Here is a 68352-nt window from a genome sequence, read left to right on the forward strand (position 1 = left end):
TGGGGACCGTATTTCCAGTGACTGGGACTCCCACAAGTTCTCACATATGAGGCTCCCAAAGGTGGGCTGTTGTCCCTGTGGCAATGATTTCAGTGCATACAGAGCTTGGAAATTCGTAGAGTCTGGGTAGTTCCCTGGCACTGCAGGCTGAGAAAGGATGTTCTTGAGAAACAGGCCTCAGGCAGGTGGGCGACGGCCCTGAGAGGCAAAGCCCCAAGCCCGGTGGGCTCAGAGGGATCCTGGCCACCCAAGGATGGCAGCAGCCAAGACTGAACCTTGCTTGGGTTTCTTTGAGACTCCTGTCATTTCTCTGGATGAAAATTCTGGACTCAGGGGCACCTGGGTGGCTCAGTGGGTTAAAGCCACTGCCTTTGGCTCAGGTCATGATCCCAGGTGGGATCGAGCCCTACATCGGGCTCTCAGCTCAGCAGGGAGCCTGCTTCCTCCTCTCTCTCTGCCTGCCTCTCTGCCTACTTGTGATCTCTGTCTGTCAAATAAATAAATAAAATCTTAAAAAAAAAAAAAAAAAAAGGAAAAGAAAATTCTGGACTCAAAGGCAGGTGATTACAGATGATGGATGGCTACCCTGCTCTGGCCTTTTGAGGGGTTCAGCTGTCCTCCGTCTCAGCTCCCACAGCAGCACACCCCTCCCCAAGCTCTCAGGCCAAAGCCAAGCTGGGCAAGGCCTTTAGGACCAGAGGACTCCAGGCCTGGTTGCTGGACCTGGGCCAAGCCCCACAACAACAGAACAAAAGATCAAGATTCATGGGGAGTCCCCTGGTCGCAAGGTCTTACAGTGGGTCGCATTAACCACCCACTCTGGGCATACAGCTCTGGAAGGCACAATACAAGCTCCCCTCCTTGTCCCCAGGGCGGCTTTGGCCCAAGGACGCTCTGCCTCCCTGCTCCTCCTTGCCACAGGTACTGCAGCTCATGGCTTGACCTCCCTGTAAGAGCTCCTGCCAAAGGCAAGGCCCAGACCCCTTAGCCGAAGGAGCCCCATCCCCTGCCAGGGCCAGGGTCCCTGAGGGGCCAGGCTCATTGCTGTTTCCATGGGGATGCATGCACTCTGACCCCAGCCTTTCTCCATCCCTGGCCAAATAAAGAGGGCTTCCAAGTGGAAACTGGCAGTCTTAAGCCACCCCTCCTCCCATGCCCCAGGTGGCCCCTGCCTCCAAGGAGGGGAAGGAATAAAGGCCCTTCCCCCAGCCCAGGCAGAGCAGTAGGGGTGGAGGGCATCCCCCAACCCTCCTTCCCAGAAGCCCCCTCCCAGCCGGCCCACTCTGCTTTCCAGACTGGAAACTTGCCTTTTCCAAGGCCTGGCTCTGCCTCATCTCCCAGGCCACTTCAGTCCACTGGGACAACCACAGGAGCAGGAGCTGCAGCCACCAGGAGCCAGCAGGCAGCACTGCAAGGATCCTTAGGGTCACGTGGGCCAACTCTCCATGAAGTGGGAGTCCCCGTCAGGCAGGGAAGATGGGCATGCAGACTGAAACCTGGCTGAGGAGACTCCAACCCACTTGCCCCCAAAAGCTGCTTCCTGGAGCTCTCACCTGAGCTAGCCTACAAGCCCCCCCCAACCCCCCAGGAATTCCACTTCCTAAATCCCCTCTAATCCAGCCTCTCTCCAGTAGGAGGCAGCTTTCTCCCCCTTCAGTCCATTTTCTACATCAACCAGAATTTTTCTAAACCACAAAACTGACCGTGTCACCCAACTATTTAAAATAATGCTAAGGCTCCCCAGTGCCCCTTACACAAAACCCACTCCTCAGCCAGCCTTATGTTGGACGTCCAGCTCTGCCTCTCCAACCCAGCCCTCCCTCCAGAGCTCCTAGTCTGGAGCTGACTCCCCTCTGGATGGCAGCCCTTGGACAGCCACGCACATCCACCCTGTGCAGGTATCAAATTGAACTTCTCCCTGTGTCCCCATGCCAGATCTTACCTGCAATAGCACTTTCTCTAGAAGCCACCTCTGACTCCTCCCAGGCTGGCTGCGTCCTCTTGGAGGGTATGCACAGCCCTGTGTTTATCTCCAGGAGGCACTGCTGCCTGGGGCTGGACAGCCAGTCTTCTAGTCCTGGTCCCCCTTGAACAGGTTCCTTAGGGCCCCACTAAAATACCACAGAACAACACAAAGTTATCGTTTCACAGTTTTGAAGGCTGGAAGCCTGAAGCTGAGGCCTATGTAAGGCCATGCTTCCTCTGAGGCTCTCAGGGAGCATCTTCCCAGGCTCTTCCCAGCTTCTGGTGATGGTGGGCAAGCCATAGTGTTCCTGGGTTCCTATCAGCAACACTGCACTCCCAGGCTCTGTCTCACATGGTTTCGTTTTCTGTGTGTCCACCTATTTTGTCTTTCTTTCTTTAAAAAAAAAAAAAACTTTATTTTTAAGTAATCTCTACACCTGAAGTGGGGCTCGATTTTACAATTTTGAGATCAAGCGTCGCTTGTTCCACCAACTGAGCCAGCCAGGGGCCCCTATTTTCCCTTCTCCTAAGGACGCTAGTCCTAAGTCCGTTTAAGGACTTCTTAATTTGATTACATCTGCAAAGACCCTGTTTCCAAATAAGGTCGCATTCACAGTTAGGGGAGTTAGGGCTTGAACGCATCTTTTGGGGGACACAGTCCAACCCACATCCCCCTTACTAGCTGCACGACCTTGGGCAGGGTGTGAGGCTTCCGTGTGCACAGTGTGGCAGTAGTGCCGTACCCGCTGCAGGAGTGGCTGGGAGTTAGGAATGGCCGCTTCCCTAAAGGCACGTGGTCCCATTTGCCCCGTTGCCCTCCCTCGAGAAAGCGCGGGACTCGCCTGGCCCGGGTGATGGCCCGGGCAGTCGCCGCGTGGGCGGCGGAACCCGAGCGGCGAGGGTGCAGCGGAGCAGGAAAGCTCGCTCGCACGTTCCGGCCGAGGGATAAGGAGGCGGCGCCCGGGCTGCGGAGGTTAGGAACCTGCCCCAGCGGGGTACGCAGAGCTCCCGCCGTCCTGGCCCCGCCCCACAAATCCCGCCCGCCCTATTGGCCACGCGCCGCGAGGCCCCGCCCCCCCGCCCGGTCCGGCCCCGGCCAGCTACCCAGCTCCTCTTCCTGCCTCTGACCCTCCGCCGCCGGGGTGCCGCTGGCTCAGTGAGTCTCGCGGCTTCCGCCGAGAGAACCGAGGGCAGCGATGAGAAGACGGGCGACATTCGCGGTGCCGCGCCCAGCCCTGCACCGCCCTCCTCCGCGGGGACTGCCCCAGGTGGAGGACCACCAGTCAGGGCGCCCTGACCAGCGCTGCCCACCCACTCAGGTTTTCGCTGAAGAAACATTGTTTTGTGCTAAAGTTGCGCTTCTTTTTCTAATTATGAAGACTGCAGAAAATTAAAACCCAAAACATCTTAGGGCGCCTGGGTGGCTCAATTGATAAGCGTCTGCCTTCCGCTCAGGTCATGATCCCAAGGTCGTGGAATCGAGCCCCACATCAGGTTCCCTGCTGAGCAGGGAGCCTGCTTCTCCCTTTCCCACTCCCCCAGCTTGTCTTCCCTCTCTCGCTGTCTTTGCGTGTCAAATAAATAAAATCTTTAAAAAAAAAACAAAACACCCAAAACCTTAAAGAGAAGAAAACGAAAGTTCTTTGCAGGCTCTGGGCCTGCCACTAGGTGTAAGAACTGGTAAAATCTTGGGGAACTCTTTGGGGGCACTTCTGTTCTGTACTAGTGACCAGCTTCCCCAGCCTGAGTTGGTAACTGACTAGAGACAGCAAAAGCGGCCGCTCACAGCCAGCCTAGTGGGCAGCCACACAGACACAGAACCTGGCCTCTCTTTCCCTCACTCCTGCCCCCAGCTAGATGGACTTTTATTTTTTTACTGTAATAAGTTTGCTTTTTTAAAGATTTTATTTATTTGTCAGAGAGAGAGAGCGCGCACAAGCAGGTGGAGCATCAGGCAGAGGGAGAAGCAGGCTCCCCGCTGAGCAGGGAGCCCGATGCAGGACTCAGTCTCAGGACCCTGGGATCATGACCTGAGCTGAAGGCAGACGCTTCTCAGACTGAGCAACCCAGGCGTCTTTGTAATAAGTTTATATTTACAGAAAAGATGCACAGATAACAGTTGCCCACCTGTTTCCCCTAGTCTCAACAGCTCACATTTCCATGGTAGCTTTTTTTTTAAATTTATTTTTATTTATTTATTTATTTTAAAGATTTTGTTTATTTATTTGACAGAGAGAGAGAGAAATCACAAGTAGGCAGAGAGAGAGGCAGAGAGAGAGGAAGGGAAGCAGTCTCCCTGCCCAACAGAGAGCCCGATGTGGGGCTCAATCCCAGGACTTTCGGATCATGACCTGAGCCGAAGGCAGAGCCTTTAACCCACTGAGCCACTCAGGTGCCCCTCCATGGTAGCTTTGTCAAAACTAAGAAACCAGCATCAGTCCATTACCACTAACTAAATTCTAGGCTTGATTCAGAGCTCACCAGTTTTCCCACAAATGTAGAAACATTTGTCTTTTTAAAAAAGCAAATTGGAGGGGCACCTGGGTGGCTCAGTGGGTTAAAGCCTCTGCCTTCAGCTCAGGTCATGATCCCAGGGTCCTGGGATCAAGCCCCGCTTTGGGCTCTCTGCTCAGTGGGGAGCTTGCTTCTTCCTCTTTCTCTGAGTGCCTGTGATCTCTGTCAAATAAATAAATAAAATCTTAAAAAAGAAAAGAAAATGGGGCACCTGGGTGGCTCAGTGGGTTAAAGCCTCTGCCTTCAGCTCAGGTCATGATCTTAGGGTCCTGGGATGGAGCCCCGCATCGGGCTCTCTGCTCAGCAGGAAGCCTGCTTCCTCCTCTCTCTCTGTCTGCCTCTCTGTCTACTTGTGATTTCTGTCTGTCAAATAAATAAATAAAATCTTAAAAAAAAAAAAAAAAAAGGAAAAGAAAATTCTGGACTCAAAGGCAGGTGATTACAGATGATGGATGGCTACCCTGCTCTGGCCTTTTGAGGGGTTCAGCTGTCCTCCGTCTCAGCTCCCACAGCAGCACACCCCTCCCCAAGCTCTCAGGCCAAAGCCAAGCTGGGCAAGGCCTTTAGGACCAGAGGACTCCAGGCCTGGTTGCTGGACCTGGGCCAAGCCCCACAACAACAGAACAAAAGATCAAGATTCATGGGGAGTCCCCTGGTCGCAAGGTCTTACAGTGGGTCGCATTAACCACCCACTCTGGGCATACAGCTCTGGAAGGCACAATACAAGCTCCCCTCCTTGTCCCCAGGGCGGCTTTGGCCCAAGGACGCTCTGCCTCCCTGCTCCTCCTTGCCACAGGTACTGCAGCTCATGGCTTGACCTCCCTGTAAGAGCTCCTGCCAAAGGCAAGGCCCAGACCCCTTAGCCGAAGGAGCCCCATCCCCTGCCAGGGCCAGGGTCCCTGAGGGGCCAGGCTCATTGCTGTTTCCATGGGGATGCATGCACTCTGACCCCAGCCTTTCTCCATCCCTGGCCAAATAAAGAGGGCTTCCAAGTGGAAACTGGCAGTCTTAAGCCACCCCTCCTCCCATGCCCCAGGTGGCCCCTGCCTCCAAGGAGGGGAAGGAATAAAGGCCCTTCCCCCAGCCCAGGCAGAGCAGTAGGGGTGGAGGGCATCCCCCAACCCTCCTTCCCAGAAGCCCCCTCCCAGCCGGCCCACTCTGCTTTCCAGACTGGAAACTTGCCTTTTCCAAGGCCTGGCTCTGCCTCATCTCCCAGGCCACTTCAGTCCACTGGGACAACCACAGGAGCAGGAGCTGCAGCCACCAGGAGCCAGCAGGCAGCACTGCAAGGATCCTTAGGGTCACGTGGGCCAACTCTCCATGAAGTGGGAGTCCCCGTCAGGCAGGGAAGATGGGCATGCAGACTGAAACCTGGCTGAGGAGACTCCAACCCACTTGCCCCCAAAAGCTGCTTCCTGGAGCTCTCACCTGAGCTAGCCTACAAGCCCCCCCCAACCCCCCAGGAATTCCACTTCCTAAATCCCCTCTAATCCAGCCTCTCTCCAGTAGGAGGCAGCTTTCTCCCCCTTCAGTCCATTTTCTACATCAACCAGAATTTTTCTAAACCACAAAACTGACCGTGTCACCCAACTATTTAAAATAATGCTAAGGCTCCCCAGTGCCCCTTACACAAAACCCACTCCTCAGCCAGCCTTATGTTGGACGTCCAGCTCTGCCTCTCCAACCCAGCCCTCCCTCCAGAGCTCCTAGTCTGGAGCTGACTCCCCTCTGGATGGCAGCCCTTGGACAGCCACGCACATCCACCCTGTGCAGGTATCAAATTGAACTTCTCCCTGTGTCCCCATGCCAGATCTTACCTGCAATAGCACTTTCTCTAGAAGCCACCTCTGACTCCTCCCAGGCTGGCTGCGTCCTCTTGGAGGGTATGCACAGCCCTGTGTTTATCTCCAGGAGGCACTGCTGCCTGGGGCTGGACAGCCAGTCTTCTAGTCCTGGTCCCCCTTGAACAGGTTCCTTAGGGCCCCACTAAAATACCACAGAACAACACAAAGTTATCGTTTCACAGTTTTGAAGGCTGGAAGCCTGAAGCTGAGGCCTATGTAAGGCCATGCTTCCTCTGAGGCTCTCAGGGAGCATCTTCCCAGGCTCTTCCCAGCTTCTGGTGATGGTGGGCAAGCCATAGTGTTCCTGGGTTCCTATCAGCAACACTGCACTCCCAGGCTCTGTCTCACATGGTTTCGTTTTCTGTGTGTCCACCTATTTTGTCTTTCTTTCTTTAAAAAAAAAAAAAACTTTATTTTTAAGTAATCTCTACACCTGAAGTGGGGCTCGATTTTACAATTTTGAGATCAAGCGTCGCTTGTTCCACCAACTGAGCCAGCCAGGGGCCCCTATTTTCCCTTCTCCTAAGGACGCTAGTCCTAAGTCCGTTTAAGGACTTCTTAATTTGATTACATCTGCAAAGACCCTGTTTCCAAATAAGGTCGCATTCACAGTTAGGGGAGTTAGGGCTTGAACGCATCTTTTGGGGGACACAGTCCAACCCACATCCCCCTTACTAGCTGCACGACCTTGGGCAGGGTGTGAGGCTTCCGTGTGCACAGTGTGGCAGTAGTGCCGTACCCGCTGCAGGAGTGGCTGGGAGTTAGGAATGGCCGCTTCCCTAAAGGCACGTGGTCCCATTTGCCCCGTTGCCCTCCCTCGAGAAAGCGCGGGACTCGCCTGGCCCGGGTGATGGCCCGGGCAGTCGCCGCGTGGGCGGCGGAACCCGAGCGGCGAGGGTGCAGCGGAGCAGGAAAGCTCGCTCGCACGTTCCGGCCGAGGGATAAGGAGGCGGCGCCCGGGCTGCGGAGGTTAGGAACCTGCCCCAGCGGGGTACGCAGAGCTCCCGCCGTCCTGGCCCCGCCCCACAAATCCCGCCCGCCCTATTGGCCACGCGCCGCGAGGCCCCGCCCCCCCGCCCGGTCCGGCCCCGGCCAGCTACCCAGCTCCTCTTCCTGCCTCTGACCCTCCGCCGCCGGGGTGCCGCTGGCTCAGTGAGTCTCGCGGCTTCCGCCGAGAGAACCGAGGGCAGCGATGAGAAGACGGGCGACATTCGCGGTGCCGCGCCCAGCCCTGCACCGCCCTCCTCCGCGGGGACTGCCCCAGGTGGAGGACCACCAGTCAGGGCGCCCTGACCAGCGCTGCCCACCCACTCAGGTTTTCGCTGAAGAAACATTGTTTTGTGCTAAAGTTGCGCTTCTTTTTCTAATTATGAAGACTGCAGAAAATTAAAACCCAAAACATCTTAGGGCGCCTGGGTGGCTCAATTGATAAGCGTCTGCCTTCCGCTCAGGTCATGATCCCAAGGTCGTGGAATCGAGCCCCACATCAGGTTCCCTGCTGAGCAGGGAGCCTGCTTCTCCCTTTCCCACTCCCCCAGCTTGTCTTCCCTCTCTCGCTGTCTTTGCGTGTCAAATAAATAAAATCTTTAAAAAAAAAACAAAACACCCAAAACCTTAAAGAGAAGAAAACGAAAGTTCTTTGCAGGCTCTGGGCCTGCCACTAGGTGTAAGAACTGGTAAAATCTTGGGGAACTCTTTGGGGGCACTTCTGTTCTGTACTAGTGACCAGCTTCCCCAGCCTGAGTTGGTAACTGACTAGAGACAGCAAAAGCGGCCGCTCACAGCCAGCCTAGTGGGCAGCCACACAGACACAGAACCTGGCCTCTCTTTCCCTCACTCCTGCCCCCAGCTAGATGGACTTTTATTTTTTTACTGTAATAAGTTTGCTTTTTTAAAGATTTTATTTATTTGTCAGAGAGAGAGAGCGCGCACAAGCAGGTGGAGCATCAGGCAGAGGGAGAAGCAGGCTCCCCGCTGAGCAGGGAGCCCGATGCAGGACTCAGTCTCAGGACCCTGGGATCATGACCTGAGCTGAAGGCAGACGCTTCTCAGACTGAGCAACCCAGGCGTCTTTGTAATAAGTTTATATTTACAGAAAAGATGCACAGATAACAGTTGCCCACCTGTTTCCCCTAGTCTCAACAGCTCACATTTCCATGGTAGCTTTTTTTTTAAATTTATTTTTATTTATTTATTTATTTTAAAGATTTTGTTTATTTATTTGACAGAGAGAGAGAGAAATCACAAGTAGGCAGAGAGAGAGGCAGAGAGAGAGGAAGGGAAGCAGTCTCCCTGCCCAACAGAGAGCCCGATGTGGGGCTCAATCCCAGGACTTTCGGATCATGACCTGAGCCGAAGGCAGAGCCTTTAACCCACTGAGCCACTCAGGTGCCCCTCCATGGTAGCTTTGTCAAAACTAAGAAACCAGCATCAGTCCATTACCACTAACTAAATTCTAGGCTTGATTCAGAGCTCACCAGTTTTCCCACAAATGTAGAAACATTTGTCTTTTTAAAAAAGCAAATTGGAGGGGCACCTGGGTGGCTCAGTGGGTTAAAGCCTCTGCCTTCAGCTCAGGTCATGATCCCAGGGTCCTGGGATCAAGCCCCGCTTTGGGCTCTCTGCTCAGTGGGGAGCTTGCTTCTTCCTCTTTCTCTGAGTGCCTGTGATCTCTGTCAAATAAATAAATAAAATCTTAAAAAAGAAAAGAAAATGGGGCACCTGGGTGGCTCAGTGGGTTAAAGCCTCTGCCTTCAGCTCAGGTCATGATCTTAGGGTCCTGGGATGGAGCCCCGCATCGGGCTCTCTGCTCAGCAGGAAGCCTGCTTCCTCCTCTCTCTCTGTCTGCCTCTCTGTCTACTTGTGATTTCTGTCTGTCAAATAAATAAATAAAATCTTAAAAAAAAAAAAAAGAAAAGAAAAAAACAACCATAAGCCCAGTTTTAGATATGGCGGAGAAAAACTTTAAGGCAGGTGTTTGAAGATATTCAATAAAGGAAAATATGATCTAATGAATGAAGAGAAACCTCTATAGAAAAAATAGAAGCTGTTAAAAACCACCAAATGAGGGGCACCTGGGTGGCTCAGTTGGCTAAGCGTCTAACTTCAGCTCAGGTCATGATTCCAGGGTTCTGGGATAGAGTCCTATGTCAGGCTCCCCCTGCTTTTCCCCGTGCTTGCTCTCTCTAATAAATAAAATCTTAAAAAATAATAAAAACTTTAATTTTAAAGGTTTACAAAAATATACCTTGGCAGTCACACTGACTCAGCAATCCAGCTTCTAGGGATCTGTCCTTGAGTTTGTTATAATAAAGTTCAGTTTTATATACAGAAACCCCTTCAAATAACAGTGGCTGAGAAAAGATGGATGTTTCCTCGATTAGTAGAACAAGTCCAAGATCAGCAGTCCATGGTCCGTCCTTTCCATCCCATCACCCACAGTGCTTGGCAGGAAGAAGGAAGCAGAAGGGTCAAGGAAAGCTGCTGAATGGAGCATTTTCCAGGAAACCCAGAAACCTAAGAATGGGTGACGCTGTGGGGAGTGAGTAGGCTTAGTCTCAGCCCCATAGACACCATTCCTGTGTACTCAAGGACCCAAATAAAAGTCTCTTCCATACTCTCGTCCGGGCCATCACCTTGGTTGTGTATGTTGTTCCAACAACAAGATAGGACTGGAGGCTAGTTACCTGCTCCTTTTGCTGTGTATGCCTGGCTGAGGCTGCTTTCAGTTGGAGGAAGGCATGCCTTTCCCCATGGTGCTCAAAGGTGTCCTGGCTCTTCCACCCCAAAGGGCCTTGCCCTTCAGCTTCACTTCAGGCCCTTCTCCTGGGCTCACATCCTCGCCACTTGCCATAGCCAATAAATGCAAGCCACCCACCACCCACTGTGAACATCCCTCTTTTGCTAGCTCACTTGCTGTGGTACCTGACTCCCATGGTGCCTGACTCCCAACGCCCTTCAGGACCTGCAGCCCCACAGGGCAGTGGTCCTGCCACTTTCCACTAACCCAAGCTGCTCCCACCTTTTCCTCACTTCCCCTCATCCCCCGTTTAAATTTCCCAGTCAAACCTTACAGCCACTCTTTTGCACACATCTTAAACTCTACAGTCCCTCTCTTCCTTCATCACCCTTCTGGGCAAAACTCCAACCCTGTGCAATCCAGTTTCACCTGCTCTGAGCCTGATCCTGATCCTGATCCACAGGAGGGCAAACAGCTGGGTCTTCCTCCGCTATCCTGATTCCTAACCTGATCCTCTAACCCAGTGTCTAACATGACCTCCCCCCAACCAGATCCCTAACCTGACTCCTGACCTCATCCTCAACCGATTCTCTAACCTCCCTAGCTGGGGCATTTGTGCTGTGTATCCCACCTTGTTTCTTGGGACTCTTGTCACTTGTGTAAACATGGAGCGACTATGGAAGATTATGTTCAATTTGTAGGGAGCATAGAGAAAAGAAAAAGGCCTGTAAAAAAAAGAAAGAAAAACAGCAGAGTCTGTGATACAAAAACAGACCCGCTGCCAGGATTCTGTACACTTGGACTGCTGCATGAGTAGGCGGGGAGCAAGAAGGCAGCCACTAACGTGGCATTAAGGGTATGGATGGCAAGCTGGCAGGATGCCAGGTTTCTACTTGTTTTTTTAATTATTATTTTTATTATTAAGTAAGCTCTATGCCCAACGTAGGACTTGAACTTCTGACCCCAACATCAAGCCCTGCATGCTTTATGGATTGAGCCAGCCAGGTACCCCTCTACTTGTTTCTTTATATGTCTTTTATTTTTAAAGATTTTATTTATTTGAAAGAGAGTGAGCGAATGCACAAACAGGGGCGAGAGGCAAAGGGAGAAGCAGATTCCCCGCCAAGCAGGGAGCCTGATGAGAGGCTCCATCCCATGACCCTGGGACCATGACCTCAGCTGAAGGCAGCCGCTTAACCAACTGAGCCACACAGGCGCCCCTTTATATTTATTTTTATAAACTTAAAATGCTTATAATAAGCACATGTTCTTTAGCTAATAAGAAAAACCAATAATGGGGATTGCCTGGGGAGTTCAGTCGGTTGAGCCTCTGCCTTCTAGGCTCAGGTCCTAATCTCAGGGTCCGGGGATGGAGGCCTGCATTGGGCTCCCTGCTCATCAGGGAGCCTGCGTCTCCCTCTCCCTCTGCCTCTCGCCTGGCTTGACTCTCTCAAATAAATAAAATCTTTGAAAAAATAAAGTCCAATAAAGGTATTGTTAAAAATGACTTTCCCTAAAACTCCACCCTAGCAGTGGAGCTGCAGAAAGCATCCCAGGTGGGTGTTCACAAGCGCCCCCTCTATTTTTGCTTCTCTCTCTCATGCAACCTAGGTGGGCCACAGGAGAATCATGCCAAGGGCAACTGAACTTTGTTGCCGTATTTCCTTACACTTGGCCCCTTGGGCAGTACAGAGGCAGATGGGGCCTTCCCCCCATCTTCTGTCCTTCAAAGTCCTGCAGACACTTACAGCATTGTTAGGGACCAGCTTTGATTCTCACCCACTCTGTGGGGCTCCCTACCTGCCCCTTGATGGCTTTGGAACACAGCCTTCAGGAGCTGAGGGCCAATGTCAGTTACTAGTATTAGCACAAGCCTTCTCCTACACTTTGGACATTGGAAGGCCAGTCCTATCTGATCCTGAGCACCTGTTTGCCCTGATTCAGACCTGACCCTGGGGTCCACGGACAAGAACTGTCCTTCGTTATCCCACCATTGCCTCCTGAGGGATGTACAGGATAGGGTTCTGGCTTTATGGGCTTTTGACCTTGGAGGCCTGTTTCAAGCATCAACGTGCTTAGATTAACTCTGTGTATCATGTCCGTAGCGCTCACTGCCCAGTGCCAACATAAGCACTTCGTCTGGTCTCCCAAATGCTCTGCACTAACTAGCTCCATTTTCTCCCACCTGAGATGGGGACGCCAGGCCCATCTCCGCCCAGCATCTCACAGTCCCGGAAAAGAAAACCACTGCAGGCAGGCAACTTCTTCCTGATGTTGAGGGCCGAGCCCCCCAAACAGACATGCAATTCAACCAAGTTCAGTCTCTCAAGAGCGGGGAGCCTGCTAAGATTAGGGCTTCCACACTCCTGCAGCCCAGAGAACAGTTCTGCACCGAATAAGTACTGCCGGACCTCCCCTAAGCGGTACCTTGGGATTTACATCCGCGAACAAGAAACAGGCACGTGAGGCCAGAGGGAGGTAAAAGGCCTTCCAGGCTAAGCGTGGGATGGGGCAAGGAGGGGAGCGAGTCCCGAGGAGGAGCCTGTTGCCGCCGGGCTGGATTGCAGGCTGGCAGGAGTTGCCTACTGAGGGGGGCGGGGGGACCACGTCCACTGAACCCCAGGAGCCGCCCACCCCATCTCTCCCTGCCTGCTTTCCCTGCATCACCTCCTTCGTCCCCGTACGACCATGGCGAAAGAACCCCATCTTAGGAAAGGAGAGCGTGGGCTAAAAGGTCCGCTCTGGGTGGAAGGTCTTCTGGAGCAGGCGTCTGAGCTCAGCTGGGAGGGTGAGCCCGCGAGCTGGGGGCACCGCCCTAGGCCCGGCCCCAGGGAGGGCCCCTCGGGGATACGCGCCGGCCGGTGACAAAACCCACAGCGAGCACCTGCTCGGCCACCCAAACCCGGTGGACGGCGTTCCGCCATAGGGTCCTCCCCCGAGCGCCCCCGGCAGCGCGCGCCGCCGCCCTCCGCCTGCCCTGACCCGGAAGGGCCCAGCGCGCATGCGCGGCCGGCGCGACGGGCCCCAGAATTCCGCGCGGTCTCGGGGTCCGGCCGTCGCGGGGCACGCCGGGACCCGCAGTCCGCGGCGGCGCGAGCCCGCCCTGCACCTGGCGGGCGGCGGGCGCCCGAGGGGCCCAATGGGAGCGGCGGCCTGGCTGCCCCGCCCCGCGCTGCCGGACGCTGTGCCGGAACATGGCTGCCGCCGGTACCGGGTCCTTGAGCTGAGCGCCCGCCGCCGGGAGCCAACCGTCGCCTTCAACCGTCCGCGCCGGCGGGCCGAGGCGCCGGCGGGCGGGCGAGCAGCCGCAGCCGCCGCGCAGGAGGAGGAGGCAGCAGCAGGAGGCCCGAGCGGCCGCCGCGGCTGGGCACATGGCGTCCATCTTATTGAGGAGCTGCTGCAGCTGGGCGCCCTCTCGCCTCCCGCCGCCCCGCACCGCCGCCCGGAGGGGTAAGAAGCCAGCTCTCTGCCGACAGCGCGGGGCCTGGAGCCGGGGCCGGCGGGGTCGGGTGGGCCGGGCGGCGGCGGGGCACGGGGCCCGGGCGGGGCCGAGGCCTGGGGCCGGGACCGGCGGCGTCGGGAGGACGGGAGCAGAGGGCGGGGAGTCCTGGTGGACGGTCTCGGGCCTCGAGCCTCGGGCCTCGGCTGCCCCGCGGCAGCACAGCGCCGGCCGGCGCCCTGGTGGGTCGCTGGGTAGTGGCGCTCGGACCTTGGGCTGGGGCTGGGGTCACGCGGGGCTGGGACCTTGCGCCGCCTCGCCCCTCTGCCCCGCCCTGGCCAGCCCGGTGTCGGGGTGTGGGAGCCGCGCGCGGGGCGGCGGCCTGTGACTCACTCGCGCCGTGACCTTAGCCGCCCGACTGCTGGCGGCGGCGTCCTGAGCGGGGTTCGGAAAGTTTTTTGAAGGGAGCGCGCTAACGGCCAGCCCTGGGACGGTCTGGGCGCTCCTGTTGTGGTTAAGCTTGGTGGAACGCGGTGTTCACTCTCGGGGAAAGTCGTGCCCTTGGGACACGTTTAGGACTCCTTGAGATGAGATGGCCAGGGTCTGCGGGCTTGTAGGACAACCGCAGCGCCGGTATTCTAGTACTGTTACGTGTTTGTAGAGGGGACCCCTGGCCTTGCTCGGGATGGCCCCAGGCAGGTCCCCTGGTATCCCCAGCCTCTGTGATTCTGCTGTCCACATAGAGATCACACCTAACTCGGGGTTCTTAGGGGTCCATATGTCAGTAGCCCAGACTCCCTTTCTGATTCTTTTTACATTAACCTGAGTTTGTTCCTTATCTGTTAAGATTAGGACTGCCCTTACAAGTATTAGAGGCTCAAGTGAAATATATTTCAAACTACTTTAGGATTCACAAAAGCACACCCAAGAAACATGATTCTTGTAATTTTTAACAGTAATGACTGTTGGCTGCTTAGAACTTTGGAGCCATGGGAAGGGCACTGAGCAGCGGGAGTTGACGGTGTGAATGGTCTGGGTGTCCAGGTCCCTCTGCTGTTAGAGTTCTCCGTGTATCTCTTCCCTGTTAAGCATGGTAATAAAAATACTTTGGCCACTTCAGGTTTCTGTAGCACGTTCACAGTTTAAAAGTGAGCAGAATTGTTTTTATGGTTGTGTCATTCTGGGAATACAGATGTTTCTTGTAGTTAGCACTGTTCTTTATTATACAGGAAGGGGCTGAGAGTGGCTTGGACATTAGGTTTGCTGTAGGACCAACAGGGAATCCAGAGCCTGGGAGAGCCACGGCTGGACTCCGAATCCAGTCTTGAACCTTCCAGAACATTCCTGGCTGGGTGCAGTGGCCCTTTTCTGCAGCAAGTTTCCCCAGTATTAATTTTTCTGTCAGTGTGGCTCATTGTCACAATTAGTGAACCAACATTGGTACATTGTTATTAACTGAGCTCCATACTGTATTCAGATTTCTTTTATTCTGTCTCACACTTTTTAAAATTTTATTTATTTTATTTTAAAGATTTTATTTATTTATTTGAGGGAGAGACAGTGAGAGAGAGCATGAGTGAGGAGAAGGTCAGAGGGAGAAGCAGACTCCCCGTGGAGCTGGGAGCCGGATGTGGGACTCGATCCCCGGACTCCGGGATCATGACCTGAGCTGAAAGCAGTTGCTTAACTAGCCGAGCCACTCAGGTGCCCTCTGTCCCACACTTTATTCTGATTTTTTTACTTTGTTATTTACATACTTTCTATTCACCTTTGTTTTTTATTAGTACCTTTCCTTTATTGTGCACATATTTTATTTCTGATGTCTTGCTGCACCCCAGGACCTTACCCAGGACACCACATTACAGGTTGTAGTTATTTCTCTTTAGTCTCTGCTGTGACATGTTTCTCAGGGTTTCCTTGACAGTTTTGAGGACTGTTCAGCTCTGTTGTAGAATCCCAACCTTCAGGGAGGGGAGAGGGTCTGGGAATTGACATTGATTGCCAGTGGCCTAGGGTGTGATCAGTCATGTCTAGGTAATGAAGAAAAGAACTCTTGACTAAGGGGGCTTGGGGAGCATTGGACTTAGTGGCATCTGTAGATGCCAAGCCCAGAGGGACACAGACTCCTGCACTCAGAAGTCTTCTACACCATGCACTATGTGCCTCCCCATCTGGCTGGTCCTCATGTCCTTTATAATAAACTATAATAGTAGATAATTTTCCTGAGTTCTGTGTTGTTGCAGAGAATTAATAAAACTCAAAGTGGTGGTGGGAACCCTCCTATTTGTAATTGGCAGAGGTGTGGGTGACCTGAGGACCCTATTTGCAACTGGGGTCTGAAGCTGAGCAGTGTTGTGGGACTGAAGCCTTAATAACCGTGGGGGTGCACTAACTCCAGGTAGGGTCAGACAGAACCGACTAGTAGGCTGTCCAGCTAGGGCCAGAGAGTTGGAGAATTGGTTGTGGGGATGGGGATTAAAGGACTTATAGAAGGAGGAAATGGCCCATCTACAGCCCATATCCCCGAGTCCTCCCCCTGGATCCCTTAGGAGCAGGCTCCTTGGAGGGCTGGGGAAACCTTCAGAGTGCAGAGATTGTGGGAAGGGGCCAGGTAGGACAGGGGATGTGCAGTTCACATAATATAGTGATGGGAGGGCAGGCCAAGGAGCTCTGGGAGCTGTGACAGCTTGTCTTTTTGCTGGGGGGAGGCGAGTGCGGGGCTGGGAGCCATGGCTGAGCCATGTTCTTGAGGTGCGGGGCTGGTTCAGGTCTTGCACACTTCTGTTTGGTCCTCAGCTGGAGTAAGAAGGGCTTCGTGTTACTTAAAATGTAGTGTTTGAAGTATAAAAGATTATGAATCATGGTAACCACTTGGGAGCCCAGAGCCCAGCTTAACAAGACTGTCACCTATACTACAAGGTCCCCCGAATTTGATGGGAATAGCCTTCTACACAGAAGTTGCCTGTGATGACACTGGGTTTCTCTTGGGATACATAAAGTGATAAGTAGAAGTCTTTGTCTCCAGAGGGTCCGCCGGGAGCTGCTTGGGTCTCTGCTGCCTGGCCTGCTCGAAGGGTGTTTTGGGCTGGCACCTGTCCCCTGTCATGCCCATCTTCTCTCCTCCCTTCTCACTCTGGTTCCTAGACTGAACCCTCAGTACCCCGCACCAGCTCTGTGTACTCCTGCTGCCTCAGGGTCTTAGGGTGCCAGCCTGCCTTTCCAGCCTTGTGGCCTGGCACCCTGTCAGCATGGTGCCTCTGGCCCCGTGGCCCCCATATTTGTCACGTTCTCTCCGCAGGTGGCCTCCACAGCACAGGGCTTGATCCCAGGTAAGCCCGGCATTGGTCTTGAGAATGAACTCTGAATTTATGCTTACAGAAACCATACTGATATAGAAAAAGTGTTAAAAATACACCAAAATCATTAAAGTATGCTGTACACTCACCAGTACTGTTTATCCAAGAAATAGCTTGCTCTTAGTGTCTGTTTTACCAGTAATTCTCATAGCCCTCGCCCCCTCCTGTGGGCAGAGAAGGTGTTGGGCTGTTTGCAAGGGGTCCTTGTTGCTCTGTGGGGTGTCTGGGCTTTGGGGGTCCCATGCAGCCTGGCATCAGCTGGAGTGCGGGAGTGGTCCTGCCTGGGGAGACCCCCAGGCCTGGGCTCTGTGGACCCTGTGCTGGTGAAACCCGGTATCCCTGGTTGGGGTGTTTGAAGCCTGGGGCTGTTTAAGATTCCCCTTCTTTCTAGGGCTACCCCAAGACCCTGTGTTCCTAACTGAACAGACCCTTCACTTAGCAGCACTCTGAAACCTTCCAGCATTCAGAACAGAATTCCAGAGACTTACTCTGCAAAAGAGACTCTAAAAGGTGAAATCAGTCTGCAGCCCCTGGTTTGAGACTTATATTCTTGTTTTCTCCTTGTCTTTGTCGTAGGTGCTCTGAGAGATCGTGCCTGTCTCAGCTGTGCCAACACCGTGGGGCTGATAAGCCACCTGTAAGTCAACAACGTCACTGTGTGTCCCTTTAAAGTGGGAGCTTGAAAATGCTTGAGTGCTGTGTGACTCCTGATTTGGGGGGGATGGCATAGTCTACCCTCCTGTTCTTTAACCTCATATGTTATTGGAACTTGGGAAAATAAACATTCATGATCCCAGTACCTGTTGTAAATATTACATTTTGGTGAATTTTATTCTGGTCTTTTCTTCATGTGTCTGTTTTTGAAAAGTGTGTACTTACTGTGCACCATGTGCTTTTCCACATTCCCACAGCTGTTTGTGGGTTTTCATGTACTTGTGCAAGGAGACATAGGCTGCATCAAGACCCTCCCTCGAACCCCATTTGGTCCTTTGTAGAGCATTGTGTTGAGTGACTGTTGGCCGCAAGGCTCGCCCCCACCTGGTGGGGGATGTGTGGGATGTGGTGGACTTAGCCCTTCCCTGTGGTGGTACTTTGTGAGGCTGGAGGACTTCCTGGGGGGAGTGGCATCCATACTTCCCTGTCCACTGTCATACGTGGACTCGAACGTCCCTCAGGGTTCCTGTGCTCTCCCACCCACCATTCCCTCTGCCTGGCATCCCCGAGCATAGTTTCCTTCTGATCAGCTTCCCCACCTGCGTGGTTGGATTCCCAGACCTGTCTCTTGACTCCCAGGCCCTTGTCCACTTGCCCCAGATACCCAGAGTAGAGCCTGTCTCTCCCTTTGGACAGCCCAGATTCTTCCAATCTGGGAATACAGACATCTTTCCCAATTGCTGTCCAGCTGGCCCCTCACAACCACAGAGCTATAGGGTCTTTTGAGTTTTCTTATAATTTGAGCTTGTTCATTTATCACTTCATCTTGTCTATAACACTTTTCTGGAGAATGCTTCCTGGAACAGATTTAATTCCCTAAAATAAAAACTATGTAAATCATACACAAAAACTTGGTTGATGGTGAAGCAAAATTGTGTTTAAACACCGGGGGCTTGAGAGGCTTTTCTTGCATGTGTGAGTGTCTTTGTGGAATGAGGTTGGCACACATGCGGTGTACGGTGGGGACATGGAAGAGTCTGATTCAGAGCCCCTCCCAGCAGCAATCCTTGCTGGCCCCTGCATGTGGCAAGAGTACTCCCCACCTGGCTCTTGGGTTTGATTTTTTTTTTTTTTTTTTTAAACAGGATTTTATTTATTAGAGAGAGAGTGAGAGAAAGAGTGTGTTCACAAGCAGGGGGAGCTGTAGGGAGAGGGAGAGGCAGACTCCCTGCTGAGCAGGGAGCCAGATGTGGGGCTTGATCCCAGGACCCCAGGATCATGACCTGAGCCAAAGGCAGATGCTTAACTGCCTGAGCCACCCAGGCACCCTGATCTTGGGTTTGATTTCAAAGATTTTATTTATTTATTTTAGAGTGGGTGTTGGGGGAGAGGCAATCCCGAGCAGACTCCCCACTGAGTTCGGAGCACAACATGGGGCTCCCTCCCACATCCCCAGGATCATGGCCTGAGCTGAAACAAGAGTCAGCCGCTCAACCGACAGAGCCACCCAGGTACCCCTGGGTTTGATTTTAATTAGACTTCTCTTTTGACCAGTGTAAGATATTGTTGTCATGAGCTCTTTCTTTTTATGATACGGAGCCATTGATGAATGTTCATAGAACATCTTTACTCTTGCCTAAGTGTGCATTTCTAGATTTAATTCTAAAGCAAACTCTGTAATCCACGGGTAACCCTCTTGGGGGCATGGGGCCCAGCACGAGGCTGCAAGCAGGGGCTGCTGATCCTGGGGTGCAACTCCTGCTTGCCATAAAGCCTCGTAAGGCCAGCTCTTGGTTTTTTTCAAGACAACCTAGAAGTCTGGGTTTTTGTGTGAAGTGTCTGGTTTCTAGGTACCAGACCTCTAAGGGAGGTTAGAGGACTGCGGTGGGGGCTGGTTCACCTGCATGAACCACTCGGTGGTGGGGCGGTGGGGGGGTGGTGCTGCCAATCAGTGACCCCAGCGGCCTGCAGAGCCTTCTGTGCCCTTTTCTCTTGCATGGGACACTTGTGTCTGACTGGTCTGTGCCTGACATTTGCTTCAGTGAGGCCTCCTGCTGGCTTTTATCTGCAGGGAACCAGGCCTGGAACACTTCCTTTCTGGACAGTCCTTCTGGGTTTACTTCTGAATTATTTCAGTTCTAAAGTGGTCTTTTTGGGATTGTAACTGGAGTGTCCTCAAAACCATAAAATCAGGGCTCCTGGGGGGCTCAGTCAGTTAAGTGTCTGCCCTCAGCTCAGGTCATCCTCCTAGGGTCCTGGGATTGAGCCCCTCAGCGGGGAGTCTGCTTCTCCCTCTCCCTCTGCTGCTCCCCCTGCTAGTGCACGTACTCTCTTTCTCTCTTTCTCAAATGAATAAATAAAATCTTTTTAAAAACCCATAAAATTGTTTGGGAATATTAACTTAAAGGTGCCCACAGTTTCCTAGGGGGTTAGCTGTTTTCTTTAGTAAGACCTTTTCTCTTGTTTCAGGAAGAGGTCTGTCATTTTCTTTATCTGGGCCACACCTGGTGCCTCTAAGAGGATGCCCAGACATGTTGGGTGTGGTGTCCCTGGTCTTCTTTTTCATTATTTTTCTACGTGATCATTGCTGGCATGTAAGTCACCACTTTTGTTGTGTCCAGCCACTTCTCACAGCTCGTTTATCGTGTTCTAGCTCACACGGTACCACCTGTCCTTGGAGACATGGTATGTTGGGGCCCAGCGCCCTGTGCATCTCTCCTTCTGGTGCCCGTGCTTCTGATTTCCCACTTCCTCAGCCGCCGGGCCTGGCGTCTGAGCAGCTGCGTTGTCACTCCAGCAAACAGTGGAGTGTCTAGTGTTTGGCCTGTGTCATGTTAGCTTTTGTTTTTAGTACTCTCTGCCCTGTATTTTTATTCCTGTTTTTGTTAGGGATGGATGTTGAATTTTTCAACCACCTTTTAAGAGTCAAATGTACCTGCATTTAAGATTCATATTAAAACATAAAAACTGGGGCACCTGGATGGCTCAGTGGGTTAAGCCTCTGCCTTTGGCTCAGGTCATGGTCTTGGGGTCCCAGGATCGAGCCCCGCGTTGGGCTCTTTGCTCGGCAGGGAACCTTTTCCCCCCTCTCTCTCTGCCTGCCTCTCTGCCTACTTGTGGTCTCTCTCTTTCTGTGAAATAAAACCAAATAAACAAACATAAAAACTGCTTTATTAATACAAATTTTTTTACAAGTTAACAATTTGTAGAAAGTTAAGTGCTTTCTTTAGAAAGTTAAGCAATGTGGGGCACCTGCTGGCTCAGTTGGTGGAGTGGGTGACTCTTCCTCTCAAGGTCGTGCCCCATGTTTGAGCCCCATGTTGTGTGTAGAGCCTACTTAAAAATAAAGAAAATAAATAAAAGAAAATAAAAGAAGATTATAGGGAAAAGAAAAAAAAATGTTGAGCAGTGGGAACCAAAAGCTGTTCAGATGAACAGCTACACTTCAAATGAGAGGTTACAGGTGAGAATTGAAGTCTTTATCAGTCTCAGCATCCCGGCCGTGTTGCATTTCCTTTTGCTGGTTCAGTATAAGAAATACTGAGCCACACGGTTAAGGACAGGTGACCCTTGAGCAAGGCAGGGAGGTGTCAGGGGCACCAACCCCTGTGCATTCGAAAACGCACATACGACTTGACTTCCCCCAGCTGAACAACGGCTAGCCAGCTGTTTACTGGAAGCCTTGCTGAATTCAAACAGTCGATTCTCACTTGTCTCGTCTGTGTAACACATGCTTCATTCTTACAATAAAGCAGGCTAGACAAAAGAAATCGTAAGGAAAGTGCACTTAACAGGGCCATCCCGCATTTGTGGGAAGAGCTCTGTGTATAAGCCCAGCCACAGAAGTCCACGCAGTCCTGAGGCCAGTGTGGTGGCCACTGTGCTCTCTCTGGTGGTTCTTTTGCGATCTCAGTCTTCAGCTAAAATGGTCCAGACCCCAAAGGGTGAGCAGGTGGGGAGTTTCTGATCCAAGACAATGTCATGGCCATTGTCTAGCTGCTCTTGACCTCCTTTATCATAAAAATAAAGGCAGCGAGGGAGCCCTTAAAATTGGGAATAAGCAAACTAACTCATTAATCCTGGAGCTCATTCAGTGGGAAGACAGGGGCTGCCGGGAGTCTCTTCCCAGAGTCTCGTGCGGTTTGAGTTCTCCTGAGATGGGCTGCAGAAATGCTAAAACACTAAAAGCTGCTTCCCTGGCCCCTGGAGTGCTCCTCCCATGGGGGATGCTAGGTGTCACGGGGCCTCCAGGGCTCTGATAGGTATTGAGATGTTGGCAGTGGTCTCCGGCTCCCTGGTGGAGGGGCCCCTTGTCCTGCAGGCAATCGTGGTTTCACCTCTTGTCTTTGGGCAGAGAGATGTCCTGCACTTCGGGAATCACTCCTCTGGGTCCTGGCACTGGTTGCTCTGTTGTTCATCTTTGCTTCCCTTCTTGCTGCTGGTATCACTTTGCCCTTGCCGGAATCATGTCCCTGAAGAATGGAAAGGGGCAATGTGGAGGTTTGTGATTCTCCCTGTTCTAGCTCAAGCCATTGTCTGGGTGAGCTGTCCCCTCAGGAACAGGACATGATAGGAATCGTGTGGCCACAGGAGTCATGTCGTTGACAAGAGTTAGGGAAGAGCCTCGGGGAGAGCAGGTTTGGGTCCCTTTGCCTGCCATGCTGCAGTTGTGTGGCTGGTGCCGCGAGGCACAGGAAATGCTGACCCTGTGAATATGTTCTTTTATTTATTTATTTATTTATTTATTTATTTATTTGACAGATAGAGATCACAAGTAGGCAAACAGGCAGGCAGAGAGAGAGGAGGAAGCAGGCTCCCCGCCGAGCAGAGAGCCTGATGTGGGGCTCGATCCCAGGACCCCGAGACCATGACCTAAGCTGAAGGCAGAGGCTTAACCCACTGAGCCACCCAGGCACCCCCCTGTGAATATGTTCTACTGTCAGGCACCACTTAATTTTTCTCTTCATTTTTAAAAGATTTTTAAGTCCTCTCTCCACCCAACGTGGGTCTCAAACTCACAAGCCCGAGATCAAGAGTCAGACTGTTCTCCTGACTGAACCAGCCAACAGCCAAGGTATTCATAGTTTTTCTCTTCTTGAAGGTGGCAGCAGGGGGCGTGTGTTGAGGTAGATGTGGGCATCAGCACCCTAAAGTAAAATGGGCAGCTTCAGTAGGAGCCCCCAAGTTTTTTATTGCCCACAGTCTGTCCTCTAGTGACTGCGAATTTCTTGTTGACACGTTGCTTTTGCCTGGAGTGGGTTTTCCCCACTTTGAAAGGAAAGAAAAGGAAAAGCAGGACTGGGATCTGGCTGGTGGGAAGCTGGGCCCATGGACCCTGTGTGGGTGAGGAAGGCGTGCACTTTTCAAGAGCGAGGCCAAGCTGTGGGCTCTCATGAGCTGGGGCAGAGCAGGGCACCAGCTGCCCTTGGGAAGGCAGCAGTGCCCAGATTAGTGTTACTCTAAGAAATATTTTTAAAATAAGAGATTATGCAATTTTATGCTTTTGGAAAATAGCTAAACCTTTCTGGCTAGATTGTTAGTAATAGTAGTCTCTAGTGTGCGTGAAGATAGCCAGATCTTAGAGGGTCACTGGCCCCGGCTAGAGAAGCCAGCTGCTTTTCTGCATGCTCTGTTTTCACGAGTCTGTCTCTGCCTGTTGGCTGCCCCTGCAGCTGCTGACATCATGCCTTCTTGTGGCAGCCACTTGCCTCCTTGCTAATTGAGGGTTGGAAAATTGGATAATTAAGTTTGACGGAGATGGGAGGTAAGGTTCATTACTGTGTGTGGGTACTGTCATCGCCTACATTAGGAGGTGAGGGTGAGGCAAGAGGGCCCAGGCTGTGGCTGCAGTCCCACAGCCCCATGTGGCTGAGCAGCTCCGCTGTGCTCCGTGCAGCCTCTCTCTTGCGAGCTGTGATGCAGCGGGGTGGGCTCAAGGCCACCAACCTCCCTGCCCAAGCATTGACTGTGGGGATCTGGGGGTCATGGCACAGGACTGACCCTGCCCTCCACACACGGGAACGGGGCCTCCAGGCGGGCAGGAGGCCAGCGCAGGCTTGATCAGTGTGTGGCTGGTGGTGCCCTGTGCCAGCTGTGCCCCCTTAATGCAGGCTGCGAACTGAGATGGGCACGTCTCTGTTTTTCCTTCTGTGTTTCCTGTCTGTAAAAGGTGCATCTAGTCTAGACATTCACAGAGCTTCCTTCCAGCCCTGACCGGCTGCTGCTCAGCTGCTTTGATGGGAGGGTAGTCATCACTGCCACCCTTCTGGTAGGTGTTGCTGTGTTCCAGGCACGGCTCTGGGGACTTTGTGTGTGTGTCACCACACCTGTTCGTGGAGGAAGCTCCCGAAACACGGAGGGTTCATTACGTTGCCCAAGGTCTCACAGCAATGAGCAGTGGATTGGAATTTGGACTGGGACAGGCAGCTGTAGAACTCAGGTCCTCACTGCTGGCGCTGGGCCAGGTGCAGTGAGATGATCCGGCAGCTGGGAAGAGGCTGGGACGTGTTGGTTGTACGCACATGCCTCTGAGGTTAAGTTGGAGCCTGTGGCCTCCCAGAAGTGGGTCTGTGCACCAGGAAGGGAGGAGGTCTCTAGTGAGATGGGTGGGGTACATAGACAGTTGTAGGGCTCTGAGAATCGTGCAGGTAAGTTGCTCCAGCACTGGACTATAATTGAGGCTCTGGGCTGAGCAGCGGGAGCAGCACGGGGAAGAGAGGGTAAGAATGGGCTCTGGACGTGACTTGTTAAGTTTTTGGCATTTGGCACAAACATCTTTGTTGGGCCGCACACAGGGTTGGGGCCCTGTTGATTCAGTGTCCTCACTGACTTCCAGGACTCGCTCAAGAACTGCAGGTCTTTGTAGAAAATCATCTGCTAGGGGAAAGGACACCCCCTCTCCACCCCTGTCCCACCCTGGACTCCCCAATTCTGGGAACCCATCTGGGAGATCTTCCCTGAGGTTGGGTCTAATCCAAGGGTCTGGCTTGTACTGTTTGTGTCCAGCCTGTCCCTTCACCCAGACTCCTTGGTGTCCTGGTGTCTTCCATGAACCCATGGGGACTGGCTGCCTTTGGTCTCTCACACAAGCCTCCTGGCAGGCAGCTCCTCCTCTTCCTGCTGTGGTTTCCAGGCATTGGGAAGCAGTGGGGAGTCTGTTTTACCAGCCGGGAAGGCTGAGTGTGTGAGCGGTTGTGATAGGGCTCTGGTCTGTGTTGCTCCCATTGGTATGTGGTACTGGGAGGTTGTGGACTGTGGCTGGCTCCTCATCACTGTTTTTCTTTCTTCCTTTACAAGGATCGTGCCATTTCACTGCCGCACTCCTGTCCACCCCGTGCACCTTTGCTTCAAAGCCGATCCCCGTGGCTACTGGACTCTGAGGCCTGAGCGCACGTGCTCAGCGGCCGGAGCACCGTGGGCCCTCACCTCTACCAGTCTGGTTGTCCCAGGGCCACTGTTCCTTCCCTTGCGCTGCTGGCACTCATCGGCCCCGCTGGGCGATGACTCTGTGGTGGAGAAGTCCCTCAAGTCCCTAAAGGACAAGAACAAGAAGCTGGAGGAGGGTGGCCCCGTGTACAGCCCCCCACCAGAGGTGGCCGTGCGGAAGTCCCTGGGGCAGAGGGTTGTGGACGAGCTAAAGCACTATTACCACGGCTTCCGCCTGCTGTGGATCGACACCAAGATCGCGGCGCGTATGCTTTGGCGAATCCTGCACGGCCACAGTCTGACCCGCCGGGAGCGCAGACAGGTAAGGGGCGTGGGCAGGTAAGGGGCACACAGGCAGGTAAGAGGTGCGGGCAGGTAAGGGGCGCCAGTGCTCCTGGCAGCTTCCCCTTCTGGGTGCTTCAACATACATTCCAGGCTTTTTTTGCCACTTCTGGTGTGAAAAAAAAAAGCACAGGAAAAATAACCTGCAAACTTCTCCGTAAGATGCTGCTGACGGCAGTACTTCTCCTCTGCCAGAAGCTTTTGTGCCTCCATCATCCGCTCCAGAACCTGCCCAATTTCCCGCTCCCTGGCCGTCTGGGTCGGCATTCAGTGCACTGGCTTTCTCTGCCATCCACCAGTGCTTTCTTTGTTAAGATTTTATTTATTAGAGGGGCACCTGGGTGGCTCAGTGGGTTAAGGCTCTCCTTTGGCTCAGGTCATGATCTCAGGGTCCTGGGATCAAGCCCTGCATCAGGCTCTCTGCCTGCCTCTCTGCCTACTTGTGATCACTCTCTGCCAAATAAATAAGTAAAATCTTAGGGGCACCTGACTGGCGCAGGGGGTTAAAGCTTCTGCCTTCAGCTCAGGTCATGATCCCAGGGTCCTGGAATCAAGCCCCACATCAGGGTCTCTGCTCAGCAGGGAGCCTACTTCCCTTCCTCTCTCTCTGCTTGCCTCTCTGCCTGCTTGTGATCTCTATCAAATAAATAAATAAAATCTTTTTTTAAAAACCCCAACTAAATATAATCTTAAAAAGATTTTACTAGAAAGCTAGACAGAGTATGAGCAGGGGGAGGTGCAGAGGGCAGGGGAGAAGCAGATGCGTGGGAATAACATGGTACTCTATCCCAGGCCTGGGATCCTACCTGAGCTGGAAGGAAGATCCTTTGCTGACTGAGCCCCCTAGGCGCCCCATGCCATCCCCTGGCTCTTAAAACAAGATTCTTCCTATTTTTCCAGGAGCCCAGACTTTCTAGATCTCTTATCTGAAATAACTGATGGTTACAGTGTTGATTTTTCTGTCTTCTTCCTCTCTTGCTTTTTTTTTTTTTTTTTTTTTTTTTTGGTGAGTCCCCAGGGGGCAAGGGGCAGCTTTATGTTCTCCGTACCCTTAGATTCTCCAAGGAGAGGTGCAGCGACAGGTGATCCCTTGAAGTTGACCTTCAGAGGATCTTAGGAACTGGCTGTCATGTTTGAGAGTTACTTTGGCTTCGGATTTTATACTCGTTCTCAGGAGCTTCATGGAGAACGTGGGTCATTTTAACTGGCTAGAGTGTCCCTTGGGGACGCTATTCTAGGAGGAGGCAGGTTGAGGACTGGAAGAAGGAGCAGTGGCACTGGTATTCCAGAATCATACTGTTAGTGCTCGCTGGATGTCAAGTACAGTGCACACGTTAATGCTTTCTCGGATTCCCTTCTGCTCCGCCCCTGTCCCATTCTGCCTTGAAAGGTGCATGTGTTTGCTATTTCATTGAAGACAGTGAAACTTTAAGAAAAAACAGAGTTGGGGTGCCTGGGTGGCTCAGTGGGTTAAAGCCTCTGCCTTCGGGTCAGGTCATGATCCCAGGGTCCTGGGATTGAGCCCCACATCAGGCGCTCTGCTCAGTGGGGAGCCTGCTTCCTCCCACCCCTTGCCTGCCTCTCTGCCTACTTGCGATCTCTGTAAAATAAATAAATAAAATATTTTTTAAAAAGAAAAGAAAAAACAGAGTTGGAGCAGATGAGCACATCCCAGGGTGAGGTCCCTGTGTGGACATGGGCTTGGCCGAGGTGGCGTGTCTGTCCATTGCCAGCATTAAGGAGAGGGTCTGTGGAGCAATGCTATTTTCCCTTGGTTAGGGTCCTATAGGTACTTTGAATTTGAACAGAATGTTGGCAGTTCTGATAATTAAAGAAAAGTGACTTAAATTACGTTTACAAAAGCAAAGAGATTGTAGAATAATTTGTGTAAGTGTTGTATAAGCAGGAGGTACATTTGAAATGTGAATTTAGGTCATGCAGCTGTTGAATGCTTGCCTATCTTGTTAAACAGAGAGTGACAGACCTGTCTGGGGTTCCTGTGTGACACAAGTATCTGGAGAGTAGTTTTGTGTTCTGACTCTGGGCCCTGTGGGCCTGTGTGTTTGGCGGAAGGAGCGCTTCTGGCCCTGTCACAGGAGCTCTGGCTTACCCGCGGAAATGACTCCGAGTGGCAGTGTCAGCAGGAGGGACCACGAGGTAGCGCTGTGTGTCCAGAGTTTCAGCGTGTGTCTGTTAACCATGTGTTGAGCAGCTGTGCGGGCAGAGATGGTGCTGTCTTCGGCCTCTGTTCTTGCTCGGCGATGTAGCTGCATACTCTCTAGGTGCCCCGGGGTCCTGGTTTTCCAGCCGGGACCACGTGCGGCTGATACCTGGCAGAGCTCTCTGTGGAGAAGTGCAGCTAGGGCATGGCTGGTGGGCTCCCGGGGGCTCTGGGGAGCTGGGGGCTGTCGGGCAGGCTTGGTTCTCTGCCTCTCCAGTGTGTTCATGGCTCTTCCTCCCAGAGCCTTCTCGCCAAGTGCTGGCTTCACATGGAGCATGTTGGAGCCCTGATGTTTACCATGCGGCAATGCTTTTAGGCTAACAAAATTGACAGCCTAGTAGCAGTGAGCACACTTGGCACCCAGCCCTTGGCTTCTAACGGGCCCACAAGGGGGAACTGGGGCTTCTCGGAGACAGAGCTCACCAACGGTGCTACGGGTTGAGCCCGTGTCAGAAAGTAAGGAAAAGGGACACCTGGGTGGCTCAGTCGTTAAGCCTCTGCCTTCGCCTCGGGTCATGATCTCAGGGTCCTAGGATTGAGCTAGGGGCTCCCTGCTCAGCGGGAAGCCTGCTTCTCCCCCCTCCCACTCCCCCTGCTTGTGTTCCCTCTCTCTCTCTCTCTCTCTCTCTCGGTCTCTCTTTGTCAAATAAATAAATTAAATATTTTTTTAAAAAAAGAAAGAAAGTAAGGAAAGACTCGAAAATAAGCAAAGGGGGGGCACTTTTTTGGGGTGGCCAGTGTGGAGTAAAACAGTTCTCTTCATTTCTCTTAGCAATATTGTACTTTGTCATATTTTTTGGTGCTATTATAAATGGAATTTTTTATTGTGGCAAAATATACAATCAAAAATTACCATTTTAACGGGGCGCCTGGGTGGCTCAGTGGGTTAAAGCCTCTGCCTTCGGCTCAGGTCATGATCCCAGGGTCCTAGGATCAAGCCCCGCATCAGGCTCTCTGCTCAGCGGGGCCACCCTCGTCTCCAGAGCTCTTCCATCTCACCAAACCGAAATTCTGCCCCTCATGGAACACTAACTCCCCACCCCCAACACCCACCCTCTACTTCCTGTCCCTGTAATCTGGCTCCTCTGAGGGCCTCAGGTAAGTGGGTCACGCAGTGTCATCCCTTGGCGACCGGCTCACTTCACTCAGTACTATGTCCTCGGGGTCCATCCCAGTGGGGTCAGGTGTCAGAGTGTCCTTCCTGTTTAAGGCTGGATAACATTCCATTGTGTGGATTGTGTGTCCGTTTTGTTTATCCATCTGTCTATCCATCCATTTGTCCATCTGTCTGTCCACGGACACTTGGGTGCTTCCATCTTTTGGCTCTTGTAGGTAAAAAGACTTTTTGAAATTTCAGTTTCTAGTTGTCGATTGCTAGTACACTTGACCTTTGAACAATAGAAGTTTGAACTGTGCAGATCCACTTATGTGGATTTTTAAAATAAATGTATAAACATATAAAAAATATATATTTACGGGCGCCTGGGTGGCTCAGTGGGTTAAAGCCTCTGCCTTCGGCTCAGGTCATGATCTCCAGGTCCTGGGATTGAGCCCCACATCGGGCTCTCTGCTTCCTTTCCTCTCTCTCTGCCTGCCTCTCTGCCTGCTTGTGATCTCTGTCAAATAAATAAATAAAATCTTTAAAAATATATATATATGCACTACTGCAAATGTACTTTCTTTTGTCATTCTCTTAGTATTTTCTTTTGTCTGGCTTTATTGTAAGAATACAGCAGATGAAATCTACAGCATAGAAAATGCGTGTTCATCAACTGCTCTGTCCTCACTGAGACTTTCTGTCAACAGGAGGCTCCTAGCAGTTACATTTTTGGGGAGTCAAAATGTATACATGGATTTTTGACTGGGTGGGAGATTTGCTGTCCCTAGCCTCTGTGTTGTTCAAGGGTCTACTATATATAGAAGTAAAACTGACTTTTTAAAGATTTATTTATTTGAGAGAGAAAGAGCATGCATGTGCTCGAGTGTGGGGGGGACACAGAGAGAAACCCAAGCTGACTCCACACCCCGTGCAGAGCCCGACGAGGGGCTCCATCTCACCATCCTGAGACCAGGACCTGAGCCGAAACCAAGAGTTGGACTCTCAACCGACTGTGCCATCCAGGCACCCCAGGGCTACAACCAATTTTTATGTATTGATCTTGTGTCTTGCAGATTTACCAAAGTCCACTGTTCTGGTATCTTTTGTTGTGATGGAGTATTTTGTTTTGGGGAGAGGTGGGATGGGCAGAGGGAGAGAGAATCTCAAGCAGGCTCCTTGCACACTGTGAAGCCCAACATGGGACTTGATCTCATGGCCCTGAGATCGTGACCTGAGCCGAGATCATGAGTCAGCTGCTTAACTGACTTCGCCACCCAGGCCTCTCTACACCTGTTTAGATGATCCTACAGTTTTCCTTTTTTTTTTTTTTTCCAGTTTTATTAATTGAATGGTTGAGATTATGAGATTGGATAAAAAAACAAGACCCGGGGCGCCTGGGTGGCTCAGTGGGTTAGGCCGCTGCCTTCGGCTCGGGTCATGATCTCAGGGTCCTGGGATCGAGCCCCGCATCGGGCTCTCTGCTCAGCGGGAAGCCTGCTTCCCTTCCTCTCTCTCTGCCTGCCTCTCTGCCTACTTGTGATCTCTCTCTGTCAAATAAGTAAATAAAATCTTTAAAAAAAAAAAAAACAAAACAAGACCCAACTCTGTGCAGTCTACAAGACACACCCCTTAAGTGTAAGGACACAGATAAATTCCAGGTGACACAGTGGGGAAGGGAAGTGGTGCTGACGGCAGAAGAGAACCGGCACAGGCACGTGAGCACCGTTCTGCGGTAATTGCAAAGCAGAGATGACCAGGGATGGACAAAGTCTTCCTGGTGTCCTGCATTCACAATGCTGAAGGGGTGAAGTCACCAGAAGGACAGAACATTCCTAAATGTTCATATACTTAATGACAGAAGTCAGACGCCAAAGAATATATTGTACTGTTCCGCGAATGGGAAATGTCCAAATAAAGCAAATTTATAGAAATGAGTCAATTTACTATTTGCCTCGGGCTAAGGGTAGAAACAGAGCTTGACTGCAGACGGACATGGGGAGCTTTACGGCACAACAAACATGTTCCAAATCTGTAAATTTACCCAAAAATCATTGAATGACACACTCAGTGGTGAATGTTGTGGAATGCAAATTAAACCTCAGTAGAACTACTAACAAAAAAATTAATGGATGAAGTCAAAAAACACCTTAACTGAAAGGGTCTTTCCGTGGTCTAATTTTGGACCATTTGAGTATACGAATAAAAACAGTAATGAATTGTAAACAAATGAAAAAAATAGAGGAATCCATGAGTTGGTTTTGAAAATAAATAGGAAAGTGAATGTGCGAGGTTTGTAAATGAGATAGGTTCAGGTTGGGGGTCCCTGTTCTGTGACCCTCAGAGTAGAGACTGGTCTGGGGAGAATAACCTCTGCTGTGTCCTCCTTATATGCAGGACAATCAAGAGGCAGGTGGCTCCTGACTGCCGGGAGGGGTTGTAGCCCTCGGGGAGCCGTGCTCCATTGGGGATGTACCCCTGGAGCCCAGTCGGAAGTGTCAGACAAGGCCAAAACGAAGCCATTTCTAGGAACGACGTTGCTCTTCGCGAGCACAGAGCAGGTTGTGACAGTGGAAGTGCGCACATATGTGCACAGGGTGCCTTTGTTTCCTGGGAGGCTGGAGAGTTGTGAGTGTAGACCGTCGTTGCCTGGTCATGACTGAAGAGAAGGCTGAGCTGCCTGGGGGCCTGGCAGGGAGTGTCGTCTCAGGTTTCGGGGGATTTCAGCTTGTGCATTTCTTTAATGGCTTCAGTGGTAGTTGATTTCTGTCGATGAAGCCCTTGGGTGTTTGTCTGATCATTGGTGTGTAGTGCAGGCTCAAGTCAGGCTATCTGGAGAAACACACAACCTGCACTCTTCCTTTCTGCCGCCCACGTGGGGTGGGTAGCGTGGCCACAGACTTCCCTGGTGGCCCTTGCTTGTCAGCAGTGGCAGGTCGTCAGCCTGCCACTCCTGTCCCATGGCGTTCAAGCCTGTGGGCAGTACCATGACTGTGCCAGGCCATCTGTGCTGAGCAGGACCCCCCCGCCCCAAGTGGGCAGGGCACAAAGGGATGGGGCGGCTCCTACGGCAAGCTTCCAGCCCTCCTTTCTGAAGGCTGTCTTCCCATGGTTTGGCCACAGAATTAAGAGCCGGCTTTGGGAGCAGTCGGTAGAGCTGTTTGGAACTTCACGCTCTCGCTGATCCCTGGCAGGCGGTGCCTGTGGTCGCGCCTCTGACGGCCGTGTGAGCAATGGCATTGCCTCACCCTCTGATCCCTTCCGCGTTTACTCAGTTTCTCCGGATATGCGCTGACCTCTTTCGCCTGGTTCCCTTCCTGGTCTTTGTGGTGGTGCCATTCATGGAGTTCCTGCTTCCTGTCGCTGTGAAGCTCTTCCCCAACATGTTGCCGTCTACGTTTGAGACCCAGTCCATCAAGGTGAGGGGCCACAGGGGCGGTGAACTCAGGGCAGGGCGGCTATGGACGCAGTTACGACGTCTGCACTTTTCGTGGCTGAGGCTCAGGTGTTGTGTGTCTCCTTCACTCAGCCAGGCTGCGCTGTGGGGGGTCAAGGATGGGTTTCAGAGATGCTTCTCTTTAAACCTGTTTTACATACGGTTTCTCTAGCCCACCTCTTCAGGGCATGGGTTGAGGCTGTTGGTGGGGGTGAGAACCCATGGAGGGCAAGGCCAACCTGCTGTAGGCCGGGCTGGCGGCGGCTGCCCCCACAGCCAGGGACTGGTTTCGTGCCACACGGCCCATGAAACTTCAAAGTGTCACTGGCCGACCCCTGCTGTAAGAGGCCACACAAATATTTTCTAAAACTGTGAACTAGAAAAGAAAGTCTCAGAATGCATAGCGCCTGGGTGGGAGTGAGTGCTGTTCAGGGAAATGTGGGTGGCCCTGGGTTGAGGAGTAACGTGAACTCCTTGCGGGGGTTTCCATTGGAGGAATGGAAGCAACTGGTCTGACTGGTGCTATCCAGGGAAGCCATGGAGGTGCCGGGGTGCAGGCCAGAGGAGTGAAGCACCCCCTCTTTGACCCTCAGGAGGAGAGGCTGAAGAAGGAGCTGCGGGTCAAGCTGGAACTGGCCAAGTTCCTCCAGGACACCATTGAGGAGATGGCCTTGAAGAATAAGGCAGCCAAGGGGAACGCCACCAAAGATTTCTCCGTGTTTTTCCAGAAGGTGCCGTGATGCTTTGGGGCCCTGGTGGCCTCAGCCCACCGGTCCCAAATGCTGGTTAGAGCCTCAGGGCTGCTCCCGTCCTACGTGGGGGCACACCTCACTTCTTTTCTTCCCTCTGCTCTACCACCCACGGCAAGAGTGGGTCTCCCAGACAGGTGTGGGCTGGTGCATAGGGGGTTTGACCGGGAGCCCCACCCCGACCCCGTACTCAGGGAGGTCAAGCCTGCTGTCCTGAGAACTTGAACCTCACATTCGCCATGGTGTCTCCAGTCTTTGCTGCAGCCCCAGGGGACGTAGAGTTTGGCAGATGAGGAACTAAGACCCTACAGCAGTGACGTGCTGGAGGGCCAGGCTGGGGGGGCCAGCTACATCCACAGTGGGAGCCTCTTGCCAGTCAGCAGCCTTGGTTTGGCTGGCCTGGGCAGGAGCAGGGTGGTCGGCAGCCATGTGCTGCCTGGAGACCTCATCTGCTGGGAGCTAGCACTGGCTGTGCTCAGGGCCTGGAGCCCTCCAGGGGTCCTCCCCAGTAGGAGTGTGATGACAGGGTGGACCCAAGGGAGGGTGTGCATGGTCTGGGGCTCTTCACCTTATCCTCCTTTGTTTCTTCACTTGAGGCTTGTGACCCAAGTCCGTGGGTGGCACTGGGGAGCACCACCCCCCAACAGGGCTCACCCACATGATTGCTCCTGCAGATCCGAGAGACTGGCGAGAGACCCAGCAATGAGGAGATCCTGCGTTTCTCCAAGCTGTTTGAGGATGAGCTGACCCTGGATAACCTGACTCGGCCGCAGCTGGTGGCCCTGTGCAAGCTGCTGGAGCTCCAGTCCATTGGCACCAACAACTTTCTGCGTTTCCAGCTCACCATGAGGCTGCGGTCCATCAAGGCTGACGACAAGGTGAGTGGCCGGAGGTCGTGGCTCTGCCTCTTCCGGCGCCTTCCATGTCCTCACTCTAAAGCTCTGGTGGCCCTGTCATTCCCCAGTTGTGGCTATTTGCCCCCTGCCGTGCTCTGTGCACGCACACTGAAAGCATGTGCATGTCTGCTGGAATCACGCTGGAACCATCCCGCCAGCAGCTAGTCACTTGGCAGGATGTTAGGAGACCTGCCCGTGTCGCTGAGTGTTTGCTAGAAGGATGAGTGGCAGCGATTGCCTAATGTTTTGTTACTTGGACGCATCAGAATTTATTAACCATCACTTTCGCTAATATTTTGCTACCCGAGACAGCACTGTAATAAACATCTTTTAACATGGATTTTTGTTCCAGATCTTTGATAGTTTTCATAAAAAGAGTGGCCTACAACCAGCTTGCTCCCAGGGCTATGCTGACCACTGTGTCCTCCTGGTTGGCCTGCCCACATCCCAGTGGCTGCCCTGCCCATGGTTCCAGTGCACTTTTTTCGGCACGAGCTCCTGAAACACCCTTCTTTTTCTCCAGCAGTGCTTGCTGTACAGTGTCTGGCGTCTGATGTCCTCCTAGCTCTCTAGGCACATCTCGGAGGTGTTCAGTCTTTGCTCCAGAATGCTTGTGCTCCACTTTCTTGAATAGCTCGTCGTAGTTCCTGTCTGATTATTCTGATAACTGGACTGTAGGTCTTTGTTTTGTTTCATCTTCTTGGGCTAGTGCATTTGCAGTGTCTAGTTGTTCCTGAACGCAGACATGTCTGTGCAAAGTTTCCTAGCTTCCAGCTGTTGCCGTCATCCTCCTGGAGGGGCCCACCCAAGTCTCTTGAGGGTCCGGTCACCTGGGGGTCACTAACTGCGATCAGGGCTGGTCGTCCTACAGCCCCACCGCAGCCCTTCCCTATAGTGCTGCCTGCACAGCAGGGCCCTGGAGGCCCCTCTGCTTTGTGAAGAGTTTCTGCCCAGCTCCTCGCCTTTGTGCTGCTCAGCTAGAGAGCCTGATACCAGGGTTCTTTCCCACCCTTCCTCCTCCCTGGGCAGCGGCCCTCAAGGCCTGTCTACCAAGCAACCTTTCGCTTCCAGCTGTCAACTTAGCTTGGTGAGATGTCTGTGCTTCTTAGCTGTGGCCCTGGGACTGGCCTCTCAGCCTGCACTAAGAGTCAGCAGATGCTGCCGCGTCCCCAGGGGTTCACAGATGGAGGGCCCACACCTCCGTGGTTGCCTGGCCTTTCCAGGCACATCATCTCGCTGTCCCTGAGCCCTTGTCATGTTAGCTTTCTGATGCCACCGGGTGTGTATTTGTGTGTTTCATCTGGCTTTTCTAGGAGCTCTCAGCAGGGGTGTGGGTCCGGTGATAGTTGGCTCCTCCTTGTAGCTAGAAGTAGCAGAGTATCTGCATTTTTGTGAGACTGAAAAGAAACCCTTTCTTTAGTATGGTGCAGATTGTCTGGGAGGGTGCTCTGGATGTCCACTCTGGCAGAGCGCACTGTGGCTGCTGTGTGACTTGGGGGGGGCTGCACTATGGCTGCCATGTGACTGGGGGGGCCTGTGCTGTGGCTGCCGTGTGGCTGCAGAGGAGCACACACTGTGGCTGCCTTGTGGCTGTGGGACAGCCTACCGTGTGGCTGCCGTGTGGCTGCGGGGGAGCCTGCTGTGTGGTCATGGGGGAGCCTGCAGGGTGTGGCTGCTGTGTGGCTGTGGAGGAACCCACAGTGTGGCCGTAGGACAGCCTGCGGTGTGGCTGCCCTCAGTCTCTGCCACCCCACCTGGGGAGAGGCAACTCAAGGGTAGGTGGCCTGGGGTTGAGTCCTGCCCACTTTCTTGCTCTGTGACCTTGGACAAGTCATCCCACTGCTCAGTGCCTCAGAGTCCTGTAACGTAGGACAGCGGCTGGACCTCCACTGTCAGGAAGGTGGAATGGGGTTCCTTTCCCCTGGGTGTTGATGTTAAGTGATGAACACACAAGAAGTTTGAGAAGACCCTGGGACCTCAGGACCAACCAGGTTGGTCTTTGTACCTCAGGGCTGAAGAGATGAAGAGGTGCTCATGCGTGCAGACCTCAGAGTTCTGATGGGGGCACCAGCTGGCTCTGTCGCTGGAGCGTGTCACACTTGATCTCAGGGCTTCAGGTTGGAGCCCCATGTGGGGCGTAGAGATGACTTAAAATTAAAATCTTTTGGAAAAAAAAAAAGTAAACAAAAAAAACCCTAACAGAAGCATGCTCTGTCTGGCCAGAGGACAGGAAAGGAGCTGTTTCAAAGGACAGGGGACTTGGGGCAGTAACTTCTGTACTTCAGCCAGACCCCAAGGGAGATGGTGTCACCCCCACCATGTGTACTGCTGGCTGAGGGCTGAGACCTCCGCCTTTGTGAGGATGTCACAGCCAGGATGATGTCCAGGAAGGCCGGCCGATGGTGCTGAGCCACCCTGCTCACCCGGGCATAGTGTTAGCGGGCCAGCAGGGGCCAGGACCTCCTCCTCCACCTGACCATTCCCAAGGCTCCTCCTGCATCCCGCTGGGATGGTGTCCAGAGCCAGCTGGGCCACCTGCTCCTCCTAGCCCAGGAGGCATGGAGAGCCCTGGTGGAAGACCGGAGCTTGAATCCCCATTACCCAGCAGAAACAGAGGTGCATCCCCTGGGACTCAGTGGAGGCTGAATGGGGGCCTGGCAACAAAGAGCTGGCACCCAGCCTATTCCAGGCTGGAATATATATATATAACTGAGAGCTAGCCCAGAGAGGTCAGCCATCAAGGGAGCTTATGACTCACATTTGGGCCTAGAAATGGAGGCAGAGCCCCCACTGAGGGCCAGATGAGACCTTGCCACACCTGGGAACTAGGAAACGGGAGCGAGGGAGGACCTGGGGCTTGGCCTTTAGTCCTCACATGGGAGGAGTGGCTAGGGCTTTGTGGTTGGAGAGTTTGAAACAGGATTCTTGCATTCCCATGAAAGCCAGGCCACGGGGGAGACTGAAGCCACGTAGGCTTGTTGGTTTGGTCAGTAGATGGCCAGACAAACTGCAAAATCTGTCAAAGTTGGTTAGAATGTCACACGCCACTCCTGTGCTGGAGTGGTGTCCGAGGGGGCCAGCGAAGATTGAATACCAAGACAAGATCCAGGGTCTCCTGTCCGATACCTAAAACGTCTGGGTTTAAAGTGTAAGCCACTCTTCGTGAAAACCACTCCTCGTGGGGCACCTGTCGTCCAACTTCTGATCTCAGCTCAGGTCTTGATGTCAGGGTTGTGAGTTCAAGCCCTACACTGGGATCCATGGGGAGCTTTAAAAAAGAGAGATTAAAATCTTTCCATAAAAGGAGGGGGGGCCTGGGTGGCTCAGTGGGTTAAGCCTCTGCCACTGGGGTCCTGGGATTGAGCCCCACATCAGGCTCTCTGCTCAGCAGGGAGCCTGCTTCCCCCTCTCTCTCTGCCTACTTGTGATCTCTCTGTCAAATAAATAAATAAAATCTTAAAAAAAAAAAGAGAAAAGAAGAAGAACTGAAGGCTCTCAGAGTGAATGAGAAAAGGCAGCCCATGGAGGCAGCAGAGACGTGAGACACCAGATGAGAGTTGTGAAGCAGCTGCTGTCCCGTAGCCACGTTCAAGACGAGTCTTAGCAAAGAAAATGGAGAAAAACCAAATGGAATTCTTTTTTCATATAAAGATTTTATTTTAGAGTGCAAGCATGAACAGGGAGGAGCAGAAGGGGAAGGAAAAAGAACCTGAAGCAGATTGTGCCCTGAGCATGGAGCCCAGTGTGGGGCTCAGTCCCATGACCACGAAATTATGACCTGAGACGAAACCGTGAGTCAGATGCTCAACCGACTGAGCCACCCATGCATCCCACTAAATGGAAATTTAGAAGTGAAAAATAAAATCCAAAATAGGTCCCTTATATAGCAAAAGGGAAAGGACAGAAGACCGGGCCAGTGAACTTTTAAGATCAGACAATAGAAATCACCCATCTGAACATCTGAGAAAACAGTTGAAAAAAATGAGCATTGGGGGGCGTCGGAGTGGCTCACTTGGTTAAGCAACTGACTTTGGCTCAGGTCATGATATCAGGGTCCTGAGATTGAGTTCCATGTCAGGCTCCCTGTTGAGTGGGAAGTCTCCCTCTGCTGTTTCCCCTGCTTGTGTGCTTTCTCTCTCTCTCACAAATGAATAAATATAATCTTAAAAAAAAAAAAATGAGCAGGGCTTCAGCCACCTGTGGGGACTAAAGGAAAGCATCTCACATACTTGTCAGAGTTCTGGAAAGAGAGGAGGAAGGGCAGAACCAGGAAAGTGCTGGAAGATATAACAGCTGAACTCTTTTCAGATTTAGTAAAATACCTGAATCAACAAATTTTAGAAGCTGAGTGAACCTGAGGTGGGATCAACCCAAAGAAATCCACAGGAGGTGCTGGGGTGAGTGCTGTGAAGTGTGAAAACCTGGCAATTCACAGACCTGTACCCCTGGGGATAAAAATATATGTTTATAAAAAATAAATTAAACAAAACAAAACAAAAAAAGAAATCCACAGGAGGAGGGGCGCCTGGGTGGCTCAGTGCGTTAAAGCCTCTGCCTTCGGCTCAGGTCATGATCCCAGGGTCCTGGGATCGAGCCCCACATCGGGCTCTCTGCTCAGCAGGAAGCCTGCTTCCCTCTCTCTCTGCCTGCCTCTCTGCCTACTTGTGATCTCTGTATGTCAAATAAATAAATAAAATCTTCAAAAAAAAAAAAAAAGTCCACAGGAGGATAGTCATTGTCAAACGGAACAACACTGAAGATCGCTGATTTCAACAGCAGCGTTAGAATGGTGTCTGGCCCACAGGGAAGGTGCTCTGCGGAAACTAGGGGCTGGAAGGAAGTGGAGCAATATTGTTCACTTGCTGGAAAAAACCCTGCCAACTCAGAAGCCTGTTCCCAGTGAAAATATTCTGTAAGGGGGCGGGGGTGGGGATTGACATTCTCAGAAGAAGGAAAACTAAGAGAACTTCACCACCAGCACCTCTGCCCTCAGCCTGGGGGAGGAGCTGTAATCGGAAGGGACATAGACCTTGAATGATGTGGGGGTTAGGGACTCTGGACCCCGCATCCCCCCAACACAGGTGAAAATCCGCATGTAACTTTTTAATTAGTCTCTTTATCCATAACTGCAATGGTGTTACCGTACAGAAGTTATTTACAAGTGGTGGTAATGTGTTACGAAGTAAATTACCTAGAAAGCAGCAGAAACACACAGTGAATGTATGTAAAACTTTGTGATGTTTACAAACGCATCTTTTATATGATCCTCAGCTCTGTAGTGTTTCAGGCTATGTTCTTAGAGAAAGAAAACAAAATGCTCAAGATGGGATTTGACTCCATTAAAAACACAGCTGGAGGGAGCTCCTTGCCTCTGTGTCCCTTGGTGGTAGGCAGGCAAGTGGCACAGCTAGGCCACAGTGTGTGACATCTGACCCCCAAAAACTTACCTAAGAGCCTCCTGTGGACCAGAAGCCTTACCGGTGTCATAAACAGTTGGCAAAGACCTCTTTTGTGTGTAATATGTGTTGTGTGCTGTATTAAAATAGAGTAAGCTAGACAAAAGAAAATGTTACTAAAATTGTAAGGACGAGAAAGGACATTTCTAGTGCTGTCCTTTGTCGAGAAAACCCGAGTGTGAGTGGACCTGCACAATTTAAGCCCATGTTGGTCACGGGTCAGCTGTGACGGGAGAAGGCCTGGCCCATGAGGAAGAAAGAGCATGGCAAGCAAACACAGGTAAACCCAGTAGACTTCCCTTCTCGTCTACCTTCTGCATGAAGTGCAGTGGTCACAGCGGAAACGACGGGGCTGTGCAAGGTGGCTCTCCGTGGAAGGAGGAGTTGTTGAGACGAGTGCATCGTGAGTGGGAGAGGTCAAGGGTCATCTGGGGGCTGAGGTTCCTACATGTCGCCGGGACTGGGACGAGGATGTGGACAGTGAGTGACCTCTGTGCGTGCCCCGTAAGGAGATGGGACTCAGAGGCATGGGAAACAAGTCCACATGGAACTGTGGAACCCATGGGAAGACAGGGAAATGAAAACAGAGACTGCTTTTTCCTAATAACCCCAAACTGAAGAGATCCAGCTGCATGGGAGTGGGAGAGTGGTTAAAGCAGGACGGTCTCTGGCACAGGGCTGTCTGCTTACAGATGAGCAGGTTCCGCGTCCTCCTGGATGTCCCGGAAGTTGTGGCAAGCTGCACGTGTGCTGGAAACAAGGAGCAGGGGAGAGGTTGCCAGGGGTTCAGGAGGTGGGAGTGTGTGAAAGCACACAGTCCCCCTGGGGACAGGAGGCTTTCCTGCTTGGTGTGGTGTCACCATGCTACGACTGTCAGCATTGTGCTTCCTTAGTGTTGGCAGAAACCCTGCTGTCACATTTGCATGTTGGTCTCCAGTCCTCTCAGAATGGAAAGCTTACCTCAGAGAAGGGGAGTCACGGTGCTGTCCGCCTCACGGTCATAGGGAGACTCGAGAGGGGCCAGCCGAGGGGGCCTCTGGGACTAGGACTCCGGTTCGCTCTTCTCACTTGGGTCCCCTTGACGTTGGGCTGAGGCCAGGAGACCTCTTCAGAAGGTTGGCATCAGGGGCACCTGGGTGGCTCAGTGGGTTAAGCCTCTGCCTTCGGCTCGGGTCATGGTCTCAGGGTCCTGGGATCGAGCCCCGCATCGGGCTCTCTGCTCAGCAGGGAGTCTGCTTCCCCCTCTCTCTCTCTCTCTGCCTGCCTCTCTGCCTACTTGTGATCTCTGTCTGTCAAATAAATAAATAAAATTAAAAAAAAAAAAAAGTTGGCATCACTTTGCTCTCCATCCTTTCTCCCTTTTGGCTGGAGGACCATGGGGGATGGGGAGGAAAGCTGGGGCGACCCTGAGGAAGAGGAGGAAGAGGCTGTCAAACGTGGCGAGCAGGGCCTGGGCAGAGGTGGGGTCCTGGCCACTGTGTGCCTCCTGAATCCCCACCTTCTGTCAGATAGTTCTGGTCCCTGCAGACCCCCAGCTGAGGCCCTGGTGGTTCTGGTGCGTCTTGTGCTCGGCGAGGCATATCAGGAGCGCGTCTGACAGGACACATAACCCTGGAGTGACCTTTCCGCATGGGCTCAGTTGACTTTCCATTACAGCTGATCGCTGAGGAAGGGGTGGACAGCCTGAATGTCAAGGAGTTGCAGTCGGCATGTCGGGCACGAGGCATGCGGGCCCTCGGGGTCACGGAGGACCGTCTGAGAGACCAACTGAAGCAGGTATGTGGCTAAAGGGCTTGCCTGTGTCCAGCCAGTGTAGATGGGCTTGTGGTGGAAAGACACCCCCAAACTCCAGGGGCAGCTGGATTTGGATGAGGGTGCGCAGTGGCCTGGCTCTGTCGTGTGCTCACGTACCTGTGTGTTCACTCCTGGCTGATATTCCCATCCTGACTGTCCCACTCTGGTCCTGTGTGGACAGATGAGGACTCGGTTAACCTCCCTTAAAATCCCAGTCTGCCTTATAACTTATGAGGCCAGGGCCTTCTGCGTAACTAGGACCCAGGCCAGCCCAGCCTGAGCGTCTCTTTTGGCTGTGCTGTGCTTTCTCCTGCAGCTCAGAGGGCCCTTGGTCCGCATCCAGAGCCCAGGTCTGCAGCTGGCATCAGTTTGTGTAGGTTAGATGTTGGAAGGGGACATCCACGGCCCTTGAGCTGTCACATCAGAAGACCTAACGCATGGCTGCGCCCCCTCTCCACCCCCGACTCGACTCCCTGTCTGGGGTTGTCCTCCACGTGTAGACAGAGACGTGTCCACACCTGTTTCTCCTCTTTCAGCACATGCACTTTTGAGCATATGGGTCCCCTGGTGGAAATTTCTCCACAGGCTGAGTCCCCCTGTGTCTTCCCCGGGCAGCCTTCCTTGAGCACAGCTGGCCACGTGTGCTTGCGGGCCGCTGTTGCAAGTCCAAGTCTGTAGGTTTCCCTGGTCGTGGGTCCTCCGTTTTGTCTCAGCTTCTGTCCTGTGTACAGTTTGTGTGCAAACCCTGTGTTGGTCTGGTCAGTTTGAACGCTGTCTTTCTGTCACTAACACCCCTCCCAACAGTGCCTAGCCCTCACGGGGCCAGCAGAGCCCTGAGAGCCTTCTGAGACCACAGCTGCTGATCCCGAAGCATCTGTGGCGCTTGGACGTGAAGAGCTTTAGGGGCGGCTAGTGGTGCAGTTGGTGGAGTGGCCGACACCTCAGCTCGTGATCTCAGGGTCGAGATGGAGTCCCATGTTGGGACTTTGCCCCACCTCATAAAAAAAGTAAAATAAAAATTAAAAAATTAGTAAATGGAGCAGTTCATTAACAGAGTGTGTGGTCGCCACACTCCATGCTTTCTGAGCCTAGCGGCCAGGCTGCTAGTGCTCCGCTCGTTCACGACCCTGGGGGCATCTCAGGCTTGGTTGGCTGAGGTGGGCATCAGGTCCTAAGAGGCAGGAGTAGGTGGGCCTTGTAGAAACTGAGGAGTCTTGTTTTTGGGGAGCCCTTCCTTGAGTGAGCTAGTGAGTCCATCTACTCCAGCCCCCCTCTGCCATGAAACTGTAAGAGAGAAGATCCCAGGGTCCAGGTCCCAAGAGAGGCCGGTGGGAGGCGGCCAGCAGAGCCTATCTTTTCCCCCAACTGCAGTGGCTGGAGCTGCACCTGCACCAGGAGATCCCGACATCCCTGCTCATCCTGTCCCGGGCCATGTACCTCCCGGACACCCTCTCGCCCGCCGACCAGCTCAAGTCCACGCTGCAGACGCTCCCAGAGATCGTGGTATGTGTGCCAGGAGACTGCATCTGTGGCTTGCTCTGGAAGGCAGGGGGCCCTCTCACTTCTGGGGATGCTCCCCACACTGTCTCGTCAGTCCGCTCTGATGCTGAGGGTTCCTGTGACAGCACAGAAGGTGCCCCTCAGCCGCCTTGCAGCATGTCCAGCAGACGGAGTTCCCAAGTGGGAGTCCAGGTGCAGGTGGTCTGGGGGTGCCATGGGGGCACCTCAGGCCACAGACACCCCCTCATAGTCTCCCCTTTGTGCAGGCGAAGGAGGCCCAGGTGAAGGTGGCCGAAGTGGAAGGTGAGCAGGTGGACAACAAGGCCAAGCTGGAGGCCACGCTGCAGGAGGAGGCAGCCATCCGGCGTGAACACTTGGAGAAGGAGCTGCAGCGGCGCCCCGATGCGGCGGTAAGCGACCGCCGGGTCCCTGTGCCTGCCTGGGCAGCGCGGGAGCCACACGGAGCATTGGGACAAGCTAAGGCCGTCTGCTCCAGCTTTTCTAGAAGCTGTTTGTGGAACCACGTCGAGAGGGTCCCTCTGGCCCGTCTCCTGTCTTCTGCCTGGAGTGCCCAGGGGACGGGATTGGCTGCCTCTCCAGTGGCCCGGGTGCCAGCGCCCAGTGTGGCTGGCTCCACCAATGGGCAGAGGGACAGCACAGTGCCCATGTTCTCTTTGGGCCCCCCCGGCCTGGGCAGTGGGTGTGTTTGCTCTGGAGGCCATGGGGCAGCTTCGTGCACTTGTCAGAGAAGGACTGAGGATGGACATAGGTGCTGGTACAGTGTTAGACGGGAGCCTCCATGGACCTGGCGAGTGCCAGTGCACAGCTGCATGAGTCGTGGAACGTGCCCATCAGAGCCTGGCGGGGACACCTTGTGGGAGACACCCCGACCCCCCAACGCTGGCTGCCGGGCTTTCATGAAAACCTCCACTGGCGCGTGGCCGGCCTGTTGACAACGCGCCCTCAGTCTGTGCTGGCGCTGACGCTCCAGGACAGCAGCTGGGGTGCCATTTGGTGCTGAGCCGGCGGTGGCCTTGCATTTCAGAAGGAAGTGGAGCCGGAAGTGGCGGCAGAGGCTGTTCCTGGGAGGCCTGCGGCCGAGCTGCAGCCCAGAGTGCCTGAGGTGACCCTGCCGTCAGAGGCCCTGAAGGACACGGCCCCTGTCCTAGAAGGCTTGAAGGTAACCATGCACGCAGGCCCGGAAGGCAGGCCATGTTGGAGCCCAACAGGAGGGTGAAGAAGGGGCTGGCTTGTGGGGCGGGGGTTCCAGAGGCACCATGGCCTGGCTCAGGGTGACAGCAGATGGTCGTGGGGGGGTAAGGGGTGAGGCTGCAGCTTGGAGGTGTTCTCAGGAGGCCCAGGTTGCTGTGCGAACGGCAAGCTATGCTCTGAACTCTGGGCCTGAGTGGCTGGAAGGTGGAGGTGCCTGGTGCTTGGCCCCCTGGACCCTCTGTCCTCCCAGTGGCTGCACAGTGGGAAGGAGGGGGAGCTGGTGTGATCCCCACCCAGCCTGATGTGCTGGGCACCCTAGCAGGATACTTCTTTCTAGGGGGTCTGACTGTCCAGGTGGTAGCCACTTCCCACGTGGGACCCCTTCTGTCTGGAACTGCCAGGTGTTGGGTACGGGAAGTCTCTTCAGACAGACGGCAATGTCGGTTTGGCAGCTGGAGTAGGAGAGAGACCAGGGCCGTGGATTCGTGTTGGTGGGGGGTGGGGGAAATTCAAGTGAGGTCCCAGAGGGGCCGGGACACGGTGGCCTCCACGTTCGAAGGCCGGAGGAGAGACGAGGCTGTAGAGGAACCACTTGTGCTCCCACCATGCCTATACCTAGTGGGGAGAGTTGTTTCCAGGGGAGGGTGGGCCTCATCAGGAGCATTGAGGGCTGGGTGGGGGAGGCCTGAAGACAGACCCCTAATGGGGAGGGTGAGGTCGTCCGTGGCTCAGTAGGAGCAGTTGTGGGGCAGAGCTGGAAGGAAAAGCTCCCCTGTGGGTGTCTCAGGGTGGAGCTGCCGGGAGGAGGGGGAATGCCAGCCTTCTCCAGGCCCGTGGGGAAGGAAGGCCCCACTGTGGCAGGCCGCAGGGAGAGCTGGTCTCAGGGAGGATCTAGACCGCTGTTGCAAGAAGACTCGGGGTAGCAGATCCGAGCTGGTGCAGCTGCCTAAGACTCTGGTTCTCAGAGGCCATGTGTTTGGGTGGAGGAAGGTGTGTGGGACAGGCCTGTGAGGTGGGAGGCCAGGGCCATTCTGGAAACAGATGTACTGGTAAGGACACATCGAGGAGGTTGGGAGGAATAGGGTCCCAGGAATCTGGGACCAAGCTGGGCTCAAAGGGTGACTCAGGGAGGGGTCAGGGTCATTTTTAAGGGGGTGGAAGGCTGGGACATGGACAGCTGAGCAGAGATGGAGCCCTGCTGGGCCCATGGAATGCAGCTCGGGAAGAAGGGGCACTTGTTATTAAATAGAGCTGGGACAGTGACTGTCTTCATGGAAACAGATGCAACCCCTTTCCAACGGATAATGTGAAAGGGCAGTTAGACCGGTCAGAAGAACTGAGGTTTGGTGAGGATTTCTTAGCAAGAAACACAAACCTTTACAAAACTGACAGCTACGAGCCTTTGTTCCCTGGAAAGTTACTGTAAGGAGTGAGAAAAGCAAGTGCCTCCGTCCCCATTTGCAGTGCGACCTCATAGGTTTTACCTCTCCTGGCCGTCTGCTGGGGCTGCACAGAGAGCCTGATTAGTTCTCCCTTGGGTAAGGACATTGAGCTTGTGGCTGAAAGCCTAGGGAAAGCCAGACCCATGTGGCTTCACAGGCCCCAAGTTTCTAGGGAGATCCTTCAGTGCTCCACAGAGTGTTCGCAGAAAGCCGAAGAGGGGGACCGTTTCCAGCTCCTCCTGAGATGGGCGTTAGCTGATGCCAGTACCAGATCGCTGGGAGAGCACTGCACAGCCATATCTTTCGGGACGCAGATGTACAAGTTCTGAACCAACTCTTAGTAAATCAGACGCAGCTATTCTGTGAAAAGGCTAATACATCGTGATCTCCTGGGAATACAAAACAACAGTCAGTATAACGAGCGTATTGACAGAATGAAGAGAAAAACCACGTATGAGCATCTCGATAAATGCAGAAAAAGCACTTCACAGAATCCAGTATCTGTTCTGATTAAAAAAAAAAAAAAAAAAAAAAAAATTTCCCAGCGAGCGAGTCGAGGAGAACGCTCTCACCCGACGGGGAGCTTCTGTGGAAATAGCTGCAGCTCGCTCGGTCCCTGGCATCCGCACTGGCTGCCCCGTTCAGCAATGTGCCGAGGTTCTGGCCAGCACAATTAGAGGAGGGGAATGAGAGCACCCAGTCGGAAGGGGGGAGCGAAACTGCCTGTCCGCAGAGGGTGTGAGCAGCCGAAAATGATCGCCGCTTCTCTGGGCCGTTGATGAGCAAGCGACCGGCAGTCTCAGTATGGCGGACGGTCCCTGCAGGGAGCCCCTGGGCTGAGTCTGACAGTATCGCAACTGCACTGTACCGCCAAATGCTGAGGGGCCGCTGAGGTTCCTTACCTCCAACGGGTGTTCTGCGTTTGTGTGTGCTGGGGTCCTCGTGAGGTGTCCATTCTGCCGCTGATGCCCATGTCTGGACCCATCAGCATCCCAGCAGGCTTGGTGTGGAAGTGGGCAGGCTTGTTCTAGAACATGCGTGCAGACTGAGAGGAGCTAGGATGGCCTGTGGTGGAGGAGCAGGTTTGGTTTGTCCTCTGGCTGGGAAGCTGTTCGGCCCCTGGAGGCCCAGGACAACACAGAGGTGGGGAGGGGGGCTCCCAGTGAGGCGGGGGGACGATGTCCTACCTGCATGAGCTCACCGTCTGGGATGTGTTTGAGCTGCTGGAGAGCAGCTCCGAGCCAGCCTGGGCACAGAAAGGTTTTGGGTGGCCGACAGGTCTCTGTCAGTTGGTGATGGTGTCCTGGGCTTGCATGCGTGGTGGCACAGGCACACCTGGGCACGTGGGGGCAAGGATGGGGACTGTGCGTGTGTCTGCTGGCCTCTGTGTGCACGTCAGGAGCAGACGGTGTGGACAGAAGAGCTGCTGAGTACTCTGGAGGTGGGGGGTCAGTAATGATTTTCCTCCAGCCAGGTTTCTGTTAGGGCGCTTGTGTGTCCTCTTTGCAGGAAGAGGAAATAACGAAAGAGGAGATCGACATACTCAGCAATGCCTGCTCGAAGCTGAAAGAGCAAAAGTCGTCCCTGACCAAGGAGAAGGAAGAGCTGGAGCTGCTCAAGGAGGATGTGCAGGACTACAGCGAGGTGGGCGGCAGTGTCCTGGGGATGTCCTCTGCCCCCTTCTGGGCCAGCCAGTGGTCTCTGTGCAGCTGAGTGCCCGGGCTCTTTGCTCCTGGCATGGGCTGCTTACCCTGGCAGTCCATAGGCCCATGAAGGGACCAGACCAGCAGTCTAGTCGCTTGATAAATGAAATCCTCGTTGCAGTCATGTTTCCTTGGAAGACATTTCTTTCTTACACACTAACTTTTTTCATTTATTGATTTATTTGTTGTTGTTGTTGTTGTTTTAAGATTTTTTATTTATTTATTGGACAGAGATCACAAGCAGGCAGAGAAGCAGGCAGAGAGGGGTGGGCGGGGGAGCAGGCTCCCTGCTGAGCAGAGAGCCCGATGTGGGGCTCAATCCCAGGACCCTGGGATCATGACCTGAGCCAAAGGCAGAGGCTTAATCCACTGAGCTACCCAGGTGCCCTGTTCGTTTTTTAAAGGAAAACCTGTCTGTTTTATAAATGTTACTTCCAAATCTGATTTGAAAGCGCTGTTTCAGGGCGCCCGGCTGGCTCAGTTGGGTGTGTGATTCCATCTCAGGGTCATGAGCTTAAGCCCCATGGGAGCTGTGGAGCCTACTTCATGAAAGAACTGTTTTCGTAGATCCATTGGGAAAAGATGACTAGTTTTGAGATTGGTGAAAATAATCAGCCATGTTCATGGCAGGCCTGTTGACACAGTGGTTCTCTGTTGGAAATCCGGGGTTCACCAGAAATGCTGAGCCCTTCGCCTCATTCCCAGCCCCATCTTCCATCCTTCCCTGTAGTGCCTGCTTATGAGGACGGTCATGACTTGGGATTTAAGAAGGCATCTTCTATTCCCCAATTTTTTCATCCATCTATTTATTCTTTTTAACAAATATAAAGAAAGTTGAGCTTCACATAGATACTATTTCCTTTGCAACACAGACCATATTTGAGTTTGCAAAAACAAGTGATTTAGGGGCACCTGGGTGGCTCAGTGGGTTAAGCCGCTGCCTTCGGCTCAGGTCATGATCTCAGGGTCCTGGGATCGAGTCCCGCATCGGGCTCTCTGCTCAGCAGGGAGCCTGCTTCCCTCTCTCTCTCTCTCTCTGCCTGCCTCTCTGTCTACTTGTGATCTCTCTCTGTCAAATAAAAAAATAAAATCTTTAAAAAAAAAAAAAAAAGTGATTTGTATGAAAGGTGCAGACATGATTGTGCAGCTCAATTCGCAACCTGGAATTTATTACCTTTGGGTTAATTTAACTACTTTTACAAGGTAAACAGAGTTGTATGGGTCCTTTTTATTTTATTTTTTTAAAGACAGTCTTTTACGACTCCATAATTTCGTTAGGATTTGCAAGAGATCCAGAAGGAGCTTTCGAAGACCGGCGAAGAAATCTATGTAGAGGAGTCGAAAGCCAGCAAGAGGCTGACAAAGAGGGTGCAGCAGATGATCGGGCAGATCGATAGCCTGCTCTCACAGCTGGAGGCGGGCGCAGAGGCTGGCAGGCTGGGTCCCACCGCCGAGCAGCCACCTGCAGGGTGAGCGTGGCCCCGATGCTGGGCACTGGGAGCTGAAGTTGCACTTGTTGGCCCTGGTGTCCAAGCCCTGAGCTTTCACCCCATGGTTCCAGCCAGAAGCCTAGCCCCATCTCCATCTCCACTTGTCGCTAACCGTTTTACTGAAGGAGCTCTTGGGGTCCTCTCTTCTGCTCACACACGCACACACATGCACACACGTACACCTGCACACGCACGCATACACACAGGCACACACATGCGCACTTTGGCCAATGTCAGGACCACTATTCCCCGCCCCCAACCCTTACTCTCCAGGCACTATAGGCCACATCTGTCCCCAGACTGCCATCAAGCTGGTCCTTCCAGAATGTGCCTAGGATATAGCTCCCTTGGACCATCCCCTGCCACCTCTCTTCCTGAAGCCCCTACACATAGGCGCTCAGTGTTGCCGCCACTCTGGAGGTCATCGTGTGAGTGAGGAGCTGTCGGGCTGCTAACCAGTGTGCGTATGGGCCGGGCACTGTGCTCTGAGTGCCTGCATCTCTAAGAGGGAAGGAGGGCTGGCTGTAGACTTCCTGCTGTCCCCAAGTTGGGGGGCCTTCACCCCCAGACGAGGTCCGTGCCCTTCCTGAGTTGACCTGCTGGGCTGTGTCATTGTTTCAGCCCACCTGCCCTCCTCGGTCAGAGGGCAGCACAGCCATACTCGGCCCCTGCCCCCCAGGCCACTACACACACAGGCCTGAGGACCACTGCCCAGGAACCATGAGGCTCTGTCCTCAGCAGTGGAAAGGCTTCCTGGGGGGCAGTGCCCAGGGAGACCTGGGACCAAAGGAAGAATTCTGGGTTTGTGTCCAAGTTGGGTGGGAATTCCCAAAGGCAGGGGCTGGGGAGCTCTGGAGGGAGGGTTGCCTGGGTTAAGGCTGACCCTTAGGAGGCCTGGTGGGGCTGTGGGTGTGGCTGTGCCACAGGCAGGCTCTGTCCCCCCCAACCCCTAGGGAGACTGTCATCAGCATCGCTGAGCTCATCAGTGCCATGAAGCAGATCAAGCACATTCCAGAAAACAAGCTCATCAGCTTGGCCTCCGCGCTGGATGAAAACAAGGACGGCAAGATCAACATCGATGACCTTGTCAAGGTGAGTTGGGACCAAGTCAGGGCTGCCTGGCCCAGCCAATGGCTGGGTCTGGGGGGGATATTTTCCACATGTACCCCGTCTCTGTCCTCTAAACCCTTGGCTTAGTCAGGATGTGCACCTAGAGCAGCCCGTCTGCATTTTGACTGGACACTAAGCCTCTTGCGTCCTCTGGTGGGGCTTTGGCACAGTCAGGAGAGTGCAATAGCTGTGGGGTGTCTAGGGCAGACTCAGAGGGAGGGGATGTGTCAGGCTGTCCTCCGGGCCAGACTTTAGCAGGTGCTGCCTGAACCCTGAGGAGGGCTGAGCGAAGCACTGGGGTCCCTGGGGCCAGGGGTTGGGCAGCTCAGGAGACTGGGAATGGGATTCCACCTTGATGAGAGGAACTCTGCGGAGGGTGCACTCTCCTGGCTGTTCGCACGGCTTCTGGTCTCTAGCTGGTTAGTGGTTATCCCCAGGTTTACCGAGCATAGGTGCTAATTGACTGGGGTCCTATTGAAGGACCAGGAGCACATGCTGATGGCTTCACTTTGGCAGCAGCAGAGGCTGGGAGGCCTGTGCCCACTCCAGCTGCCCCTTCCTTGGGGCCCCTTCCATGCTGTGGATGGCAGCTCAGATGCTCTCGCCCTGCACACCCAGAGCCACGGGGGTGAGAGATTCCTGAGGAGTCTCTGTCTAGGGCATGCCCTGACCCTGCGGCCTCATGGTGCCGCCCCCGCACTCCCTCCCCAACCCCTGTATCCTCACAGAGCCTGTGTCTCCTGCTCTATGAGCCCCTCTCTCATAGCTTTTTTAAAAGATTTTATTATTTAAAGAAAAAAAAAATTTATTATTCATTTGACAATGCACAAACGGGGAGGGGCAGAGAGAGAAGCAGGGTCCCCACTGAGCAGGGAGCACGGCATGGGGCTTGATCCCAGGACCCCAGGATCAGATCCTGATTTGAAGGCAGATGCTTAATCCCTGAGCCACCCAGGCGCCCCTGCCTCATAGCTTTAACCTGGCCTCGGGCTTTGGAGGTCTGGTACTGCAGAACCAAGGCAGCGGAAGGACCCCAGTGGTCCTCTTGCTGGGATGGAGGAGCTGGGCTCCACCTCCCCTGCATGCTCTGCTGGGAAGGCGCTGTGTGGGGGCAGGGTCACCCCTGAGCCCCTCGTCCCTTTCTCGTGTGTGTAGGTGATCGAGCTGGTGGATAAAGAGGACATCCACATCTCCACCAGCCAGGTGGCCGAGATCGTGGCCATGTTGGAAAAGGAGGAGAAGGTGGAGGAGAAGGAGAAGGCCAAGGAGAAGGCTGAGAAAGAGGCCGCCGAAGTGAAGAATTAGGGCCTGCCCCTGTCCTGGGCACCTTGGGGCACCTCCCGTATTGGCCTCCGTCCCACAGTGCCGGTTGCCGGGCCCTGCTGTGCTAGTGAAGGCTTTGAGGTGATTCTTAGTGACAAACCTAATATTTTGTCTGGAATAAATCAAACTTCCATAATCAAGTAATTTTTAATTTTCATCATTCCATGAAGATTCATTCAGTCTGGAATCCCAAACCCTTCCAGGGAATCATGTCTGGATTCACAGAGTGGCACGATGCTTCCGTGGCCCCAGCTGTGGTAGCCCCAGCCATGGTGGCCACATGTATAGCCCGCCGATGGCCGGGGAGTCATGGCTGTACACCGGCTTCCTGGCTCCGGAGGTGGGTCCAGGGCAGGAAGGTGCCTCCCTTCCAGCGTGCGCCGTACCCTGCTGGTGCCTGTCCCAGAAGGAGAAAGGGTCTGCTGTGTGGACGCCCCATGCCTGTGGAGCTTGAGGCATACAGATGGGGAGGACAGAAGCACAGCCCACCGTGGCTCGAGAGAAGACATGCCTGTTATCTGCGGACCTGGAGTCCTGACCGGCAGCCTACGTAGCAGTGATTCCTGCACATTTCCAGAGTCGTCTGTGGCACAAGTGGGATGCTTTGGCCTCTGGACAAGCACAGATCTGCGACAGGGACGTGGTACCTTGTGCAGGCCTCCTGTGACGCCAGCTCTTGCTTGGTTTAATCTCTGGCGTGGCCCTAACCCTTTAACCAGCTGACTAGTACCGGATGTTTGCACACCACTGTGCGTCCTCCCTGTAACAGCACGTGAGAGTTATGCTGGGAGAGATGCTCATGAAGCCCTTAGAAAGTAAGGCTTTCCACTTGACTGATCATGGTGTCGTGGCTTTCAGAAAGTGTCTCCTTTTGGGTGGTCTGCATGCCATTGCCCCCGTGGGTGACCGAGTGGATCGTGCTGAGCATCCAGGGACGGTGAGGGGCGCTCCGGGCATACACGCCTGCCGTAGCATTGCTCTTAGACTTTCTGGACCCATTGGCCGGTGGCTGCGCTCCTGCTCCCGGGGTGGGGCATCCTGAGGGGCTTTCAGAAAGGCGGCACCCCTGGAGGGGGGCCGGCCCAGCGCTCGGGCTTCGGGATGTCGGGCTCGCCTGGCGCACCCCGCAGCTGGAGTGGGGCAGCATCCATGGGCTTGGCGTCTGGCCATCTCAGCACCCCCGGCAGCTCGGGTAGGGGTGCTCTATGGGGGCTAGGGCTGTGGTCTCAGCTCCGTCAGACCTGTCCTTCAGACACCAGGTCTGTTATGGGCAAGAACGTTTTCTTGGGGGAATGCAGGCATAGGTTTGGAAGACCTAGGAACAGAGTGGCCAGGTGACCCAGGACAGGAGCATGAGGGCCCAGGAAGGATGGCTTCTAAATTACTTGAAATGTTTTACTCAGCCATTAAAAAGGAAACTTGACAAAATAGGAATAAAATTCTGTATTCTCAAATGTAAACCTTTGTAAAGTAACAGTTGGGTTCTAAAGGGGTTTTATTTCGATTATTTGAGAAAGAAGTATATATATTCTAGATGCTAATTAAAATATTTATGAATTACCTTACACTTCCTTTAGTGGTATGATATTGAGCTGTAGGAAGTGGGTGCACAAGCTTGGGGCCGCTCGTGGGCCCTGCGAATGGCGGCTGTCTTTCTAGCGAGCAGTTCTTTGGCACCCAGTCAGCTGTGCCCAAATCCCGTTTACACCCTCGCCGCCCTGGCCTGGCGTCCTGAGCAGCCCCACGGTGTGGTCACCACCACGGCTAGCCCCTTCGCTGCGCCCCCTGCTGTCTGCGTCTTCCAGGGGAGACACTCGCCGCTCCAAACCCTGCCCCCATGCTGCCAGGCTTGCCGAGGGCCCGGGGCCCCTCCGGTGTTGGCCCCTGTGGCAACGATCCTGCGGTAGGCCCCCCTTGATGTGGGGGATCTTCCTGTCCTGAGCTGTTAGCTGCAGCAGAGAGTTGGGTCCCGGTGCAGGCACAGCAGCGCTAAGTCTCTAAAGCCATTCTGCACAGTGTGGCTTGCAGGGGTGGCTCCCTCGGCCTTCCTGTGTCACCTCCGGAGGGGCCTGCGGTGTCCACACCCCTTGAGAAGGAAGCAAGAGTTCTTAGCACGGGTTTCATCCTCCACGTTTTAAACACCCGCTCTTGTAGTTGGGATTCGGGAAGATAGCGTGTGGCTTCTAGATCCACATCTAGATGTGGATATCGAAATCCAGACTTTTTGGAATATCGAAATCTAGACTTTTTTAAAAAATGAAGGGCACTTTGTAATTTCTAAAGAATAACCTCCAGGCGGTGGTTCTCACAGTGCGGCCCTGGGCCGGCTGCACCTGAGAACCACCACCACCCCACCCCCCCGGCTGTGTATAAATGTCATTTTTTAGAAATAGTGTTTTTATTAAAATGCTAAGTTAATGTTCCTATAATAGCTCCAAGTAGGATCTTTGAACTGTATGACACATCAGAAGTCAAGGTGGAAGCCATCTGAATCGTTGGAATGTCTGCCTTTGTGACCACTTGGGGGTCCATTTCTATCTTTGCGGCGGAAGGGGGTGGTCCGTGGCCCGTGGGTGTGGCTGTGCTGCTGGGAGGCCAGGTTCCAGATGGATGTCCGCCTGGCGGAACCATGCCCAGGTAGCCTCCGCTGCACACTGGCTTCACGTCCTGTCTGACTGTGCCCCCAGTCGGACCCCCGTGCGGCGGGTAGGCGCTCAGTGTGATGTCCGGAGGAGGGTTAATAAAGCACTGTCGTGATGACCTGTCCACTGTGCACTGCTTGCTTTGTCCAGACTGGGAAAGAGGCCACTGCCTGACCAGGCTTTCCCCCGACCCCAGCCCTCAGTGGATGCTGTGGGACCTGGGGAGACAGGACTGGGATCCCGGCTGAAGGATCACCCAGGAGGGCCCAATTCCATTGGGAAAGACTCTGAGGACTCTGAGGACTCCTGAGAGTGGGGACGGTGATGCCCAAAGGTGTGCACTCCACTGAGGGGGTCCTTGATGATGCAGGGGCCATCCCTCCACTACAGCCCGCTCCCCAAGCCTGGACAGGGCCCAGAGAGCTGGCTAGGGCTGCCTGCACTCTACCCCCCAGTAGAGAGCTGAGAGGGCTGCCAGGCAGACAGGACAGACACAACGATGACCCCCGCCTCCCAGGTCCCTTCAGTAGACAGGCCGCCTCACTCTGAGCTGCGGACTTCCACCGTCTCCAGTGGCCTCACCATGGGCACCAGGCTGCATGGGGCTCTGTGTGGGATCCCTCCACCTTTGCTGAGTCCTGACACCCTGCCTGCACCCTGCCCAAGGGCCACCCTCACTAGTCTCCCATTTGTCCCTGAGGCCAGCCTTGGCTGTGTTTCCTCTGCCGTGTAGGTCTTGGGAGCTCGGACGCCGCTCTAGAACCGCGTGGGAGAGTTTATTTCTGTGGGTGCAGGTGTGAGTGGAGGACTGGTAGGTCTCCGCTCTTGCCTGCCCCCTGGCCTGGGCCCTGGGCCAACAGCTCCATCCAGGTTCTTTAAAATGCCCCGGCAGGCGCCTACATGCCCTCAGGGGAGTCAGGGGCCTGGTCGGGAGCGTGTTTCTCGTCTCCACAGTTCAGAAGGCCACGGAAAGACACCAGGGTTCTGGGGATGATGAGGGGTGCTGGGGGGTTGCTTAAGGAGGTGGCTCTAGAGTCCTGGGGACAGGGTACTCCTGACCAGAATGAGGAAAGAGTGAGTGTGAAACATGGAGAATGGGTTGTAAACAAAGAGCCCACCCCTGCAGTGGTCTTCTGTCTGGCCAGCCGGCTGGTGCTGGTGCCGGTGCCGGTGCCAACTCTCCCACCAGGAAGGAGAAAGCCACTCCCCCGGTCTTCTCAGGAGGAGGTTCCATCCCCTCAAGGTGTTGAGGGAGAATTCCAGCTGGTGGGCCTGAAGAAACGCTGGAATTTAGCATTGCAGCTTCCCAGCCCGGGCACCATTCCCTGGAACAACTGGGGGCGAGGGCTGCTAGCCATGTGCCCCTTGCTGTGCCTCACCCCCCCACCCCCCCACAGCCCCTTGCTGTGCCAGTAAAGTCTAACGACCCCACAGGAGCACCAGCATATCCAGAAAGCAGGGCCTTCCAATACGACACCGTTGTGCCCCCAAAAAGCTCAGGGAAGGGGGGAAAGGCCAGGAGCTCTTCTGGGCTGAGGACAACCAGAAGAGTTCTGGATTTAAAACACCTCTCACTGCATTGTGGTGAGGGCGACTGGAGCCGGCCCACGCGGGCAGGCTGCAAGTGTGCTCCGTGTAGGGCTGCGACCCCGAAGACCTTGGCAGCTGCGGCCGAGTGTGTGCGTCTACCCGCCGGGGAGGAGGACGCTGGGTGTACGGCTGGTGGGCGGCAGCTGACAGTTAAGATTGCGGGATCCAGGAAAGGAGCCAACCCCGGCAGCGAGGGGGAAAGGTGAAGGGCGGGGCCTGGAGCTCCGAGAACTGGGGAGCTCTACACCCTTCGAGGGCGGGTGGCTTGTGGATGCCTCTCTCCCTGAGCCGCCACGGAGGCCTGCCCGGGTCTGGGTCGGACCCCATCCGCCCGGGGATTCAGAAGACACTCGGGGACTGGCATCGGGGCTTGCAGGAGGAGGCGAGCCCGGCCGGGGAGGGGCGGGGTCGCAGGTGCTGCGGCACAGGTGTAGCCGGACAGGGGCGGGGCCCTGGAGTGGGTGGGACCGGCCGGCGAGGGGCGGGGCCTGGAGTGGGTGGGACCGGCAGGTGAGGGGCGGGGAGGCTCCCCGGCTACGCGGAGGTGCAGGGCTGCCCTTGCCTGCCTGTCCAGTGCCCCAACCTGCAGGCCTGGCCCGTTCGTCTGCCCGCCCGCGTCCCGCCCGGGGTCTCGGTCCGGCGTCCGCAAGACTCGCAGCTCCCCGGGAGGCCTAGCCCCCGTTCCGGAGCGCGTCCCTGGAGCCCCGCGGGACCGCGGGGGCGAGGGGCTGGGGACTTGACGGGAATGCTTGAGGGCGGCACTAGAGGGCGCTCCCGGCCCGCGCTTCGCCCGCCTCCCAAGTTTCTGCCCCTTGCACAAGCCCCCCACCAGCTTCCCCTACCCCCGCCATCACCCTTTGCCGGGCCCCCCTCAGCCGGGTCTCTTCTGGGCTCTCCCCACCTCCCCACCAGCCTGGGGCCAGCAGCGCACACTTGCACCCCCATCGGCCCCCATCTCCCCAAGTGCTGGCAACTCCAAGAACACTAGGTCTCTGGCAGGCTGGACCGGAGGCAGGGAGAGCTTCCGAGTGGGGTCGCGGTATGGGGGCGGGGGGTGTCACCCACCGGGTTCAGATCCTCCCTTCCAGGGAAGCCCCAGACTCGGAAAGTGAGTTGGACACAGCTACAGCAGGAGCGAATTTCTGAGAAGCCAGAGTTAAAAGTTGACACAGCCAGGTGGCTGGTTAACCCAGAGCGGTCCTCTCCGGTGGGACCAGACCAGGGGTCAGCAGAGGAAGGAGGGAGAGGGGCCCTACACAGCACTGGGCGCCAGAGAGGACCTGGGCCAAGTTTGTGCTTGGCTGCCTGTCCCTGATTCCTCTCTAGCCTCACCATCTAGCCTGGGCACTGCCACCTCCTTTAGGAAGGCTTCCCAGACTTACCCCCACCGGTTTGGCGTGGGTGGGTGCCCTGATTGGTGTCCCCACTCCCTCAGACTGAGAACTCAGAGCAGAGGGGACCAGATCCTGTCACTGGGTCCTCAGTGCCCCAACTAGCTAAGGGTCAGCATGCAGCCTCTGCCCAAAGTCGCAGGAATGGTGGAATGCAGGGGTGCAGCTGAAGCCCAAGGGTGGGGTAGCAGGCCTGGGATGGGGTAAGCATCCAGGAGCTAGAGTGTGGCCCCCAAGGCAGACAGCACTCTCCCTGGGTCTGGCTGAATCAGGGGCCAGGTGAGAGCTTTGCTGACATGTGGCTCCATGAGGGGAACCCAGCTAGAAACCAGCTTCTTCTCCCCAGGTAACCGCGGATGCCAGCAGGTAGGGTGTGCAGGGGGGAGGGAAGCCTCAGAAGCCGCTGCAGGTGTTTGCACAGGACCCCCAGAGCCTACCTAGAATCCAGGAGCTGGGGGCAGCCAGGGGGCTTAGCAGGACCGGCCTTCCTCCTTGCTCAGCCACACCCCAGGATGCTCTCACTGCCAATCCCCTGGACACCCCCTTGCCACCATTCCCTGCCCTTGGGGACCTCAGACCGTGAAGACCACACATGGCCCTGAGGTTGGACCCCCATGCAGCTGCACACAGTGGACCATCCTCACCCGCACCCTGGCTTTGCCCAGGATCGTCCTGTCCTAGCCAGGACCTGGGCTTGTGACCCCAGGCAGCCAGTCCCAGTCTCTGCCAGCAGCTGGGGACCCCTACCTCCTTGGGGTGGGGAGGGCAGATGACAGGACCTGTCCCAGGTGGACATTAAGGACGCTGAACTGCCTAGGGTTCCAGAGGGCCGGAAACAACAAGGCACCGAACCAGGACAGGAACCAGTTGACTCCGTTTATTTTCTGGAAAGCACATCTGCCAGTTTGGGCCAACACCTTTGGCTCCCATAAGGCAGGGGAGGAGGGGCCCCTGAGAACAAAGACCACCCTGAACCACTGCCCGGTTGGCCAGCTGATGAGCAAAAAAAAAAAGGCCCCCAAATTTGGGCCATTAACAGTACAAAAAGTAACAAAACTGAATTCACTGCTTTCTCTTGCAAGCTCTGAAAGGCGGCAGTCCGGGCTATAAAGTCTAGAAGCATTGCGCAAGAAGTGTTAAGTCTACAGCAAACACATCTTGTAAAAACTCAATAAATTATATATATAGATATATATAAACTTGTAACATCTAATAACATCGAAGCCTGCGTGCAGGGTTGGCCCCCACCGGAAGCCACCTCCCCACCCAGAGCACATGGCAATTAGAACTTGGAGGAAAATACCAGCTTGCTTTGAAGTCCCAAAAAATAAATCTCCTAAAGAAAAACCCTATAGAAATCTAATTCCCTTGCAAAAGAAGGCCAAAGGAAACAAAACACCTCACTAGAATCACCTCAAACTATGAACAACCCTTGAGGGCACAAAGGAACTGGCTGGGTTTCGGGGGGGCGGCAGGCCACGCCTGGCACGATCACAACCCCAGGGTCCCTTCTCTGCGGTTAATAAGTTAAAACTGAAACCTCTGTGCCATGCGGCTGTCTCAACACTATGAGTGTGGGGCAGGGGTCAGGGGTTCTGGGCGATCGATAAATAGCTTTACAAATATACAGGTCCAGGTACAATTTTTAAAACAAAACTGTCAGAAAAGCCACCCCGTGGTGTGCTGGTGTCTGAGCTTGTCTCCACAGCAAATCCCTCGGGGAGGCTCCCTGGGCCCCCGGGGTCCTGTGCCGGCCACACCAGCCTTTTTTCCATATAGATATGCATATATATAGGCATGTATGTATCCGACACACAGCTTCTATTTATATAAATGTACACTCATTTCTGGAATGAACCTCTCGGAGAGAAGGTAAAGGCTCCTGCCTTCAGGTACCCGTAATTTAGCCTCCAAGGAACCAGGGTGGGACATGGGGCAGGCTGGCGGGGGGGGGGGGGGTGCTCACATGCATCCCCAGGCACAAGGTGGCGCGGGGCGGAGGCCTGCCGCATAGGGGCTACCCCGCAGGCTCAGCCCTAGGGGCCTTGGTCCACACTGCATGCCAGAGCCTGGCCGCACCCCCCCCCCCCCCCCCCCCCCTGGGAGGCAATGGATGTGTGGGGGGAAGGGAGCCTGGGGAAGGGGCCCGGTTCCCTGTCCTGAGGAGCTCCTGGAGGAACCCCTTTACATTCTACGTTTGTCCCCCTGGTGCTGCCGGCGCTGGTGGCCAGGAGGTCACTATACAGCAGGGTGGCACCCCAGGGATCCCTGTGCCGGGGGCCTCAAGACTCACACCCACACACACACGCGCACACACACACACACACACACACACACACACACACACACGTGTCTGTCCATTGTCTGTCTGGCCCAGGCTCGGGCCCAGGCGAAGGGGCCCCAGTGGTCGACAGCATGCCACCAGCAGCACGGGGTCGGGGGGAGCTGGTGTCCACTCTCAACAGTGGTGGGGGCTCGGCCTGTAGGCCGCTGGCCCTTCACGTCCGCAGGCCCCCGCTGCTGGTGGGGGCCGGAGGCAGCAGGTCGTGGGCAAACACAGAGTCGTCCCCTGAGGAGCTGGAGCTCGGGGTGTCCTGGCCGCCTGGTGAGTACTGCTCAAAAGGCACAGACAGGTCCAAGTACTCCTGTGGGAGGGTGGAGGTCAATGCCACGTCCCCCACACAGCATGGGCAGGGGAAAAGGGCGGCACTCACGTCTGTGGACGTCACAGTAAGGATACGGTCCAGGTCCTCCACCAACTGCTTGAAGGTGGGCCTCTGGGAGGGCACAGCATGCCAGCATTCCCGCATAATCATGTACCTGAGAGGGAGTGGGGGGGGGTGGCAGCTGGGAAAGGCTCCCAGCCTGCCCCCAGCCCTGCCTGCACCCCCTGGGAACCCTGCCAGCTGCAGACAGCGAGTGGGGACACTCACAGGTCATGTGTGCAGTTGGCCGGCTTGTCCATGCGGTGACCCTCCTTCAACAGCTTGAAGAGTTCCTCCACGGGGATGCCGGGGTACGGTGAGCCCCCCAGGGTGAAGATCTCCCAGAGAAGGACCCCAAAGGACCAGCTGGTGGGGAGCACAGGACGGTCAGCCTGCCTCCCTGAGCAGACCCCCAGCGGAGCGCAGGGGTGACGGGCCAGGGCCCAGGAGGCTCCCAACGGTGTCCTGCGTCCCCTGGACACAGTCCCACGTTCCCCGCAGCTCCCGACCCCTGGCCCTCCTCGGGATCTAGGAGACTACATACACGTCACTCTGGTGGGTGTAGACCCGGTCAAACAAGGCCTCAGGTGCCATCCACTTCACAGGCAGCCGGCCCTGGGCGGGGGAAGGGGGCACACTGGGTCAGGGGCCCTCCTATGGGCAGGCGGAGCCCTCCCTAGCCCCCCACCCGACCGACCCCTGCTTTTAGCCGGGCTCACGTTGGTGGTCTTCTTGTAGTAGTCCAGGTTGTGCACATCACGGGCCAGGCCGAAGTCCGCTATCTTCATTACATTGTCCTCGGTCACCAGCACATTGCGGGCGGCCAGGTCCCTGTGGATGCACTGGGGGAAGGTGGGGGGGTTTGAGGCTCCCACGGGGCCCCCACTGGCCGAGGGGCCTGTGCCCGCCCTCCCGCCCCCGCTTACCTTCTGGGAGGCCAGGTACTCCATGCCCCGGGCCACCTGGTAGGCGCAGGACACCAGGTCCTTGCAGGTGAGCTGCTCCCCGGGCAGCCCGCAGGTGTCGAAGGAGTAGTCCAGGCCTGGGGGCCGCCGTGCCCGCAGGTACTCCCGCAGGTTACCCTTGGCCGCGTACTCCACTAGCACGTACAGGGGCCCTGGGGGCACAGGAGCCTCAGAGAAGGCTCCCCCAACGGGCCGCGAGCCCCCTGCCCCTGCCACGGCACCTACCGCCCTGGGTGCAGGCCCCCAGCAGGTTGATGATGTTCTTGTGGCGGCCGATCATCTTCATCATCTCCATCTCAGACACCAGATCTGACAGGTCCTTATCTGTGGCATCATCTGTAAAGCAGGGAGGCCACCTTAGGGACTGCTGCTCCAGCCCCGACAGGACCCTCCCGCCACAGCCCACCCCTCCCTCACCTTTGAGCATCTTCACTGCCACAGTGACGGGCCGGGCAGCCCTGTCCTTGTCGATGCCAATGGCCTCCGCCATGACCACCTGGCCGAAGCATCCCTCCCCAAGTGGCTTGCCTAGGGTCAGCCTGGCAGCAGAGATGGAAAGCCATGAGCACGCCCCCTGCTCCAGGCTCTGTCCCAGGCCGTTTCAGAGGCTCGGTGCCACTGCCTCCAGGAAGCCCTCCATATGTGCCCCCACAACCTTGCTCATGAGAATGGAAAACGCTGGCCCTCCAGCCTCTTACTGTGCGGGGCCCTCCAGATGGAGCACTGTGCAGGGGTGCCCCCCGCCTGCAGGGTCCCTGGCCCAGCCTTCTCTGGCCCCAGCACCACGTCCAGTGGTGGCCACCCTATACAGGGAGCCAATTCCCACCTGCCTCTGACTGGAATCCAGTCAGGCTTCTGAGGGATCCCTCCTCCCCCACCGCAAGGCTGCACCCCATATGTGCCCCCCGCCCCGGCACACAAGGTCCCATCGCCACCACTGACCGGGCCCTGGACAGCTCCCACTTGGGGTCAGCAGGCAACTCCAGCTCGGAGACATTGGCCAGCGCAGGGCCTTCCCCTGAGGACAGCCTGGCGATGCGTACCAGGGGTGTGTTGGAGTTCATGGACGAGTTGGACTCCAAGGACACCTGCTTGGGTCGGCAGGGACAGGTTGGTGCCGCAGGGCCAAACCATGGCAGGGTTGGTGGGGGGCTGGGGACGGTGAGGCTGCGGCTCTCTCTGCATGGGCAGGGCTGGCCAGGGCTTGGGGGGGTTGTCCAAGCTCCACATAGTGCTATGTGAAGACAAAGTGACCCGGGGGATGGCAAAGACAAGGGTGGGGTTGCCTCAGCCGCCACACACACCCGCGTCCCCACGTGGGCCCCAGTCCCCAGACTCCGCAGGGTGTCCCTGAGCTCAGCAGCCCAGGAGACGCAGCCATGGAGGGTCTGGGAGGCCAGGCAGCTCGGAACCTGGTATCTACTTTCTGTTACCTGTCGCTTGAGTGGAAAGCGGGAGACCTTGTGCACGGCAGGCGAGCCCAGGCCCTTCTTCGGGGGCGCGCGCAGGCGGCAGAGAGTGACGGCCGCCACCACCAGGATGAAGAGGAGGAAGCCCACCCCGTAGCTGAGGACGCCCGCGTACACGCTGCCAGCCTCACCAGCCTCCACCAGCTCCTCCTCAGCTGCAAAGACATGGGCGTTGCAGGCCTGGCCCAGCTGCACGGGAGCCCCCACAAGCCGCCCTGGGCCTGAGCCAGAGACACAGTGGGAGTGGGGAAAGGGGCTCAGACCCCAGAGGGGGTGTACCAAGGGTCAGAGATGCTGGGTCAGCAGAGGGACGCCCAGCAGCGGAGGAGCCCAGCAGAGCCAACAGCACATACGCCCACCACCCGGGAAGACGCCAATGCTACCACCTAGGCTGTTGGGGACCTGGCTGAGAGCGGGGGGCTCCAAGGGAGGGACCCTGAGCCAAGACACGGTGTGTCAGCTCCGTTCCCATGCCTGCCATTGGACCTGCATAAGCACTCCGTGGAGTAAGCTGGCCACGGGCCACAGGGTCCCCTGCCTGTCCCTGGCAGCCGTGGAGTGTCCCAAGCCAGCGAGCCCAAGAGGACAGGGACAGAGCAAGCAGCAGCAGGAGCCAGTACCTGGCAGCACCACCAGCCACGCAGAGTGATGGGAAAACCCGATAGAATTGCCCGCCAGACACGTGTACTCCCCAGCGTCCTCAAAGGTGACATTGCGCAAGGACAGAACCTCTAGCTCCTTGTCGGTGGTGTTAGCGCCCGCCGTCTACAAAGAGAGAACAGAGCGCGATAGGCGAGCGCCAGCACCTCCCACGGGCACCACGGCCAGAGTCCACGCGGTGACGATCCAGCCAGGCTGCAAGGAAAACGCCGCTGCCACCACCACCACGACCACGGCCACGGCGCCAGGGGTCTTCCGCCTCGTGCGTCCACACAGAGCCCGAAGCCAGTCCCTCCACCGGCGAGTCCTCTGTCCCAGGTGAGTGCCAGGCGTGCGGCCAGCAGCGAGCTGCACCCACGCAGCATGCGAGGTTAGCGTGCACACAGGGGGCGCGGGTGGGGAGCACGGGTGGGCAGCTGAGTGGATGGACTGACCAACAGACCGACAGGAAGGGCGCAGGTGGGAGAGCCAGGGCAGAGGTCACGAGAACAGGTGAGAGAGCGTGGGCAAGAGAGACACACACACACGCACGTGCACACACACACGTGTACACGTTCGTACACACGCAGGGCGGGGACGGGGCAGAAGCTCACAGAGGGGCACAGCCTCTGCAGGGGCTGATGGCCTCCTGGGGGTGCAGTGGGAGCGCAGGCGGGGTCAGCACAGGCCACAGGGGCTTGAAGCACATGGTCACGTGGAGGCCAGTGGCACCCACATCGCAGACGTGGCTGTGTCAGGAGCACAGCGTGAGCCACGGGGCAGGGAGCGAGCAGGATGGGGGCGTGCAGGTGGGCGCATGGCCAGGGCGTCGGAGCTGGAGCTCGGCGTGCCAGACAGCGTGGGACAGAGTTGTTACCTGCTTGGGGCCTGTGAACACGCAGCCAAAAGGCCTTCTCAGCCACGCCTATGAAATTGGAGGCTCGACAGAGGTACTCGCCCCCATCACGCTCGGACACATTGGCCAGGTGGAGGCGTGCGTCGGCCTCCACACTCTCACTGATCCAGGACTGCGGGGACAAGAGACCCGGCTTAGGTGCGTCCTCGGCAGCCCGGCTGGGCACAGAGTGGCCATGCGGGCGCAGGGCCCGGAGCAGACCCCGCCACGGGGGTGGCACTCAAGGAACGGGAGGGGGTGGGCCAGGCTATGCCAGGCAGGAAGGCTGCCTGGAGGTCATGGAAGCACTTCCCAGTGGTGGGCCATGGTTTCTCAGGATGTGCCTTCGGCCTGTCCCCCAACTTCAGCCCAGAGCACGGGCCCTCCAGGGCTGGCCCTCTGCCTGCCTACCCGAGGGTCCCGGCGGGGCCTGGCTCTGTTCCGGGGTGTGTTGAGATCTTGCCTGACGGGGCCACGGCGGCCTTTGCGTTTGGGCCTGCACTCCCGCTCTCAGCCCCAGTGCCTGCTCTCCACCCTCACGAGCAATAGATGTTTCTTTCTGGGCTGACAGTGTCGCAACTGTCCCAACTCGGGGCCATGGGAACAAAGTGGGGGCCGAGGGAGGTAGGTGGACACGAGCCGTGCTCTGTGCATGCAGGCAGCTCTGAATCAGGTGCGAGGCATGGTGGCCTGCACCTTGGGTCCCAGAGCGGGCCATGCCCCAAGGGTTCAGTGGCCACCTGCCTGCCACAGGGCCTGGAGCTTGAGCCTGGCCCAGGGCGCTATATACACGCCCGCCTCCAGGGCTGAGGCCAGCCCGTAGAGCAGACAGGAAAACTGAGGACTCACCACAGGGCCACGCACTGCCTACCTCATGTGCCGGGACTGGGCCCAGACTCCCAAGCCAACCCCCACCCACCCTACCGCTTCTCCCCCACTGGTCGGATGCCGAGCCCCCCCAACACCCGTGACCCAACGGGCCTCCCTGCTGGGATGCCTTCCGGCCCCTGGCCATGGGGTGGGCCAGGCCCAGCACCCTGAGCAGGAGCCTGCAGCCCTGCCAGCACCCGGCTCGGGGTGACACTCACCTTGAGCACGGTGACATACGGGGTGCCGTCGGGCCCAACTTTGCTGCCGTTCACCTCCACGTGCTTGAGCCACTGGATATGGGGCTGCGCGTCACTGTACACCTTGCAGTGGAACTCCACGTCGCTGCCCAGCACAGCCGTCTGGTTGGCAGGCAGCCCGGCCTGCAGGATGGGCCGGTGCGGCGAGCGCTCTGGGGGGTCAGATGGGGCTCAGGGGCGGCCCGGCCCTAAACCACCAGACCCTCCCCTCCCAGCCCAGAGCCTCACCCAGCACGTCCAGGGTGTAGGTCTGCTGGATGCTGCCGAACTTGTTCTGCACAACACACGTATAGTTCCCGCGGTCCGAGGGCACCACGCTCTCCATGACCAGGCTCCACTGCTGGTGTCGTAGCTGTGGGCAGGTGTGCAGGTGAGGAATGGTGGCCCAACCCCCACTGGCCAACACCACCCACCAGCAGGCCCACCTTGATGCCCCCGATGCGGTGCTCGCCTCGGAACTCCTTGCCGTTCTTCAGCCAGGAGATGGATGGCGTGGGGTTGCCGGCGGCCGGGCAGCGGAAGCGCACGGTGTTGGCGGCTGGCACCGCTAGCAGCTTCTTGTCCATCCGCTCAGGCCGCGTCCAATAAGGAGCCCCTACTGACAGAGGGGCACTTGCCAGCCATGCCCAGGGCGGGGGCAGAGGCCCGTCTTACCCCCCCCTTCGGAGGCCACCAGGCTGCCCATGCCTCCAGCCTCAGCGTCCCCTCCTGAGCACAGAGTGTCAGACTTCTGCGGCCTGCTGCCTCGGCTGGACGAGGCCGCCGACAGCCCCAACGTCACCTCCTGGCATTCTCAAAGTCGAGACACGCATCCCTTCCCTGCCCTGGCCACCTCCCCTAAGCACCTGCCCAGCCACGGGGGCCCAAGGGTCCGGAACAATACACCCTGACCGAGGAGCCTTCAAGACACAGCGGTACCTCCCGGGGGACCACCCACCCACCCAGGGAGGCACATTTGGAGCCAGTCCACTGAGGCACAGCCCCGGCAGGCCACAGAACCATGTCAGCCCAGGTCTCAGAGCCCAGCCGGACCGACGAGCAAGGCCAGGACCTGGAAGCCAGGAAGGTGCAGAGCCCAGAGTCTCACAGATGGCCAGGTGCCTACTAGAACCCTTGAGACCCGGAGTCACCCTCTAGAGCACGCTAGGGCCTGACGGGCAGGGGGAGCGGAAATGGTGATACAGCATCTGGGAGGCCCTGCCCGTCTCCTGGTTTTCACCACCCCATCCCCACCCTAACTGGTTTCCATCCTTCCTTGTTGCTGGGATGCAGGCTGCTTCCCTACCATGGGAGGTTGGACCAGCATCCCCTAGGACAGGGGAGAGACACCCCTTTCACCCGCACCTCTGCCCTGCTGCCTTCAACACAGCCACCTGGCAGAGGAGGGTGCCAAGGCCCAAGCAGGGAGCCCTCCAGGGACAGAGACGGGACAGGGACGGGTGACCGGCAGGCTGAGACCATGGTAGCTCCGCGCTGCTAGACAGTGCCTGTGGAGAGCAGCCCTGCCAGCAACGCTCAGAGCTGCTGAGCCCACCGGCTAATGGGGGAGGGGGCACCAGCATGGCCTGGCGTGGCTGGGGGTCCTGGGGAGGTCCAGGTGGGCCTGGAGTTTGGCTCTGAACTACTGGCAGCCAAAGGAAAAAAGGGAAAAGAGAGGAAACCTAGCAGCTTCTTAGGAAGGGCCCTTTCATGCCTCTGGCCTTGCGCACACCCAAGGTGGAGCCAACCTACGGCCTGGGGGGCCTGGCTCTCTGCCAGGACCACTCCCCTCCCACATCCCCACCCAGGCCCCCATCCCTGGCTGGCTCCCCCTCACCTCTTCGCCCACTGGACCCCGCAGGGCCTCCCACCCCTGTTCCACATCTCTCAGCTTCTCAAACTTGGCTCCTCCAAAAACAGACAGGCCACCGCCCCTAACCAGCCCCTCTGTGACGGACAGGCTTAATCCCCTGCGTGCCGTCACCCGCCTGCTCCCTACACCTGCAGCCCCCACACCCAGCAAATGCAACAGTCTCCCGTTTACATTGAGCACATGTCCAAAGCTTGGTCCCTGGAGCCCACAGCCACCCTCTGCTCCCACCCCCCATGCCCCTAATGTCCCAGGCCGACGGCCCCACGGCAGCCCTGCCAAAGACACATCTGGCCTAGGCCACAGCACCCAAGGCCTTACAGCCCCCGCTGCTGCCACCCAGAGCTCAGGGCCGCCACACTGAGGGGACCCCACTCTCGGCACGGCCCTGAGGTGGCCCCCAGGCCTCGGTCTCCCACCTGCCCGATGACAGTGTAGGGCTTGGCACCTAGGAAGCAGGCCCACCCCTGGGAAGGCAGATCCCCAACCCTGGCCAGCCCTGCATGCCTGCAATCTGGGCTCACCTGTATCCTCAGCCTCGTCCTCCCCATCTTCATCATCTCCAGAGGACGGAGCATCTGAAATTCAGGCAATAGGGTGCGCAGGAGTCAGCCCCCTGACAGGCAAGCACCCAATGCCTACTCCCCGGTGCCTGCCACCCCTCCTGAGTCTCTGGGGGCTCCCTTCTCTACCAATGACCACCAAGATGCTCAATGTGGGGTGCTGTGGGAGCACGGTCCCAACCCCTGACCTCGCAGCCACTCACCCATCACACCCCCCACCCCGCCCCACCATGGCCATAGGGTGAGCCTAGGGGAGCCCACATGCCTTCACCGTCATGGGGTGAGCCCAGGAGAGCCCGCACCCTCCCAAGACCATGCAGTGAGCCTGGGGGAGCCCGGCGGGCACTCACCCATCACTCGCACACTGAAGTGGGAGAGCACACGGTGCGTGAGCCGCTGCCGGCAGCTGTAGGCCCCTGAGTCCTCGTGGGAGGCGTTGAGCACCTGCAGCCGCTGAGGCCCCAGCAGGACGCGGTCTGAAGGCACCAGGCCCACGCCATCCTTGACCCAGACACTGGGCCCTGTGGGACCACCAGCAGGCGCATGACAGCTCAGCTCCACGGTGTCCCCGCTGCCAAAGACCAGCTGTTCCTGCTGGCCGGGCTCAGGCCCCAGGGCCTCTGTGGAGGAGATGGAGGACCCTAAGGCAGGCGCCCCCAAAACAGGAATCCTGGGCGCCCCCCGCCGAGGCACCACAGCAGGCCCACCGCCCAGACATGCAGCGGAGGCTGTGGTGGGGGCATCTGGGGCCCAGAGGCTCTGCATCCAGAGCCCATAATCCTGCAAAGTGTCCTGCAGAGGGATGGGGATGGTGAGGGATGGGGATGGTGACATCCAGCCCTGCCAACAGGGGGTGCGCCCCGAGGACCCCTAGACCGTGGGGGCACTGACGCGGATGACACATGATAAAGCAGGTTCTGCTGCATTCCTGCCAGACCGTCCTGATGGACACCAAGAATTCCCAGGGCAAAGCATCCTGAAGTGTTACTCTTCCTCTGCGTTTTCCCAACTACTCAGAAATGCAAACTGCACCCTGAGCTCACAGGCCATTCAAAACCAGGCAGTCAGCAGGCAGTCCTCCACAGACCTCTGCCTTCTAGCCTGAAATGGAGGCTCAAGGCAGGACAGACAGGGTATGGGCAGGGGTCCCACTTAACACCCCCATCTCTCCCCTTGGTGGCAAAAGCACTTCTGGACCAGAGAACAGACCCGCCATGTCTGGGCAGCATGGGCCGAACCTCCCAGAGCAGCACCTGCTGTGGGCCGGTGACCTCAGGGGCCAGCCTGGGGTTGGGGCGCTCAGGGTCATGGAACACCCGGACCCTGACTTAGGAGGGAGTATCATGCGTGTGAGCCACAGGTCAGCACTACACTAAACACACAGCAAAAAAAAACTCATACAGAGAGGGTACTGTGTCTAGCCAGCAGTGTCTCATCGGCCAGCGGGTTAAGGGGACCTGGACCCCCCCACCCCAATTTCATGGATAAGGACCCAAGCTGGGAGGAGTGGGAGACCATCCAGACTCAGCCAGGAGCAGGTCAGAGTGGGAGCCCTGATGCCAGGGCTAAGGGGCCCTTACGTGGCCCACCTTACGTGCCAATGCTCTGTTGGGGGAGGGGATCCTCACCAAGGGCGGATATCCACGGGTAAGCCCAGGGGCCCTCCTCCCTCCCCAGCAGCTGCCCAGCTCGCAAAGGGCTGAGGCCTGAGATCCAGGGACACACCACTGGCGGGGCTAACGATCACCCCCAGGCCTCCCTGCCAGGGCCAGACAATGCCCAGTGCAGGCAGGAGGCCCGGGCTCGGGGCC

General features: G+C 55.7%; 2 protein-coding genes across 6 annotated transcripts in view; one reads left to right on the forward strand and one right to left on the reverse strand.

Annotated features, from left to right (window-relative positions):
• Window positions 1–13255: 13255 nt before the first annotated feature.
• LOC111148931 (leucine zipper and EF-hand containing transmembrane protein 1) lies at window positions 13256–53471 on the forward strand. Its single transcript, XM_022505739.1, has 14 exons — window positions 13256–13512; window positions 17434–17494; window positions 24808–25258; window positions 31871–32014; window positions 32625–32762; window positions 33455–33658; window positions 40789–40908; window positions 42298–42429; window positions 42693–42836; window positions 43472–43606; window positions 46590–46724; window positions 48062–48252; window positions 49227–49365; window positions 50539–53471. Exons 1-14 carry the CDS (start codon window positions 13434–13436, stop codon window positions 50686–50688), a joined length of 2223 nt encoding a protein of 740 aa, XP_022361447.1. The 5' UTR covers window positions 13256–13433; the 3' UTR covers window positions 50689–53471.
• A 4971-nt stretch (window positions 53472–58442) lies between these two features.
• Window positions 58443–68352, reverse strand: part of LOC111149137 (fibroblast growth factor receptor 3) — a 14763-nt gene continuing 4853 nt past the window's right edge. The window contains exons 3-18 of one of the 5 annotated variants that reach the window (XM_022506079.1): window positions 66892–67161; window positions 66503–66556; window positions 64555–64724; window positions 64358–64481; window positions 64091–64281; window positions 62089–62233; window positions 61433–61623; window positions 60942–61087; window positions 60417–60538; window positions 60225–60335; window positions 59961–60151; window positions 59754–59876; window positions 59579–59649; window positions 59263–59400; window positions 59044–59149; window positions 58443–58974 (exon numbers count right to left, since the gene is read on the reverse strand). In XM_022506079.1, coding sequence (XP_022361787.1) covers window positions 58828–58974; window positions 59044–59149; window positions 59263–59400; window positions 59579–59649; window positions 59754–59876; window positions 59961–60151; window positions 60225–60335; window positions 60417–60538; window positions 60942–61087; window positions 61433–61623; window positions 62089–62233; window positions 64091–64281; window positions 64358–64481; window positions 64555–64724; window positions 66503–66556; window positions 66892–67161 — 2300 coding nt within the window. In that variant the 3' untranslated portion in view covers window positions 58443–58827. Of the gene's footprint in view, window positions 58975–59043; window positions 59150–59262; window positions 59401–59578; window positions 59650–59753; window positions 59877–59960; window positions 60152–60224; window positions 60336–60416; window positions 60539–60941; window positions 61091–61432; window positions 61624–62088; window positions 62234–64090; window positions 64282–64357; window positions 64482–64554; window positions 64728–66502; window positions 66557–66891; window positions 67162–68352 lie in introns of all 5 variants that reach the window. The other 4 variants (XM_022506078.1, XM_022506076.1, XM_022506077.1 and 1 more) reach the window with 4 other exon arrangements.

The sequence above is a fragment of the Enhydra lutris genome, unplaced genomic scaffold (assembly GCF_002288905.1).
Source record: "Enhydra lutris kenyoni isolate GAN:26980312 unplaced genomic scaffold, ASM228890v2 scaffoldscaffold21, whole genome shotgun sequence".
Taxonomy (NCBI): Eukaryota; Metazoa; Chordata; class Mammalia; order Carnivora; family Mustelidae; genus Enhydra; species Enhydra lutris.

Bases quoted from the DNA above. Each gene is read 5' to 3' on its own strand.
- LOC111148931 (XM_022505739.1), top strand. From the start codon at position 13,434: ATGGCGTCCATCTTATTGAGGAGCTGCTGCAGCTGGGCGCCCTCTCGC. The intron at 33,659-40,788 runs GTGAGTGGCCGG...TTTCCATTACAG, and splicing joins CCATCAAGGCTGACGACAAG to CTGATCGCTGAGGAAGGGGT. The intron at 48,253-49,226 runs GTGAGCGTGGCC...CCCAACCCCTAG, and splicing joins GCCGAGCAGCCACCTGCAGG to GGAGACTGTCATCAGCATCG.